The sequence below is a fragment of the Malania oleifera genome, chromosome 1 (genome assembly GCF_029873635.1).
Source record: "Malania oleifera isolate guangnan ecotype guangnan chromosome 1, ASM2987363v1, whole genome shotgun sequence".
Lineage (NCBI taxonomy): Eukaryota > Viridiplantae > Streptophyta > Magnoliopsida > Santalales > Ximeniaceae > Malania > Malania oleifera.
Window position 1 is genome coordinate 120758765 of NC_080417.1, and position 72089 is coordinate 120830853.

General features: G+C 36.4%; 1 protein-coding gene and 1 long non-coding RNA gene across 4 annotated transcripts; both read left to right on the top strand.

Annotated features, from left to right (window-relative positions):
- The first annotated feature begins 6457 nt into the window (after positions 1–6457).
- Positions 6458–34857, top strand: LOC131156104 (uncharacterized). Of its 3 annotated transcripts, XM_058109551.1 has the most exons (10): positions 6458–7181; positions 7465–7654; positions 7802–7935; positions 8040–8152; positions 8263–8386; positions 8750–8905; positions 31669–31830; positions 32814–32893; positions 33003–33052; positions 34559–34857. In XM_058109551.1, the coding sequence occupies exons 1-10, from the start codon at positions 6759–6761 to the stop codon at positions 34690–34692; spliced, it is 1566 nt and encodes a 521-aa protein (XP_057965534.1). In that variant the 5' UTR covers positions 6458–6758; the 3' UTR covers positions 34693–34857. The 3 variants fall into 3 exon arrangements, with proteins under 3 accessions (XP_057965534.1, XP_057965541.1, XP_057965547.1); XM_058109558.1 differs by lacking the exon at positions 31669–31830; XM_058109564.1 differs by lacking the exons at positions 31669–31830; positions 32814–32893; positions 33003–33052; positions 34559–34857 and adding an exon at positions 18300–18601.
- Positions 9631–10574, top strand: LOC131166513 (uncharacterized). Its single transcript, XR_009139870.1, has 2 exons — positions 9631–9732; positions 9811–10574. It is a non-coding gene; the product is annotated as an uncharacterized LOC131166513 (long non-coding RNA).
- Positions 34858–72089: the final 37232 nt, after the last annotated feature.

Sequence of the window (72089 nt, forward strand, 5' to 3'; positions counted from 1 at the left end):
GCTAATCCTTGCTAATTATTGCAAATGAACATGTATATATAGGCAAGGGGAAATTTTTTACCGATGGAGACTAAATGGGGATAATTACAAAAGTTTAAAATAAGTTTAGAATAATTAACCTAGTTTACACCTTTTAATTTCAGTAAAAATTAATTTAACCCGAGAGATTCGGGTGCCCGGTTTGAGGTTTGGGTGCCTGAATAGACTCAGTCAAAAAATCAAATTTTAAAGGTTCAGGTGCCTAAAGTCACTGTCGGTTGGCTGAACAAAAGTCAGAAGCATTTTTTCCTAGCTTGGAGTGCCTGAAACTAAATTTGGTCGCCCGAGGCCTTTTTGAATGCGGAGTTTTGGGTGCCCGGTTTGGTGAAAAGTGCTCTGACACGGGTTTGGGTGACTGAAGAAGATACATTCAAATTGGTTCGGTATGCTAAACAAAAAGTCAACAAGTTGACCTATCTTGGGTTTGGTCGCTTGAGGCGTTTTAAAACCACAGGTTCGGTCGCCCGAGCTCTCTCAAGTTTTTTTTTTTAATTAAATCCAATTTTGCTATAGTTAATTCCCCTGATAACTTAAGTGATGTTGGGGACTTTCCTAAGTGTTGTGCAAAGACCTAAGGGTTGATCTAAGGTCATTTTTCTTGCCAAAAAAGATTCGGCATTGGTCGACTGAAGGGTGATCCCTGAGGTCAAACAACGGTCTTGAGCTTTAGTTCCTACATGCATGCTATGCATTAAATATTACAGACCATTCTTGTATTACTATTACAGACCCAATATTAAACTTATAAAATTACAACAATGAATCTTCTGGGTCTTCTTTTGCTTCAAGCCACTATGTTCCGCATGCCATCAATATGATCCATTTAGTATGATCCTACACACAAACTTAAAAGCCATCAAATACACAGAGTATTTGTCATTATCAAAATCAGGTATGACCAATCTAGTGGTATTGCGCACTCTTCGACGAAAGCCAGACATCAAAACCTATGGTCTTATTTCGACTTGGTTCAATATCTCAGCCTACGACATTTTAATCCGACCCACTTTGATATATCCCCATCGGTATTATCCCGCAACGAAATTTTCACAAAACCTAGAACATTTTGGAACTCACGTCCCTATGTCTCATTCAAATTCTCCATCTCGTTCCACACGTATTTGGGTAAACAAAAAATCACATATAAGGTGTAATAACCCAAGAAATTCAACCAAGCCTTATCGACGAACACATAGGTTTCATCGACGAAGGTTCTTCAGGATCTCGTCGACAAAGACACGTCTCTTCAATGAGAAGATACTGAGGGAGGGTTTAAGGCAGATTGAAAGTCATCGATGAGGGTGCAGGTTCGTCAACGAACTTTCTACAGGACTTGTCGACGAGGTGACGTGTCTCGTCGACGAATCCGGCTTTATAAATAGCTGAAACTCATATTTTTGATAGAATTTTCAGCGCAAATCACTCCCTCTCTCTCTCAAATGCACCCATCCCCTTCTCTCTTCGATCCCGGCTCCATTTCTTAATGGATCAAAGATCTGAGATCACCACGACGCTCCTAGTGAAGTTCTCTACAAGTTTGCCAGAGCTAATCGTTGGAGAAGTTGGTTTAGAATTCATCCCAATTTCAGGGTAAGGCAATTTATTCAGGATTTGCTTTCCCTATAGTTATAAGAAATGTTGTATGTAGGAAAATACTGATATTTTGTTCTGGGGGATGCTATTTTCAGGATGTTGAGCCGGGAACCCTACTAGTATAGGGCCAGAATTGAGTAGGTTTTTTTTCTAAATCCAGGTAAGGGAAATATGCTATGCTAGAGATTTTGTTATATATTTCAGAAGATTATGAATGTGTATTTACACGCATGCAAATCAGATTATTTTTCCAGAATATTATGAATATTATTTTACAGTAGAAATTACAGAAATTGAGCATGGAATTTTTAGTATTAAAATGTGTGGCATGAGTTTATTACAATATGGTATGTTGATCATGTAACATTATAGATATTCAGTTATACAGATGAATAGCATAAATGAGTCTAATAATATTTCCCATTAAAACATGATTTCTAAACCATAACACTCAAACAGGTTATTCAGACAGATTATGCAGTTATAGCATCAAGCTGTTAGAATTAGATTATTTAGAGATTATAGATATTATATACAAAGTATACAAATATTTTATACTAATATTGCAGATAGTACAGATAGAAATTACAGATGATACAAACAGATATTATATATATATATATATATATATATATATATATATACACACACACACACACACTTACCTATGCATACAATATTACATGATTGCTAGTAGAGCATAGTACCATTACTAGTACAGAATAGAGTGCAACCACATAACTCAGATAGTATGTGGATTCCATCTAGTGGCGCTAGGAGAGATTGCAGTCTCCCCAGTGAGCTGAGTTGAGGTGGCCGGTTAGATGATGTTAGAGTTTGGAGATTACCTGGAGAGATTGCAATGGGCTAGATTAGCGGATGTACAGATATAAATTGACTTACCTGGTAGGCCAACCAGAGTAAGTCCAGCTTATGAACCCGCACAACCCTATCATGAGGGGTTATATCATGATACACAGATCTTGAGGTATAGCAGAAGTTCCTATTTACAAATATATCACACATCAGTAGTTTATATTATTATATTAGCAATATGTACATATAGCAAACTCAAATACACAATTGTTCTTTAAAATTACATGATATATATATTCTGTACAGTTTATCAGTTTTCTCATATTACATTATCAGTATTATTTTAGTATTTTAAATGTTTAACTCAACCGCCACACACTAGTAATAGCATATTTTCACTTACTAAGTGTTGTCTCATCCCAGTGATTTACTGTTTTTCAGGAGATTCGGTTAGGCGAGCAGATCATGCTCGCGGGTTGGGGTTGACTAGAGCTGCCCTTATTGGGAGGGTAGGTGTGTTTTGGTATCAGTGATTTGGGGATGGTTTGCAGATGTTGATGTTGTCACTGGTTATTTAGTATTGTAAAAAAAAAAAATATTTCATATTATTATAGTTTTCTTGTATTTTGTATAAGACAGTGTACAGTTTTTCAGTTACCACTACTTAGATGCATATGATATACAGAATTATTCTCAGCACTCCTTAGAGCCTGAGTTTACGAGTAGTATTTCAGACAAATGACATTTATTATGTTCAGATAGAAAGAGAAAAAAAAATTATAAATAGCAGGTTGTTACATAAGGTATTCCAAAAATACAATTTAAAATAATCAAAGGTACGGTCATCTCTATATCATAGTTCATACCAATATAAAGTTTTCCAACAGAAACGGAGATGATACCGGAAACCCCTAATTTTCCCAAAAATTGTAAATCGAAAATCCCGTAATTTCACCCGATATATTTTCCAAATAAGTAACCAAAACATCTGTAGAATCGTAAACTACAGTTTTACCGATTTAGATTATAAAAACAACTAATATAAACAGTAACCTCCTACCTTTCCCAAAAACCAAAACACGAACTTAATCGGTCCAAAACAATGACACGGGACCCCCAAAACCTAAAAATTGAAGAACAATACTTCAATATATTCACAACTACTACAGATCTACTGAACTAGAAACAAAATCAAACTCATATGTCAATTTTGGATCAAAACTCAAAAATTCTTGAAACAAAATTTTAATCCGCTATAAACGTAGAGATTCCCCTCCTGATCCACGAGGTAACATCGAATTGTTGATTCAGATAACAAGTGGCCTGAGACCCTAGAGAGAGAGAGAGAGAGAGAGAGAGAGAGAGAGAGAGAGAGAGAGAGAGAAGATTTTAGTTTACTTAGCAATGAAGAAATGAATGGATATTTATAATCCCTATGACTCGGCCAGACTCGTTGATGAGATGATGTCCTCATCGACGAGCATAATAAGGGAGTTCGTCGACGACGGAGTTGCCTTGTCGACGAGTCTCAGATTTCAGAATTTCCCAAAATCCTTCTGCATCCTCTCATCAATGAACCTCTGAATTTCATCGCCGAGCTGTAGAAGGGACCTCATCGACGAGAAAAGGACCCTCGTCGATGAACCCCGCTAGTTTTCCCTTTTAAATTTTCTTCCTATTTTCTTATTTATTTAATTCAAAATTCTCGGGTCGAGTTCTTACATGCCATGTATATGAAGCATGATCTTTGTAGTCCATATGACCTCTTTGAGTTCCTACCATCAGTACATGCTGAGGATGAACTTTTTCAAGAAGCTTAATGCACATGTGAGAAACATTGGTTTGTCATAATAAAAAATGGGATTAAATTCATAAAGTCAACATTTTATTTTCTTGGCATTTGGGGCTCTAATTTTCAAAATGAATGCCTACTTGATACAATGCATGTATGCTAACATTTAAGGATTGAACAAAAATTTCAAGTAGTATGAGTTTCCTAGATCAAAAGACAGAGGTGGTGACCTAGTAGCATAATCTAAACACGAGGTGCTTCAATTTTCTACCCTAGTGTAAGGGTTGAGCTACAACAGTTTAAATCTATCATCTCATGATAGCTTGATGTTGGGAAATCAAACTCATTTTGCTCCAATGTATATCTTCTTAGGTTATTGTTATAAATGGATCTATGTAGCAAGACCCTTGCATCAAAACCTTCATTCCCTTATCTTGGCAAGACTTCTTGTTGAAATTTGTGTGATCTTTGATAGCATATGTGAAAATGAAAACTTTCCCAAGTACAAGTGCAAGGACCCATGGTCTTTTTATGGTCTAGGTATTTTAATTTACCCTAAAAAATCTGGCATCGGTCGACCATCAACCCTAAGGTCTATCTACAGTTTCTGTTTGAGCATAAAGACATATCATGTAGGATGTATGCAATTATTATAAACCAACATATAAAAACTTAAATGCATCATACAAATAAAATCAAAATGTCTTCTTCTTGATTTTCTTTACTCTTTAACCTTCATGAAAAACGCGAGGAGAGTGTGAGCTTTATGTTCTAGCTAACATCCATTTTTTGGTATCTTATGTTCGTGCTGAAATGAAAACATGTTCACATACTAAATGCACACATAAGATACTGGTGATTTGTTAGCATCAAAATAAGGATTGGACTTAAAAAGCCAACACTAGTGCTCTCATGCAGTTAGGGCATCTTCTTACTTCTTCTATGAACTCAATGAACCAAATAGAGTATGATTACCTTCAATCTTTCAAATGAACACTTCCCATCATAACTAATTGAACACTTCGAAATAGTTAATTCTTATTGACTCTTGGCTGCCTAACTCTTTATTCAAATGGCAGAAAAACTATAACCAATATTAAATATTCATTTTTGAAGATTATTTATAAGTAAATAGTTTGGAAGCTCGCTTATTAGTAGGTGGTGTTTGGGATCAGTTACATGAATCCTTTTCTACCATTGCAACAATTAGTGTATTTTTGTTGGTTTAAGTTTGTTAGATTGTTAGACTAGCCATCCTTTAGAGGGTATTGTTAAAAGATCATCAATTCCTAATGAAATGGATGTAGCAGTAGCATGTTGGAAAGCCAGAGTTTTTACTTGATCCAAAATGTGTGATGTATATACTATTCCGAAGTGATCTATTAATCGACTAAGGAGTCATTTGGAGGATCTATTTGGGAAGTAAGAAGTCCCTTTCACATCTCTTCATCTGCAAAGAATTCTCAATGTAAAAACGTAGAGACAAAGGGCTGATATTTGAATAAGAAAAAGAGTGGATCCACACGGTCCCAAATGAATTGGCTTATTCGAAAAAAGAGTTTGTAATGGCAAAATTATTTGTGCAAAGTTTGTTCACTAGATTATATCCTACATTAGGTCATGACAATATTTATTGAACGTTATTCATTATAAACTATAACTGCACCTTGGGTAGGTAAAAATATAATGGAATTATTTTTTTTTCAAGTTTTAGAACACACTCATTGTGTTTGAAAGTGTTAAAAAAATTTACAAGTTAAAAATTAAAGTTGTTTAAATACTCCTAATATTTTCTTTTTATCTTTAAAGAAAACATTGAAAATCGTTTAAATCTCCAAATAATTCCTAATATAAAAAAATATTTGAATTATTGAATGTTGAATGGGGAGTGCAAAAAATGTTCGATGGTCCAACATTTTTTTTAACTGGGAGGTGAGAGTGAGCGTCATTTTAACAAAAAATGCACGACTATCCAGTGTTTTTTAGGACATATAAAACTGGGCAAATAAAGTTTTTCCTAATTTTTCTTAGATATTTTAAAATAAAATAAAATTAAAAGCGATAAAAACTCGGAAAAAGCGATGGCTAACTGGAGGACGTAACCTAATGTGAGAACTGCAGCCTAGCAGCCCGTGGCTAAAGTAGTCATTGAAAGGTACAAAGTTCAAAGCAAGGAGCACACTTGCCAAGCAGTGTCCATCAGTCCAAGATCCCATGCTCCCGCATTCCTGCAATCTGTTCCCGTACAGGCGTGCACTGTCCATCCCAATATCCCACTCAAGTCAGGGCCCACAACCTGTTTGATATTTTTCCTCTGTGAAGATCAACCCGCTTGTTCCTGATCAAATGCATTTCCACCATATATCACACGGCATCTTCTCCATCTCAATGCATAGGATCTCCAAGGCCCCAACCTACTCCTTAGCTTACTGTATAGTCGTCTTGGACTTTAGTAGATTCCTTCCCAACCTTCTCCCCCACACCCTCTCCCTCTGTGTGTGTGTATATACAATGGGTAATGGGTAGAAACCAGAGAGCCACAAGAGCGAGGATAATGGCAGGTGGCTCTAAATCTTTTTGGGTTTCTCTCTTGCTCTTTTTATCCGCCGTCGTTGACAGATCAATTGGCAAAATCACGCCCAGGTTTCCTTCTTCTGTTATTCAGCCCGAGAGATTCTCTCTTGCTGCGGAAAAAAGAGATGAGCTATACGAAGCCAAGTACTTTACCCAAACTCTGGATCACTTTAATTTCAATCCCCAGAGCTACCAAACCTTCCAACAGAGATACTTGATCAGCCACAAGCACTGGGGTGGCGCCGCCAATAACTCCCCCATCTTCGTCTATATGGGAAATGAAGGAGATATAGAGTGGTTCGCGCAGAACACGGGCTTTATGTTCGAAACCGCCCCCCATTTCAGAGCTCTTCTTGTTTTCATTGAGGTAATACTTTCAATTTTCTCATTCAAATTATATGCAATATTTAGAACTTTCTTCAATTTTCTGGGTATGCAAACAGAGAATGGGTACATAGATGCACAGTAAAGTTACAGAGCATGAGAGAGGAGATCACCACCCACGTCCTCGTTTTCATTTATTTATTTGAATAATATATATATATATATATATATATATATATATATTCAATGAGATTGGGGCTGGGTAAGGAAGAGTTTATTGGGATCCGCTTGACTCCTTCTTTTCCAACTGTGAATTGAAACTGCAGCATAGATACTACGGAAAATCTCATCCGTTTGGGGGCAATAAGGATGTAGCATACAGAAATGCAAGCACGCTTGGGTATCTGAGCTCGACACAGGCATTGGCGGACTATGCCACTCTCATCATTGATCTCAAGAATAATTTAACAGCAACGGACTCTCCTGTGTTCGTCTTTGGAGGATCCTATGGAGGAAGTATGTATTTGTTTCCCCCATTAATTAATTAATCATCCTTGATCTCAAGAACAATTAATGAATGAAAGGATGAGACGGGAGTGATTCTGAATTTCTAATTGTGATTATGAGTATTAGTGATTGATTGGTTTGTTTTTCATTGAGCAGTGCTGGCAGCGTGGTTTAGGCTGAAGTACCCACATGTGACCATGGGAGCTCTGGCTTCTTCTGCCCCCATCCTCAATTTTGACGATATAACATCTCCCAATTCCTTCAACACCATCATCACCAACGACTTCAGGGTCTCTCTCTCTCTCTCTCTCTGGAATTTGCTTTAAGGTCTCTTGGGGTTGCAATTTTAAAAAATTCTGTATATTTTTGCTGTTTGTTGCATGTGAAACACTAGAGTGAGAGCGAGAATTGTTACAAAGTGATAAAAGGATCGTGGGAGCACATAGAAAACGTTGTACAGCAAGCAGGGAGACTTGACGTACTGCAAAAATCATTCAGATTATGCAAGTAAGCACTTTTTTTATTTAATCTTTTGTTCGTAATCACCAAATTAATTTTCATTGACAAATTCTTCTGTCAAACTTTTACCTTCTTTTGCCTTATTTTCTTTTTAACAGGAATAATATTAGTGCGGCTGATATAAAGAATTGGCTTGCAACAGCATATACTTACACTGCCATGACAGATTACCCGACTCCTTCCAATTTCATAAATCCCTTGCCAGCTTATCCCATAAAACAGGTATGCATATACTCGATCCTGAAGAAATTATATAGGACCTATCCCTATATATATACATTCCTATTATATACACAAGCCGTATGCATGCACGATTCACGGCTCTCTATATTTTAGATTAAGAAATTACCCACTTTTTTTTTTTAATAAAATTAAAAAACAAGGGGTAAAGTTGTCCTTTAATAAAAACAAAAGTTAAGTGTGCTTTCCAAATGCCAGTACTTTTTTTTTTTTTAATTATAAGTTTTATACCTAGTTTATTATCAGTCTTACTCAACCAAAGATTTTTTAAGTCTTAAGGAACCAATCATTAAAGAGTTAATGTCATGCGTACGTAATAGTTGATGTGAATTTGAGGGTGTGCAGATGTGTAGGGCAGTTGACGATCAAACAACTGGGAATGATACATTTGCCAAGTTGTATGGTGCGGCTAACATATTCTATAACTACTCTGGAACTGCCACGTGTTTCGATGTGAATGATCAGTCGGATCCCCACGGCCTCAACGGATGGCAACATCAGGTCTGTCCCCTCATCTCATTTCTTCTATATTTACTAGCAATGACACCTTTTACGTGTGTGTATTTTTTTTAATTATATATTCTTAAAAACAATTAAAAGTTAAAACTTAAAAGGATATTTAAATTTATTTAAAAGAGTAATTATAATAAATTATAAGGATATTTTAAGATAATTATGGTAATTATATTAAAAGATTTTAGGTAGAAATTTCAAATTCAAACTCTCTTCTAAGGGTTAATATTTTTCTTTTTTACTTTCATATCCTCAATTATATATATATATATATATATTGTTAAAAAATATATTTTTATTTATTTATTATGACTTTTATCATAGTCATTGGATCGTCTCTAAATCCAATAGTTATATGGTGTTATATATATGTTTGTAAGTCATAGAAAAAAAAAAAGATTGCTTGTCATTTTATACAAGGAGAGTTAGAGGGTGCTTTTTCTCTAGGAAGATTTTTCCTTTATTGGTTTGACAGGTGAAGGGGTGTACAAGGGATCTGGGATTGGGGAGAATCTGATCAGATCTTGTACTACCATCGTTTCATAGTGGATTTTTCTTCAAGTGCACGCTTCTTGGACGTAGGCAATCTTACCGAACCACGTAAAATCTCTCGTTTACATTTTTTTGTGATGTTTTTTGTGCTATTTATTTTGTTGATCGAAAGATTAAAATCGCTGCACGTCAACAAGCGGTATCAAAGCATGGTTTTGATTGGGTGCAGATCTGATAGATCTGATCAATTCGAAAGAAATTTTTTGTATAGTTTTTCCACGGGAGTGCTCAAGATCAGAGCAATTTGTTCAGATCGGATTGAGGTACGCGAATTCAGATTAGGTGCTAGAAAATTATTCTGAAAGTTTTTCAATTGAAGGAAGATCATTTTTCAATTGAAGGTGTGAAAAAAAATTCAGAAGGAAAAATTTTTTTTTTCGCGAATGAAGAACATGATGAACAATGTCCGAATTGGGTGACAGACCTAGATTCAGAATCGGGTCGGGTACAGAACGCAACGGATTGACACGGGGGTCAAGAGTCTATGTTGCGAGTCGGATCCAAGCAGAACCCGCTGGGTCAAGGCGCGGGTCAGCATCTGGATCAGCTAGAACACGTGCGGGTCGCATGTGCAGTGGATCAGGGATCCAGGTCGAGCCGCAGATCCTCCCCGTGAAGCACTGATGTCATCCTGATAGGTGCTGACGTCAGAAGAGAGAGAAAAAAAAAAGGAGAAAGAAAAAAAAAATTTAAATGGCGAGTACTTCGACAGCCAAGTTCGAGGTAGAGCCCTTTAATGGAAAAAATAATTTCAGTTTATGGCAGAGCACTGTGAAGGATGTGTTGGTCCAACAGGGACTTATTATGACACTTCATGGGAAAGACAAGAAGCCAGAGACCATATCAGATGATCAGTGGGAGGAGCTAGAAATGAAAATGGTAAGTACCATTCGCTTAAGTTTAGCTCCATATATTAAATACAGTGTGTTGAATGAAACATTACTAGCTGAGCTTTGGAAAAAATTAGAGAATATTTATATGTTCAAGTCCTTAGTTAATCAACTGTATTTGAAGAAACAATTGTATCAGTTGAGGATGACTTAGGGCACAGAAGTTAGAGACCACCTCAATTATTTCAATAAGATAATCACGCAGTTGCTGAGTATTGAGGTAAAAATTGAAGAGGAAGAATTTACCATAATTAAACTAACCGAATTAACCTTACTAATTGTGTAACGACCCGGCCCTTTACACAGACTTAGGTGTCACTCACATACATCAAATACCTATACTTGTTCAAGATATGGAAATAACCGGCCCTAAACAGAGACATACGAGTGTAAATCATACATAATCATGATGTAAATGTCGCGGAAAAACATAAACATCCATTGGGATTACTACTAGCCTTATACCAAAGTTCACTAATACATCCATAATTTACATACATTCGGACTTAGAGTAATCGTCATATTACAACCCTCCAAAAAGGACTTTCATCAAGTTTAGTACAAAATTTAGATGCTTACGTAAGCTAACCAAAATAACCTCCCCAATCCCTTTATCTATTAGGACCGACGCATGGACGGACCTGAAAACAAAGGTTGTAAGATAGGGTGAGACACCTCTCAGTAAGGAAGAAGGAGTTACAACAGTGCGTGACTGCATATTTTCATTCAACATCTGAAATATAAATCAAATATTTTCAATACAGTAATGCATCAGGTATATCATTATTCATATTACAAAATTCTCACATCTGTCTTTCGACCATTTAATGATTTATCAAATGACCAATAGCAAAATATCCCTATAACCAGTTTTACCCCGTGGCTCGGGTTGTGCACTGATACTTGTCCAATGCCCTGTTCGTGCAGGCACTGTCGAGTACCTACATACGATCTGACTGCCTCCATTGGCCCAATATCAGCCAATGGTTTCACCCTTCTAGCCGACCATCTTGGTACCCACATCGTTTAGTACTTGTGGTTGCACGTGTACATCTAGCTACGGTATCGTGCCGTATTATATAACAGTGGTTTCATTTCACCCTGCAAAGAAAGTATTTTTCAACCCTCCCGGGACTCTCAAGCTGTGGTTCTGTGTATCGTAAATTCAATTTATACAAATATGATTTTATCTCCTATAATCTATATCAATAGTATAGAAATAATTCCATCGGGTTCAAACCGGCGTCTTTCCACTCAGTTTACCCCTCTTTGTTTACTGATGCAGCTCGGTGTATCACCAGCCTCTGTTTATCACATTGTCAGTATAACAAATTGGAATTTCATTCCCATATTCTATATCAGTAGTATAGAAAATACATTCATTTCTATTTCAACATATATCACACAAGTTTAATACAAAAACCCGCTAAATGATAGAAATTCAATATACATAGTTTAACTAAATAAATAAAGAAATCGAGCCTCTCATACTATAGTATAAACACAAATAACAATGTTTGTAAAATTTGGAGATCATACGTCGAAATCCTTGTTTTTACCAAAAATCGTATAATCGTCAAATCGGCATCTCTGTTCGGTAGAATTTCACAAATAAGCAGTTAAATCATAAATAATAACATAAACTAGCTTTTTAGCGGTTTAGTTTTCCGAAATAGCTGTTGTAATCAAGTTCCCCCTACCTTATATTCGAAATGAAACTTCGTACGAAAACGGTTCAAAACGACAACCCGAGATCCCGAAAACCTAAAACCACAGAAGATAACCTTACTATGTTTTCTACTGCTATCCAAATATCCAATCAAAATTAGGATCAGATTCCTACCTCGATTCTTGGGAAAACCCGAAACTCTCCGAAACGTTGATCCGATTCACTAAAAGTATAGAGTTTCCTCTTTTGATCCACGCAGTACCCTCCGTTTTTGGAAACGGACGACGAACAGCGAAGGATCTTAGAGAGAGAGAGAGAGAGAGAGAGAGAGAGAGAGAGAGAGAGAGAGAGAGAGAGAGAATGAGAGAATGAGAGAGAATAAGAGATTTTATAGAATAAATCCTAACTTAACCCTTAAGTAATCTAAATAAATATCTCCTCTAAGATATTTATATATAAATATCTCTTTTCAAAATATCTTCTCCAAAATATCTTTTTTTTTTTTTTTGGGTCGGGTTACTACAATCTCCCCTCCTTATAAGAATTTCGTCTCCGAAATTCACCAACTGATACCAAGCATACTCTACCTTATGTCGGAGACCTACAGAAGAGTCGGCAGCCACCCTCAAAGCAGCTCCGGCACAAAGTTATTATCTACCCTCGCTTATGGCGGAGGAATACCGTGGTTACAATGTGATGCTTCGGAAGATTACACACACAAAACTCTCCCGAAGACCATACCACCTATACTACTATACATAATTACATACCATCCGAAAATAACTGCGGGTACTTCTAGCATATTTCTGACTCTAACTCCCATGAAGCTTCCTCCACTGTATGGTTACGCCATAATACATTCACTAGCGGTATTTCCCTAGTCCGTAACTGCTGAACTTTCCAATCTAATATTAATACTAGTACCTCCTCATATGATAAAGCCTCACTGATCTCTAGAGGTTCGTAACTCAGTACATGCGATGGATCTGGTATATACTTCCTCAGTATAGACACGTGAAATACATCATGAACTCGGGATAATGCTGGAGGTAAAGCCACTCGATAAGCAACCGAACCTATCCTTTCAAGGATTTCAAAAGGCCCGACATATCGAGGACTTAGCTTCCCCTTCTTCCCGAATCTCATCACCCCTTTCATCGGAGCGATTCTCAAGAATACCATATCTCCTATTTCAAATTCCAACTCTCGCCGACGAGTATCAGCATAATTCTTCTATTGACTCTGAGCTGCTTTAATTCTTTCCCTGATCAATGCAACCTTTGCAGAGGTCTGCTGAATCAGTTCTGGACCTAGTATCTGCCGCTCACCTACCTGATCCCAGTACAGTGGAGATCGACACCGACAACCGTATAAAGCCTCATAAGGTGTCATCTTTATGCTCGCCTGGTAACTGTTGTTATATGCAAATTCAACAAGCGGTAGATATCGTATCCAACTATTACCAAAATCTAGTATACAAGCCCGCAACATATCTTCTAACGTCTGAATAGTTCTCTCAGATTGTCCATCCGTATGTGGGTGAAAAGACGTATTGAACATCAATCGCAATCCCAAGGCATCCTGTAAACTTTTCTAGAAACGAGATGTAAAACGTGAATCTCGATCTGAAACAATAGATATAGGAACACCATGGAGTCGTACCACCTCTTGCACATAAAGTTCTGCCAGCCTATTCAGAGAGTAGCTGACTCTGATTGGAATGAAGTGTGCAGTCTTCGTCAACCGATCTACTATAACCCATATGGTGTTCTACCCATGCATCGCCGCAGGTAAACCCGTCACAAAATCCGTTGAGACATGTTCCCACTTCCACTCAGGGACGTCGAGTGGTTGAAGTGGTCCTGCCGGCTTCCGATGTTCTGCTTTAATTTGCTGACATGTCAGACACTGTTCTACAAATCGGGCGATCTCTCTTTTCATATTAGACCACCAGAAAGATTCCCTCAAATCCCGGTACATTTTCGTACTACCAGGATGTACAGTGTAGAGCGAACGGTGTGCCTCCTCTAGAATAACCCATTTAATCACGGCATCATTCGGAACGCAAACCATGTTGCGGAATCTCAGTATCCCATCACCAGAAATACTAAAGTCTAGCTTTAAACCATTCCGAACTCCTTCTATAACCTCAACTAACTTTGGATCCTCTTTTTGCGCTACACGGATCCTCTCTTGTAAGGTCGGTTGCACCACCAAGCTGGCAAGGACAGCCTGATGATTTCCTTCTACCACTTCCAAGCCCAACCTTTCCAAGTCCATACAAATTTGGTGCTAAACTCTAATCGCTGAAACAGACGCATCAATAGACTTCCGACTCAAAGCATCAACTACCACATTAGCCTTTCTTGAGTGATAGCTAATAACACAGTCGTAGTCTTTAATCAACTCTAGCCACCTGCGTTGTTTCATGTTCAGCTCCTTCTGGGTGAAAAAGTATTTAAGACTTTTATGGTCAGTAAAAACCTCGCACTTTTCACCATACAAGTAATGCCTCCAAAATTTTAATGCATATACTACCGCTGCTAATTTCATATCATGTGTCGGGTAGTTCTTCTCGTACTCTTTAAGTTGCCGAGAAGCATAAACAATTACTCTGCTCTGCTGTATTAGAATACAACCAAGACCCTTCTTAGAGGCGTCACTATAAATAATGAATCCACCATCCCCTGAATGAATGGTCAGGATTGGAGCAGTAACTAGTCGCCGTTTCAGCTCCTAGAAACTCAACTCACACTCCTCAGTCCAAACGTACCTCACGTTCTTCCTCATGAGTCGCGTCAAAGGACCTGCTAAACTAGAGAACCCTTCCACAAAACGATGGTAGTAACCTGCAAGACCTAAAAAGCTTCTAACTTCCTAAACATTCTTCGATCTCGCCCAGTTCACTACTGCTTCAATCTTACTCGGGTCCACGGATACACCTTCCTTGGACACAACGTGACTAAGAAACGCAATCTTCTCTAGCCAGAACTCACACTTCTTCAAATTAGCATACAATTTCTTATTCCTAAGCATTTGCAAGATAAGCCTCAAATGCTCCTCATGCTCTGCAGCGCTCCTAGAATACACTAGGATGTCGTCAATAAATACCACGACGAACCGGTCTAAATATTCATGAAAGACCTTGTTCATCAAATCCATAAACGCTGCAGATGCATTAGTCAAACCAAAAGGCATAACCATAAATTCATAATGGCCATACCGAGTTCGAAATGCCGTCTTAGGAACGTCTTCCACTTTCACCTTCAGCTGGTGATACCTTGATCGTAGATCAATCTTAGAGTAGATCTGCGTGCCCTAAAGCTGGTCAAACAGATCATTGATCTGAGGTAGCGGATATTTATTCTTTATTGTCACCTTGTTCAGTTCTCTGTAGTCGATGCATATCCTCATCGACCCATCCTTCTTCTTAACGAACAAAATGGGCGCTCCCCAAGGAGAAACACTAGGACGAATGTACCCCTTGTCTAGGAGCTCCTAAAGTTGTTCCTTCAATTCTTTCAATTCAGCTGGAGCCATACGGTACTGAGCTTTCGATATCGGCGCCGTATCTAGAACTAGCTTTATCGCAAATTCCACTTCCCTGTCCGGAGGTAACCCTAGCAAGTCCTCTGGAAACACGTCAGGGAACTCGCAAACTACAACAATTGTTTCCAACTTATTTTCTTCAACCGGCGTATCTTTCACAAACGTCAGATACCCTTGGCGGCCATCTAGGAGTAGCCTCCTAGCTTGCAAACCTGAAAGGATTCGTGGTGTAGAACGCACACACGACCCCTGAAATCTGAATTCCTGCTCCCCTAGTGGTTTAAACAACACTCCCGCCTGCGGCAATCAATACTAGCATAACTAGTCGATAACCAGTCCATCCCAAGGATGATATCAAAACCATGCATGTCATAGACCACTAGGTTAACTGGTAGTATTCTTCCCTGAATTTCCACAGGAAAGTTACGGACTAACTTACTACACCCGACTGTAGACCTAGACGGCGTAATCACTACCAGTTCATAATCCAACAGTTGCACCCCCAAACCACATAGTTTAACAAAATTACGAGAAATAAAAGAATGCGTAGCTCTAGAATCAAAAAGTACTACAACTTCATGAAAAAACACATAAATAGTACCTGTGACCACGTCACCAGCATTCTCAGCGTCACCAGGAGTCAAAGATTATACCCTAGCTTGGGCAGTACCCCCCTGCTGACCGCCACGCTATGTCGAAGCATTCCCTCGGTATTGCTGCTGTGTGACTCCATCATTCCTCTGCCTCGGACAGTCTCTCATCTGATGTCATTGTCTACCACACCGCATACAGGCTCCCATAGACAGCCAACACTGCCCCTGGTGTTTCTTACCACATAAAGAGCAACGTGGAACACTTGCGGCATTCTGGGACGTGCCACCACTATTTTTCTTCCACTTACTCTATCCTGCCCCAAATGAATAATTAGGAGGCGCTGGTCTCTTCTTCGTAACCTGAACTTCTGCATCCTCCAGTAAACACTCCTCTGCTACCGTGGCTTTATCAACCAACATAGAAAAATCCTGCAACTGCAGAATCGCCGTCTGCTTACGGATCTCGCTCCTCAGACCCCTCTGAAACATCCAAGCCTTTTTTGCTTCATTAGGAATCACAAATGGAGCAAATTGAGACAGCTCTTGGAACTTAGCAGTGTACTACTGCACTGTCAGTGAACCCTGCGTCAAATTTATAAATTCCTCCATTTTCGCATTTCTAATTATGGCTGAAAAATAACGTTCAAAGAAGAGCTCTTTGAATCGGGCCCATGTCAACACTATCGGTATCGGTCGGTGCTCCTCCATCTACTTTATCGACCCCTATCATCTCTCAGCCTCCCCTGCCAACTTGAACGTGGCGAAGGTGACTTTCTGCTTTTCAGTGCAATTTAACACACCTTAAATCTTCTCGATCTCTTGGATCCAATTCTCAGCATGAACTAGATCTGTACCGCCCACAAAAGCAGAGGGCTTCAATCTGGTGAACTGCTCAATGGAGCAACCCAACTCAGTCATAAGACGATCCTACCCTCTATTTGTACGCACTACCTCAGCCATAAGCTTCTGTGCAAATTCACGTAACACACTAGTAGAGTCGTTACCAGCCTCGGGGCCGGCACCCTCATTACTACTGCCACCTATATTGGCAGTGATATCCCTGGATTCCATCCTGAAAACATTTACGAGAATCCATTAGAAGGTAATAGCTTAAGCATCAACTAACACTATCATACTATAGACTCAGTTCCTTAAATCCACATCCTGAATATCGATGTACTCCATTAATTTAACATCATCATTCTAACTCAAGTTCTGCCATTCCACTTGGAAACAACACCATCAATAGATTGCCATGATTTTCTGAATCCTTCGAATGATCCAGAAAAACACAGAAGTCTGCCAATTGTTTTTGTCTCCGGGTATACAAAACAAAACTCAAGGTCATATCCATGTCCTATACTCTGGTATATTCTAGATTATTACAACTAGAAACTTCTTAGTTTAGCACATATCCCGAACTAGGCAGCATGAATCAAATCATACTTCCGACTGGCTATGGGCTCTGATACCAACTGTAACGACCCGGCCCTTTACACAGACTCAGGTGTCACTCACATACATCAAATACCTATACTTGTTCAAGATATGGAAACAACCAGCCCTAAATAGGGACATACGAGTGTAAATCATACATAATCATGATGTAAATGTCGCGGAAAAACATAAACATCCATTAGGATTACTACTAGCCTTATACCAGAGTTCACTAATACATCCATAATTTACATACATTAGGACTTAGAGTAATCGTCATATTACAACCCTCCAAAAAGGACTTCATCAAGTTTAGTACAAAATTTAGATGCTTACGTAAGCTAACCAAAATAACCTCCCCAGTTCCTTTATCTATTAGGACCGACGCACGGACGGACCTGAAAACAAAGGTTGTAAGATAGGGTGAGACACCTCTCAGTAAGGAAGAAGGAGTTACAACAGTGCGTGACTGCATACATGCATATTTTCATTCAACATCTGAAATATAAATCAAATATTTTCAATACAATAATGCATCAGGTATATCATTATTCATATTACAAAATTCCCACATCTGTCTTTCGACCATTTAATGATTTATCAAATGACCAACAGCAAAATATCCCTATAACCAGTTTTACCCCGTGGCTCGGGTTGTGCACTGATACTTGTCCAATGCCCTGTTCATGCAGGCACTGTCGAGTACCTACATACGATCCGACTGCCTCCATTGGCCCAATATCAGCCAATGGTTTCACCCTTCTAGCCGACCATCTTGGTACCCACATCGTTTAGTACGTGTGGTTGCACGTGTACATCTAGTTACGATATCGTGCCGTATCATATAACAGTGGTTTCATTTCACCCTACAAAGAAAGTATTTTTCAACCCTCCCGGGACTCTCAAGCTGTAGTTCCATGTATCATAAATTCAATTTATACAAATATGATTTTATCACCATAATCTATATCAATAGTATAGAAATAATTTCATCGGGTTCAAACCGGCGTCTTTCCACTCAGTTTACCCCTCTTTGTTTACTGATGCGGTTCGGTGTATCACCAGCCTCTGTTTATCACATTGTCAGTATAACAAATTGGAATTTCATTCCCATATTATATATCAGTAGTATAGAAAATACATTCATTTCCATTTCAACATATATCACACAAGTTTAATACAAAAACCCGCTAAATGATAGAAATTCAATATACATGGTTTAACTAAATAAATAAAGGAATCGAGCCTCTTATACTATAGTATAAACACAAATAACGATGTTTGTAAAATTTAGAGATCATACGTCGAAATCCTTGTTTTTACCAAAAATCGTAAAATCATCAAACCGACATCTCTGTTCGGTAGAATTTCACAAATAAGCATTTAAATCATAAATACTAACATAAATTAGCTTTTTAGCAGTTTAATTTTCCAAAATAGCTGTTGTAATCAAGTTCCCCTTACCTTATATTCGAAATTAAACTTTATACGAAAACGGTCCAAAACGACAACCCGAGATCCCGAAAACCTAAAACCACAGAAGATAACCTTACTATGTTTTCTACTGCTATCCAAATATCCAATCAAAATTAGGATCAGTTTCCTACCTCGATTCTTGGGAAAACCCGAAACTCTCCGAAATGACGATCCGATTCACTAAAAGTGTAGAGTTTCCTCTTCTGATGCACACAGTACCCTCCGTTTTTGGAAACGGACGACGAACGGCGAAGGATCTTAGAGAGAGAGAGAGAGAGAGAGAGAGAGAGAGAGAGAGAGAGAGAGAGAGAGAGAATGAGAGAATAAGAGAGAATAAGAGAATTTATAGAATAAATCCTAACTTAGCCCTTAAGTAATCTAAATAAATATCTCCTCCAAGATATTTATATATAAATATCTCAAAATATCTCTTTTCAAAATATCTTCTCCAAAATATCTTCTTTTTTTTTTTTTTTCAGGGTCGGGTTACTACAAATTGATCATTACCTAACCGAACTGAATTTTTAGTTAATTTGATTGACCGAATTTAATTAAACTAGATTACAATTGTAATCTCAAAGCTATATCATAAATCATAATCCCAAATGACTTCTTAGAAGATGTATTGATCAAAATATGACAGTGTAGTAGAGGCTTAGCAACAACCTGAGAGGTGATGACCATGGCGAGGGCGAGGCGATTAAGGCAACTAGGCGAGGGCTAAGGCAACGTGTGACGACCTGCTTAATTTCCATGTTTTTTTTTTTTTAAATCAACAGCATAAATCTCAACAGATCATAATCCACTTGGACCCGTGGGTACCAGAGATATATCAGAACATATAGCAGAAGCCTAAGCAGCAGGAAATACACAATCATATATATATATATATATCTCATTATACCATACATCACAATATACTAGAGTTACTACAATCACTGTATCCATATGTACACAATTCTCAACCCAAAAGAATATGTCTTAGGGCCATTTCCACAAAATACCTCTGACCTTATCAAAATACTCACCCTTTTGGAAGGGCAGATCTACCGTAGTAGACCAGCGGGGCTTTACCCGCTCTCCTATCAGGGGCTCCTAAAAAGTTTATAAAATTTAGGAGTGAGACACCTCTCAGTAAGGGAAATAAACTAATACCAGTGTGTGGCAACATGAGTATTTCATGTTATACATATACCATATAGGCCATAATTAGTAACTATTATGTCAACCTGGAAAACATATATATATATATATATCATCAAAACATGGCAGAACATATTGCATTTCCATAAACATATCTCATCTCATATAATAATAATAATAAAAAAACATTCCTGGTAGGTTAGTTGGCTATTGTCATGTATTACCCCCACATGACTGGGTTGTGTGGTCCGAAGGGGGGACCTGACAATGGTTGGTCGACCACTGTTAAGTCAAAAGTACAGTCTGTAAGTCCGATGGGTTTGCTTGACCTGGTCCATACACCAGGGGCGCTCACACACTTCTTAAAAACTACATCGACCATCCAATCTCACACCACTCTATACAGCGGCGTTAACACAAATATCATAATCACGAAGACCATGGGCACATAACAATGATACTGTGCAAGTGTTAGCCTAAATTAAGCCAACCAGGTTCTGATATCATATAACATATATTGAAACTGTGATACATGGATATCTCATATCATTAATTATTAGATCAATCATATCATTTTGCATATATACGTATATCATGAAAATTATCGGCCCCTACGCCAGTATTACACATTTTATCATAACTCGGTCCGTACGCCGGCAAATTATAGCACAACCCGTATGCTGGAAAATCACATCATAGCACGGCTCGTACGCCGGCAAGCGTATCATAGCACAGCCCGTACGTTGGCAAATCACATCATAGCACGGCCCGTACGCCAGCAAACATAGATAAAAATCTTGGTTCATACGCCGGTTTTACACATTATAAAAATCCGTATCATAATCCCATTTCAGAAAATTGTATTTCGTAATATTTTATACTCATGTCACACTAACAGATTTTGCACATATTCAACATACCATCATTTTCAACAGTATTTTTTCAAATATAAATCATATGTATGTAAACATATTTACTTTCCTGAAATCAAATGTTATATATATATACATTTTCTCAAAAGAACTAACTTAGTTTATCCCCTTACCTGATTCCTAAAAAGCCACTAAGAAATCTTGTCCCGCACCCGCAGGGCTCCTAACTTAACATTCTGGAAACAACATTCTTCAAAACTAAAGTTCAGTATTTCTATGCGTATAACACTTTCCTCAACTGTCAACAACCCAAATATTGAGTAGAAAACCTTACCCTGGATTTGGGATGGTTTCCACTTTAGTCCCACCGACGATCCGCTTTAGCAGACTTGTAAAGAACTTCGCCAGGAGCATCGTGGTAGCCTCAAATCTTCGATCTGGTGAGAAACAGGCCCGCAAACGAAGAGAGAAGTGAGAGAGAGACGTAGAGAGAGAGGGGAGAGAGAGAGAGAGGAGCGTTGAAATGTGATAAAAATCAGATTTTTAGTTATCTATAGGGCAAGATTCATCGACGAGACACGTCACCTCATCGACGAGTCCTTCATTAAATTCGTCGACGAAACCCTGTATTCATCGACTAAATTCAGAGCAGCCCATTCCTCACTCGGTAATTTCTCGTCGACGAAATCTTGCCTCCGTCGATGAAGTCTACTGCCTCCTTCTGTTCCCGTTTCCATTTTCCTCTCTCTTTATTATATAAACCTCATTATTATTCGGGTTGTTACACAACGGGCCGACAAGGGTGAATTGACTTAGGCGACTAGGTGTGGGCTTTGGTGATGGCAAGGGGCCAAGGGCAAGGGCCGCAAGGCGACTTGAACTCTCAAAGCCTCGATATGGGATTCTTAAAGTTCATTAGTCTAGTTGAATGGTGGAGATGATGCAGACGGAGAAGACTGGGGATGTCGAATAGTCTAGTTGAGTGGTGGAGAGGATCTAGATGGAGACGACTAGAGATGGAGATGAGTGGAGAAAAAGTCAAAGTGCATACTACGAGAAGTGCAAAACCTGGAGACTGGAGACTAACTGGAAAGTGGAAGCTCCTAGAGGCTCGCTCGGCACTGGAAGGCAAAACCGATTGAGATTATATATAATTTATATTTAATTATTAATTATTATTTTATTCAGTTAATTCGGTTAACCGAAATTATATATATCCCAAATTGAACCGAAAATCGAAAATTGATTTTTAACCAAAATTGAAACGGATTGAACCAAATTATATTTTAATCAAACCGAATCGACCGAATTGGTTCGGTTAATTTATGTAATTCAATTTTCACTGAAATTTGCTTGCCCTAATGCAGATGCAAGTTGAGTCAAAATAGTTTTAAATTTTTTAATAGTGTAGTGTTGACTCAAAATCAATTATTTGGGGGGACAATTTTGTAAATACTCGATGGAATCATCGATATGGGTCTATACACACCTTAAGTGGACCCCAAATTCATATTATTACAACACAATGCAGCAGTTAGTTTAGTTTTGTTAGTTGCTTTTTTTATGGTCTTTTTGTTTTTTTTGTTTCTTCTCTTTACTTTTGTTTTCTTTCCTTTTTTATCTTCTTCCTCTGGAAATATATACAAAGGCTTCAGTTTGTAATGTTGTAGAGGAAAATAATAGAAAAGTTTTTCTTTCTCTTGTTCGAGTTTCATCTGCTGCTACCACACTCTGTTTCATGGTATCAGAGCAAGAAAGAAAAGACAGCTATGTAAGATCACTGCCATGTCTACTTCCTCTATTTCAATGAATAATAAAAATGAAGAAAACAATTCATGCCACTTACAGAGGGGTGATTCACCGGGTACAATGTTAGTTTCAAATGTCCTCACTAGCGAAAATTATCATACATGGAGTAGATCCATGATGATGGCTTTGAAGGCAAAGAATAAGATTAGTTTTGTGAATGGAACAATTGTTTGTCAGCTTCAACAGATGCTTCAAATGCTTTGTGGGAAAGATGCAATAATATGGTATCTTCTTGGATTATCAACTCAGTGTCAAGGGAAATTGGGGCCAACATCATTTGCTCCCACACTACCAAGGATATGTGGCAAGATCTTAAGAACAGGTTCACACAAGGAAATGGGTCAAGAATTTTTCAACTTCAAAAGGATTTATCAAAGTTAGTTCAAGAAAATATTCCAGTAAGAGATTACTATACAAAATTTAAGTCTTTATAGGATGAATTGGTTGATTATAATCAGATTCCCACTTGTTCTTGTGGTGTACTAAGAACATGCACTTGTGATGCCATTCGGAATTCTTGAAATATCAAGATAAACAGCATGCCATTCAATTCTTGATGGGATTGAGTGAAGGTTTTTATCATATTAAAGGGTAGATTCTGATGATGAAACCTCTACCAGAAATAAACAAAGTTTTCTCTTTAATGGTCCAAGAAGAGAAACAGTGAGAAATCTGCAAACCTGAGGTAATTGACATAGTTGCTCTTATGAGTAAAATGCCAGAATCGAATTTTTCAAGCCACAAATTTGCTTCCAGAAATCAGCAACAAAGGAGAACCAAGTTTTTTTGCACTCATTGTGGTTTGAATAATCACATAGTTGATAAATGCTATAAAATACATGGCTATCCTCTAAGTTTTAAATTCAGTAATTCTCAATAGAAATGAAAGTCTTCATAAGCTAATCGAGTTACAAGTCATCCTCTTGATACAACCTTTGAATCTTATAATAACTTGCCTTTCTCTCAAAAGGACTGTTAGAAATTATTAGTTGTTAGTTTTGGTGTATTCCCAAGAGGTGGGGTGAATTGTGTATTTAAAAATTACTTCCTAGGTTAAACTAGATCAGCAGTATTACACAATCCTCGGGCCTTTCTATTTAATTATAAACTCAATCAACACACGTACTACATATAATTAATCAAGCATACAACATACATGTGCTGAAAATAAAAGTGCAGAAAATAAATTTGCAGAAATATAAAGAATACGCATGATATGTTATCGGGGTTCGGCCAACTGTGTCTACGTTCTCGCCTTGGTCACACCAGCACAAGGATTCCACTAATGCTCACTTAATGGGTGAAGCGGCACCTAATACAATCAGGTCAATTAACACAGGGCTGACCTCAACCTTTACAAATTTTCCTTACGGGTCGAAGAAGGCCCTAGGTCAAATTCACAGGCCTGACCCCAACCTTTACACAATCCCTACCGGGCTGGATTACCGCCCCCTCAGGCCACGCCTGGAAATACAACAAAATATTCACTCAAATGGTATATTGATTATGCTTTCATGTAAAGCAGATATGTACCCAATACACGCAATATAATCAATGCACCTCAATGATGTATGAACTATAAGTTCGGTGCTTTACGTGTGCAATCAACACTCAGAATAATGACTTTATCTAATCTAGCACAAGAGTGTATATCAAACAAGCTATTCTTTGAAAACCAGATAAACTATATCTCAATATCATATTAGGGTTTCAAAGATGTTAGCAAAAATACTCAAACAAACTCAAAAATATTTTCTTCAATATAGTAAGCACAAGAGTTGTTTGAAAACAAGTTTTGAAAATGATTTTTGCACACAAAAGTATAGGCTTAGGTTACTTGCAATGACAATGTAAGAACCACAACCTTCCAAGTCTTCCCACACAAGATTTATCAAGTTAAATAAGTGGAAGAACTTGATGCTTCTACTCTCGATAAAATCAAACAATCAATATAATCTAATGAGAGTATTAGCAAGTATAAATGAAGCACAAGTACACAAAATATACTCACAACACTTGCAAGATCAAGAAGGATGATGTGTATGAGTGTTTTGGAGTAGTATAGGCTAAAATCGGGTTTTGGATTTTGAGAGAATTTTGCCATAATCAAATTTGCTAATCCTTACTAATTATGAGAAATGAATAGGTATTTATAGGCAAGGAGGATTTTTTGACCATTGGGGATAAAATGGGTATAATTAAATTTGTTTCAAAAGCTATTAAGAAAATTATCCTAGTTTACCCCATTTAAAAATCAGTAAAAAATATTTTAACTCGCAAAATTCGAGTGCCCGATCTGAGGTTCGGGTGCCCGAATAGACATAGTCAAAAATCTAATTTTTAGTGGTTCAGGTGCACGAAGAGTAAATTGGTTGGCTGAACAAAAGTTAGTAGCATTTATTCGTTAGTTCGGGTGCTCGGCTCCAACTTCGGTTAACCAAACTGATCAATTCAGTCACCCGAGCCCATTTTGAACGTAATCATTCGGGCGTCTGGGTTGTTCAAAAAGAATCTGACACAGGTTCGAGTGCCCGAGGCAAATACGCTCAAAAGTGGTTCGGGTGCCCGAACACCAAGTCAACATATTGACTTGTTCGGTTGCCCGAACCCTCTTAATGTTTTCAATTAAGTTCATTTTTAGCCTAACTTGATTCCCCTGATATAGTAAGTGATGTTGGGAACTTTCTTATGTGCAAGTACTGGGACCTAGGATCTTTTCTAAGGTATTTTTAAGTACACCAAAAAACCTGGTGTCGGTCAACATCCCTAAAGTCTTCTTTAAGGTCTTGAACTTATAAGTTCCTACATGCATGTAGTGCAAATTATTACAGACCTTTGCCCTATATTACTATTACAGACCCAAATTACACAAAATATAGATTACAATGAGTCTTCAGGGTCTTTAGCCTTCAAGTCTTCTTGTGCTATCAAATGATCTTGTTATTATGAACCTGCACACAAACTTGACAGACATTAAATATCAAGGTATTTGTCATGATCAAAACAGGATGTGACCAATAGGGTCAACATTAGCTCTAATCCACTCACAACCTGATAAAACCATTAGTCATCAAACAGCCAATGTTATTTCTACCACTCCTCCACAGAATACCCAAGGTATGATACTTTCAAGTTTTTCTTTGAGTTGTTCAACATCTTCATCAACATCTCAGCATCATTGGATTGTAGACACTGGTGCTATAGATCATATTGTTCATTCCATTGATACCTTTACTTCTATAACAAAGCCTTTAAACACTACTGTTATGCTTCCAAATGGAAACATTATCCTAGTTACTCACCTTGGCACATTTAAATAGTCTAAAAAATTAACTCTCAAAGATGTACTTTGTGTACCATCTTTCTCATATAATTTGCTTTCGATTAGTAAGCTTACTTCATCTCAGAAATGTATATTTATTTTCTTACTTGATGTTTGTTTCATTCAGGAATTTACCCCATGGAGGATGATTGGGACTGCTAGAAAATCTGCTAGGTTATACATCTTACAACACTTGGTTGTTCATGCTATTGAGTTTTCACCAACATCCAATATTGTGAACTCTGTCATAAACTTAAAAATCTGGCATAGTAGATTAGGACATCCTTCTATGTCCCGATTGGATTTTCTTTCAAAACATGTATCAGATATTAGTTTTTCAGAAAAACCTGATGATCATTGTATGGTTTGTCCTCTGACTAAACAGAAAAGACTTCTTTTTGAGACTCATTCATACAATAAAAGTTTTTCTTTCAATCTTGTTCATGCTGATATATGAGGACCATTTTCTATTCCAACTCATATCAATTCTAGATATTTTCTTACCTTAGTGGATAACCATTCTAGATTTACTTGGACCTACTTAATGAAAAAGAAATCTAAAGCTCAAAATATTTTCATTCCTTTTTATAATCTGGTTGAAACACAGTTTGAGACAAAAATTGAATGTGTAAGATCTGATAATGGTTTAGAGTTCAACATGATTAATATTTTTAGGTCAAAAGGAATTTTGCATCAAGTATCATGTGTAGAAATGCCTCAACAACATTCTATAGTTGAGAGAAAGCACCAACATCTTTTAAATGTAGCAAGATCTTTAAAATTTCAATCAAACATGCCTTTGATTTTCTGGGGAGAAGGCATACTCACTGCAACATATCTTATTAATAGACTTCCATATTTAATTTTAAATAACAAATCTCCACATGAAGTTTTGTATAATTATGTTCCAGCATATAGACTTTTAAAAGTTTTTGGATGTTTGTGTTATGCATCAACCCTTACCCAATCTAGATCAAAATTTTCTTCAAGAGTAAGACAATGTATCTTTATAGGATATCCATCTGGTATAAAAGGCTACAAACTTTATGACTTGGAACAAAAAACTTTTTTTTTTTTTCTCAAGATGTCATAATTTATGAATCTATATTTCCTTTTTCCTCTGATTTCAATAGAACTTCTAGACATGACATTTCAATTCAATCAAATACCACTTCAGAAAGTTCCATTCCAGTTCTTCCTAAGCCAGTTTCAGATTATACTGAGCATATATTCTTTCTTGAACCATTGTCATCAGCGATTCCTCCTTCAGTTCCTCTTGTTTCTTCTAATACAGATATGCCTTTACATGATGCAAATCAATTTCCACTTTTGCGAAAATCCACTCGACATCACAAAATGACTGGTTATCTGCAATCATATCATTGCAACTTAGCTACTTTTGATTCTTAATCATCTCCCAGGGCTTCTGCTATTATTTCAGATACTAAACATAGCATTTTTGAAGTTCTTTCTTACTTCATCTTATTTGAATCACATAGAGCATTTTCTATTCTTCTAATTTTGAACCTTTATTTTATCAGCAAGCTGTCCAGCATGCTCATTGGAGAGATGCTATGTTTGCAGAATTATCTGCATTAGAAATGAATAACACCTGGGTTCTCACAACACTACCATCTTATAAAACTCCTATAGGGTGTAAGTGGGTTTATAAAACAAAATATAATTCTGATGGTTCAATAGAGAGACGCAAGGCACGACTGGTTGCTAAAGGTTATACTCAATTGGAAGGCTTGAATTTTTTTGAGACTTTCTCACCTGTTGCAAAGATGGTTACTGTCAGGTGTATCTTATCACTTGCTGCGATACACAAATGGCATATTTTTCATCTCGATGTTAATAATGTATTTATGTATGGAGAATTAGATGAGGAAATTTTTATGAAGCCACCTCCAGGTTATCTTAGCAAGGGGGACAAAAGAGTATGCAAATTGCAAAAATCTTTATATGGCTTGAAGCAAGCTTCACGACAGTGAAATTCAAAATTTACTTCTGTGTTGTTTACAATGAGATTTTCACAATCAAAGGCTGATTATTCATTGTTCACTAAGAAAGAAGGAAATTCTTTTGTTGCCTTGTTGTTGTATGTCGATGATATACTCCTGGCTAGTAGTGATTTAGTTGCTCTTCAACAAGTTAAAAGCTCACTAAGTGTTGAGTTTAAGTTGAAGGATTTGGGGCCTGCAAAATTCGTTCTTGGTATGGAGATAGCTCGATAGAACAATTGCATATATTTATCTCAAAGAAAATATTGTTTGGAGCTTATTTCAGATTCTGGATTTCTTGTTGCCAAATCGGTTTTATTTCCTATGGATCCTCATACAAAATTATCCAAAGATATTGGTGATTTGGTAGATGATGTTTCAGCCTATAGAAGACTTATTGGTAGGTTATTGTATTTGACTCACACCAGACCTAACATTACCTTTGCTATGCATCATCTTAGTCAATTTTTGGATACCCTTCGCGTTCCCCATTTACAAGCTGCTATGCAAATCTTGCGATATCTCAAATCTGCTTGTAGCCAAGGATTATTTTTTCCATCTTTATCAAAGGTTCATATCAAAGCTTTTTCAGATTCAGATTGGGCTAGTTGTTTGGATACTTGCAAATCCATCAGTGAATATTGTGTTTTTCTTGGGGATTCTCTTGTATCATGGAAGTCTAAAAAGAAACAAACCATCTCATGTTCTTCAGCAGAAGCTGAATATAGATCAATGACATTCACAGTCTATCAGATTATTTGGATCAAAGCTTTACTTGCTACTTGCATCACTCCCATCCTTAACCAATTCTCTTATTTTGTGATAATCAAGCAGCCCTTCACATAGCAGCTAATCCAGTCTATCATAAGCGTACTAAACATATTGAAATCAATTACCATTTGGTTCGTGAGAAATTACATCAGGGTCTTACTACTTCTTTACATGTTTCTTCTGCTCATAAGATTGCAGATTTAATGATAAAACCTTTAGGTTATCAAACTTTTACAGTACTTTTATCCAAGATGAATGTGCATAATATCTACACATCATCTTAAGGGGGACTATTGCAGCACAATGCATCAGTTAGTTTAGTTTTGTTAGTTGCTCTTTTTCTCGTCTTTCTATTTTTTCTATTTCTTTACTTATGTTTTCTCTCCTTTTTCATCTTCTTCCTATGGCTATATATACAGAGGCTTCATTTTGTAATGTTGTAGAGGAAAATAATAGAAAAATTTTTCTTTCTCTTGTTCGAGTTTCATCTGCTGCTACCATACTTTGTTTCACATATTGCATGTGCCCCCTTTTTGTAGGGGTGTTTGTGGATCAAGTTGCATCAGACCTAAAATTCTAGTCGATTCGATCTTGTCAGTTTGGTGTGAAGCCAATTTCAAGTCAAATCGTTGAGGATGCAAGTTTGGGTCGGTTGGTTCAACGGTTTAATTTATTTTAAGGCGAAGTTGAAAAGAAAAGAAAAATATAAAAGAATACGTATGAAATTTTTTGCAAAACATGATAAAATATATTACATTGAAAATTCTACTTGTGATTCAAGTTAAATATATCAAATTAATAGATTTCTTATAAAAAATAAAAAATAGTAGTATCAATGTAATAGTATAAGTAACATGTTTTAGTATTTAAAAGATATATTATGTCTATTTTCTAACACGCATACCATTAATAATATAAAATAAAATAAAAAGTGAAACCAGATTTATTGTCTTCCAAAATGATTAAAGCATTATATCTATAAATATTATTTGTTCATTTTAAAGAGGCGGTTAATTTGAGTTGACTTAGATGTATTAAATGGTAAGCCTGCAAATTGATTCAGCAAATTGATTCATACAATTGTTAACCAATTTTAGTCTGTTCAAATTGGGTTGGGCGATTAATCGTATGTAAATGGGCTATTTTTGGGTTGGCCAAGCCCAACTGGAGTTATTGGGCCTTCATAACCAGCCCAAATATAAAAAAAATGTGCTCGTTGCGTTGGAGGCATCCAAAGAATTACATGCGTTTGCTTTATATCACATGCAAAAGTTGGCTCTCCAAACTCGTCAGAAGGATTGCGCTCCCATTATCGTTCACCCTTCTTTCCCAATTGAAAACCTAATGATTAAGATTCCGAAAGTACTTTTTTTTTTATTACATAGGAACTCTAGCTACTAACAAGTCCTTTGAACCCCTTAGTGCAGCATCAAATCTACATTTATTTTTCTATAAAAGTAATTTTGAAAATACGTTTTCATGGTAAACAGTGAGGGTGAACATATTTTGGTTTTAATCGAATTAATCTAATTGACCAGCCGAATTTGGTCGGTTCAATTTTATTAATTTGTAGTTCAATTCAATTCGGTTTCAGATTGAGGTAAATTCGGGGATTCGATTTTCGGTTTTGTTATGGGAAAATAATAATTCGGTTAACTGAATTACCCAAATTTTAATTAATTGATTAATAATTAAATACAAATTATTAAATTATATGATTTTAGGTGAGGGTTCCAAACTTCCAATATTCTATTTAGCCATTCCCAAATTTCCTTCTCTTTGGACCATTCCCATTTCGGTATACAAATTATACATTTATATATTTTTTTCTATAATTAATTTAAATTTTATTCAGTTAAATTCAGTTAACTCGAGTTTTAAGAACTTGTAGTGCAGTTGAGTTGAAGTTTTAAAAATTGAGTTCAAGCCGAGTTTTGACTTTAACATTTTTAAGTTAAGTCTAATTTGGATGTCTTCTTATGTCGATTCGATTTGATTCAAGTATACCCTAGTAGTAAGAGATAAGATAAAGCTATGGAGTTGGAATACAACTTCTCCCACTCTAATTAATAAATCAAAAAACCATTTTACCTTCTGTCCAAAAACAAAAATTCAACATTGTAGTTGGGATTAATTTTTATTTTATTTTATTTTTATAATTTAACTTTTGATTTAGGCATGTGAGTGCTAAAAGGAGTCTATGGGTGGACTTTATATGCATGGATGAACACTAAATTGACCCAAAAGTTTAAGCTTATTAGGTAAGAAGTTATTACTTGATCACTTTCATATCCTATGACCAATTAGGATTAGAAGTTATTACTTATTACTTTTATTTTATGCAGCCAACTAGGAGCCACTGTTCTTGCTAGTGGTAGTGGAGTCTATGGGTAGACTATATATATATATGGACGAGTATCAATTTGACCTAAATGTTTATAGCTTACAAGGTTTACTTTTTTAATGTGCGACAAATTTACAAGTGAAATTTTCAATGAAGCAAATTCGCGAGAGATGTTTAAAAGAAATGATAAATAAAATTAACCAATTCAACGATAATTAGAGCCGACCCGTACATGCATGAAAAATATATGTGTGTGTGTACGCGCTCGCGCCCGCGTGTGTGTATGTGTGTGTATTAAGCTGATCTTATGTGGACTTGCAGGCATGTACGGAAATGGTAATGCCATCGGGTGGGAATGATGAGAAGAGTATGTTTCCAGCTTATTATCAATGGGACTACAATGAGCGATTGGAGTACTGTCAATTTCACCATGGCATCTTTCCTCCTAGACCTCACTGGATTACTACTGAATTTGGTGGCCATGTAAGTCTATCTCTCCACCCCTCCCTTCCCCTTGCGGGCGCGAACGCACACACACACACATAAAAAGGCGAGGATGAAAGAACCTCCCACAACAAAGAAAATATAAGAGAACTCTCCCCAATTTGAAAACCAACATCACCCTGCAAACAAATAAGTAAGACTTTCAAATAACTGAAATTAGGGCTAAATTGTGAATTTTTGGAATTAAGACAAAAGTCAGGAGAAGGCCGCGAAAGACAAAAAAAGTGGTCGGGGATAGACAGGAAGGCTGCATTGAACTTTTGCTGACAAAAAATAAAAATTGAGAAAGGACCGAGTCCACGGATGCAACTGCGCAGTTAACTCAAGGAATGATAGTAAATTACACAATTCATCCAACATAAGAAGGAAAAAAAGCAAAAAATGGGACTTAAAATATGGAAAGAAATAAAATAAAATTTATTACTTAAATCGACAATATAAATTAGTTGAAAGGAACTTATGAATCGATTCCATAATGAAACTTAACACTTGATTTGTTATTATTTGTTGTTTTCTTTTTTTTCATCATACTTTTTATTTGAATCTTTATTTCTTTCTCGTCCTATCCCATTTCATCTTACAAACCAAATAATTAATTATGTGGAACTTACGTGCACCTTAATTAAATGGATTGAGAGCTTAACATGTCATACTTAGTATATATATACACTGTCTAGAAAAAAAAAACAACAAAAATAATTGACTGGATACTTTAGGATATATATCACCCATAATTATCAAATGAAAGACACTGGGTTGCAATACAAACTATAGTCTATCTTTTATTTTACATTTGTTTTCATTTCTTTTAAAGTTTAAATTTGAAAGCTCTGAAGTGTTAAATTCTAATTATTAAACTGTTAGCTGCTTTCTTTTTACGCGCATATGCATTATATCGTTTCTTAGGAACCAAAAACTATGCATTTATTTAATATTGTATGCATTGAATTTGTATGCTGCAGAATATTGAGAGGGTGTTGAAAGGGTTCGGAAGCAACATTATTTTCTTTAATGGCTTAAGAGACCCTTGGAGTGGTGGAGGGTACGTATATATATATATATATATATATATATCTGAATATGCTTCTGTGTGCTTGTATTTTTTTTCAGCAGCCAGGTTATGTTATCGGCTTCCTAATCACATCTTGCAGGGTGCTAAAGAATATATCAAGTAGCATAATTGCCATAGTTGCGAAAGAAGGTTCGTAGCACATCCCTCCTCGGATATTTCAATTTTTTTTTATTTTTATATTGTTGAAAAAAAAATTAATAAATAAAACACTATACTTGTTAGAGGCTAGTTGAGACATGGAAGGTGCATTATCTTTAAAGTCGATTTTGTGTCTACGAAGGACATCTATCAGTGCATAGAGTCACTACACGCATGACCTCTAAGATTACTCAGTGGATTCCATTTTATACGAACTCAAAAAACCATTGGGTTATAGAAGATGTAGTCACTGCTTGGAAGAAGAGAGCTTGTATCTTTGCTTGCAAGCAAGATGGATCATATCTTTTATAAGCTAAAATAAAATAACTTCCAACCGTAATAAATATGAAAACATAAATAATATAAACTTGAAATTTTAATTAAAAATATATACCCGTTGAATTAAAATTACATATTTGATTAAATTGACCATTTTATATAAACATCAAATACTAACACACATGATAGCATGGTTCATCCTTATCCTAAAACCCTCTCGACCCTCCAAAAACTATTTCAAATTTCAAATGGAGTGATTCTTTATTAAGACGCATAGGTCTCTATTATGGTAAAATATAATGAAAAAAGAAATGCCCAAGCAAATAACAAATTAGCTGGCGAACAACTATTCGATACGTCTATGGGATGTGTCTATATTGTTATTTGTTTAGTAGATATTATTGCAATTTTTTTTATTAAAAAAAGGGATATTTTAAAAATTGTTTGGAAAATAAAAATCAAAAAATAAAAATAAATTTCACCTAAATGAGCTCTTGGTGTTTGCCTAATTACGAACAAGACAGGTGACAGAAAAGACACTTAATTTTCATGCTTCAGATAAATTAAAAAGATTAAAACATAGTTCGATAAAAGACAATGACATTTGATTAGACTTTTGCATACTAAAATTGTGAGTTTATGAAACAAGTGAAATCGTTTAATTGTTTGCTAGAGGCTTCCAAGTGATACATGCATATGTAGTAACCACACAATATCCGAATGATAGGAAGAAATAGTGTATGTGCTTATATCTGCTCATATATAATTTGATTTGTAATAATATATTTAAACGATTGGTACTAATATTACTATGCTAATTCAATAGTATATATACATCAAAACCCATTTCTTCAAAATCTCCAATCTTAGCAAAACCCTTGCCTTCCAAGTCTATTCATCATAAATTTGAAAAGCCCTTTTTATCTCCTGATTAGACTCTATCTCTACTTGCAGACTTAACCACTTCTTTCAAGATTACTAACTTATTTGAATATTCCTATATTCCTGACTTTACTTAGATTCAGGAAACATCTTTTTCTCTTGTAAATCCTTATAATATTTTTAGAAGAAAGAAATCTCTAACCAGTCAAGTTCGTATTCTTTCTTATTTCTCACAATAGATCGTGTATTTTCTAAACAAGATTATCGTGAATATTTCTAATTTTACACATTTGTTTGTTTATGTATTTCTTGGGAAATTGATTTTATGTAAATCAGGAGCACACCACGTGGACCTAAGATTTTCAAGTAATGAAGATCCTAAGTGGCTCCAGGATGTGAGGAAACAACAAATCAACATCATTGCCAAGTGGCTCTCAGAATATTATGATAACTTAGCCCACCCATCTTGATCCCACTCCCCAATGCTACTCATAACTGTTATTCATGCGTCCATATCAAAGGAGAGGAGAGGAGTTTGTGGGTCCCTATGCCTTTTCTCTCCTCCCTTTATCATTACGTGAACTCTTCATGATCACAGACTTATAATAAATCGCATGGCTTTTCCATGTTAGCTATTTGTACTTTGTATTTATTGATTATTATTGTGATTTGTTATAGAAATGGAGATAAGTTTATTCCCTTACTTGAAAACAGAATATAGATTTTAATAATGTTTCTAAAAAATTTAATAAGCATTTCAATGATACATTTTTTTTTTTTTTTAATTTTATAAGCAGTAACGTGTAACAATCTTGTAATTTAGATAAGCTTTTTAAATATTTGTTTGCCTACTGATGTATTACTAGTTTTTTAATTGCTTGTGATGCCATTTTTTTGAATTCTAATTTCTCTCACAATTTTGTTTTGGCTATTATTTTTTTTCTTTTTATTTTATTTTATTATTAAAACTAAAATAAGAGCGAGGTAGATCCTCTATTTGAGTTGTCGACGTCGTTCGGAAACGAATTCAGAATGACGAGGAGTGATAATAATATCGATGATTCGATGAAGTCGCCACTAACTTATTATTTATTTAGGTGTGGTTAGCTCACCTAAATATTACTTGTTGATTGGTTTTTAGTCTAATCATGAAACTAAGGAACTAGTAGTCTCAGTTTACTCTTACTAGAGTTGGGATCAGAAATACAATTATGCGAGGGGAAGGTATTAGCACCTCCTATGCACTCATTCTATAAACGGCACCTAATTAATCATGAATTAACTCAAATCAAATTAAATGATCTGTAATTAACTCCTAAACAATCCAATGGACATTGAAATTTCAAGAGATAATGCAAAATCAAGTGGGATTTAGGAATTTCTGATAAGACCTCCAAAGGAGGGGGTCTTATTCGATAAACTCTCCTCAAAATTGATGGCTAAGGTCTAAAACACTTCTTTATCCTTTATTTTATCAACAGGTCACACACATGCACACACACACAAAACATTTTGTATATGAATATTAAACATGCAAAATGGTCATGCAAATGCATCGAATTTAAGTAAAAATGATCTCCAAAATATTTCCAAATTTTCAAAATTTTTCCTAGAACTTTTTGAAAATTTTCAGATTTATCTGCAAATTTTTAGGATTTTTAGGTAATTTCTTCCAATTTATTTATTTTTGGTATTTTTATTTTCCCATTTTTTGTCCCTTCAATTAAAAAAAAAACTCAAGGATTTTTTTTCTTGATTTTGTGTGATTTTTTTTTTTTTTGGTAATTTTTCTTATTTTTTTTTTAGTTTAGCAATTAACTTCTTCTCCCTAAGCATTTGCAATACCAGCCTCAAATAAACTTCATGCTCTGCAACGCTCTTAGAATACACTAGGATGTCATTAATAAATACCATGATGAACTGGTCTAAGTATTCGCGAAAGACCCTGTTCATCAGATCCATAAATGCTACAAGTGCATTAGTCAAACCAAAAGGCATAACCATAAATTCGTACTGGTCGTACCGAGTCCGGAAGGCTGTCTTTGGAACATCCTCTACCTTCACCTTTAGCTGGTGATACCTAGATCGTAGATTGATTTTGGAGAAGATCTGCGTGCCCTGTAGTTGGTCAAATAGATCATCGATCCTGGGTAACGGGTATTTGTTCTTTATCATTACCTTGTTAAGTTCCTTGTAGTCGATGCACATCCTCATCGACCTATCATTCTTCTTCACAAATAGCACAGGTGCTCCCCAAGGAGAAACACTCGGTCGAATGTACTCCTTGTCTAGCAGCTCCTGAAACTTTTATTTCAACTCTCTCAATTCAGCAGCAGCCATACAACACGGAGCTTTCGATATTGGCATCGTACCAAGAACCAACTCTATACCAAACTCCATCTCACGATCTGAAGGTAATCCTGACAAGTCTTCTAAGAACACATTTGGGAACTCGCACACAACAGGAATCTCTTCCAGTTCACGTTCCCCTTTCGGCGTGTCTTTCCCAAATGCCAGATACCCTTGGCATCCCTCCAAAAGTAATCTTCTAATCTGCAAAGCTGAGAGGATCCGTGGTGCGGAGCACACACATAACCCTAAGAATTTGAATTCCTGTTTCCCTAGAGGTTTAAACACCACTTCTCTCATATGGCAATCGATACTGGCATAACTGGAAGACAACCAGTCCATACCCAGAATGATATCGAAGCCATACATATCAAACACAATAAGACTAACTGGTAGTATTCTCTCCTGAATTTCTACTGGAAAGTCACAAATTACCCTACTACATACGACTACCGACCCTGTAGACGTAGTTACCACCAATTTATAATCTAATTGTTGAGTCTTAATGCCACACAATTTAACAAATCCTCGAGAGATAAAGGAATGTGTTGCCCCCAAGTCGAATAGTATAACAGCTGTATTGGAAAGCATGTAAATATTACCTGTTACCACATTTCCAGCATTTTCAGCATCCCCTGGAGTCAAGGAGTACACCCTAGCCTGGGCATTACCCCCTTGTTGTCCACCTCGTGGTGCCTGTGCACCACCTCTGAAAGGTTGCTATGGAGCTCCACCGTACTTTGGCGAGTTGTAATCCCTCGCCTGATGGTCCATATTTCCACATCGTAAGCAAGCTCCCATGGTCGTCTGCTTCTGTATCTCCTTCCTCAGACCCCTCTAAAATTTTCATGCCTTCATTGCCTTATCAGGGATCATGAATGGAGCGAATTGGGAGAGCTCCTAAAATCTGGCAGCGTATTGCTGAACTGTCAGCTGCCCCTGTGCCAAACTCATGAACTCCTCTATCTTTGCATTCTTAACCATGGCTGGGAAGTACCGTCCAAAGAACAACTCTCTGAAACGGGCCCACGATATCACCACTAGAATGGGTCAATGCTCCTCAAGCATTCTCACAGACTTCCACCATCTTTTTGCTTCGCCTGACAACTTAAAAGTTGCAAAAGGCCACCTTCTGCTTTTCAGTATAGTTCAGAATGTCCATTATCTTCTCAATCTCCCCAATCCAATTTTCAGCTTGAATCAGGTCTACACTTCCTATGAAAACAGGTAGCTTCAGTTGGGTGAACTGATCAATTGAACAACCCAGCTCAGCCGCAGGACGATCGTGCCCCCTATCGTCTGAACCACCTTAGCCATCAGCTACCGAGCGAAGTCCCGCCGAACATTTGTGGAGTCATTGCCAGCCTTAGGGCCAGCTCCCTCACTGCTATTGCCTCCAGCATTGGTAGTATTTTCCCCGAATTCCATCCTGAAAAGCAATTGAGAAACTTATCCTAGTACTTTAATACTTTACATATCGGTTACTATCACAATACTAATAGACTCGTATTTCCAATTCTACCTTCCCACTCTAACTCAAATTTCGCCCCTCTACTCGGGAATAAAATCTTCAATAGATTGTCGTGGTTTTCTAAACCCTTTGAAAGATCTAGAAAATCATAAGAGACTATCAATATATTCATGTCTCCAAGTATAATAAGCAAAACTTAAGGTCTTATCCATGTCCTATACTCTGGTATATTCTAGACTACAAAAACTAGAAAATCCTAAGCTCTGCACATATCCCTAACTAGGCAGTATGAATCAAATCACACTTCCGACCGATTCAGGTTCTGATACCAACTGTAATGACCAGACCCTTTATACAGACCCAGATTGCTACCACACATATAGAATACCCGTACCTGATAAACATACATAAACAACTCGCCCCAAACAGGGACATACGAGTGTATCTCATACATAACTGTAATTCAAATGTTGCGGAAAAACATAAATATCCATAGGGATTCTATTAGACATATACCAGAGTTCTAATTGTATCTTTAATACATAAGATACATACTTAAAACATAAACTGTATTACATCCCAAAAAAAAACTAACCAGCCTAACAGCCTAGTACTAGTACAAAAACTTACTCCTATCAATCGGATTCTAAGTTCCAAAGTCTCACTAGAAGACCAGGATCGATGCCCTGAAGGACCTGAAACAAAGGTTGTAAGATTGGGGTGAGACACTTCTTAGTAAGGTGGAAGATATTACAATAGCTCGTGATTACACGAGTTTATTCTAGTTAAAATAGTTGCACAATTCCACATTCATATTACTGCACCATAGGAGATATACAAATATAATTCAGCATCGTTACAAGTGAGAGTTCCCAAAGATAGGGTAGGGTACAGGCTCATACACTGTACAATCCCTCCACATGGTACTTAACCCTATGATCTTGCCTACTTTAGTTTTTAAAGCATGTATATGAATATTTAGAACAACGACCAGCCTTGAAATGTCATAATATGCCTATTTACCCTGTGGCACCGGTTGTGCACTGATAACTCTGACATGCCCTGTTCATGCAGACACTGTCAAGCATCTATTATATAGTCTGACTACCACACCTGGTCCATTATTTCACTAGTGGTCCCAATACTCATGCAAGCCGACTATCTTTGTACCCACACTGATTCACATGTGTGGTTGCACTGTACTTTACGTACTTTACTAGCAACGAAACCGCTCCTTTAGAAACTGAAGTATCTTTTAACTCCTTTAATCTGAAGTATCTTTCAACTCCTTTAGTGACAAGATGTGGTCCCATTTATCATATATATAATTTACAATGAAAACATAATAATATGTGCATTTCTAATATTTTCACATTCTCATTAATGAACTAAACAAGCATTCTTTCTTTCTTTCAAACTGAGGTATCAACCGGCACACATACTCTCGGTTTACCCTTTTTCACATATAAAGCTTGGTATTTAACTAGCACCTGTTTTTCATAGTTTCAGATAGCTTAATGGAACCTTAGTTCCTATAGTTCATAACTGTATATACCAATGCATTATAATTCCATTTAACAGCATATATTACGTTCGTTTCGTCAAAAAAATGCTTTAAGGAGTAATCAGTTCAAAAAGTTATTTAAATGAAAAATGAGAGTTCAAACATCTCCTTATCCTATCTCAACCTATACTCTGGTAATTATCAACCATCAAAGTCTGCAGAACCTAACAAACCTAGGCTCTAATACCAACTGTAATGCTCCGACCCAGCACGTGGGGCCTGGGGTGCTACTTAACTGACGTTTGTGTTCTTGATACCATATTTTATATATAAATGCAACGGAAATAAGTGATACATTCTCCAAACACATTACCAAAGTTTTAATTACTATTATACATAAATGTCTCCAAATACCCATATTACAACCCATAATACTGTACAAAAAAGAAAACTCATTCCATACACACTACATACATAGATTTTACGACTAGCTCGGCCGCTCTAGCCCTGCTAAACACGATCCCTGGTGTTTCCTAAAAAGATAATTTGTATATTGGGGTGAGACACTTCTCAATAAGGAAGACTAAGTTAAAATCAGTGTGTGGTCAGCATGAATTTAGTGTTTACAGAAAACATTCATCCTTCATTTAACCGAAGATAGCTATTTTATATTGTACTCACTTTATACAGTTGAAAACACTCGTCTCGTTTCCATAGTATAAACAGTTCATTAAATAGTAACATCATTTACATAAATTTACAGATATGCATAAAAGACACTCTCTGTGACTAACACCATTTACTTTCCCCATGATACGGGTTGTGCGGCCCGAAGTCTGGTTTAAGCTTGGGTGATCAGTCCAAAACAAAGTCAAAATATCCCTCTGCAAGTCCGTCTGCAGGCATCCACAACCAAGTTGTAGGCCCGATGCCCTTACTTCATCCTCACACAGGCTATCGGCTGAGACCACCCTAAACTTCTATCTAGAACAGTGTGGGCGCACATGGCCTAATGATCAATTACTAGCAATGGTATCGTGCTCACAAAACATCTAGTCCCCAGGGTTCCTAAAGCATATCATGCAATTTAAGTAATTAAAAACTGTAGTTTAAATCATTTCATTTCAAACTACCATTAAATTAAAACTCGGCCCCTGGTCATCAAATAAACCCGGCTTACAGCCGTCATATCAAATCCCTGTATTATTCACAAGCAATTTCAATATGTTTCACCAACAATTCTAGTATATTTTACAATCATTCCCAAATTCGGTTACATAATAAATCATATAAATTATTCACCTACTACACAATTTCAATATTCAAACACAATCCAGGAGATAACCAAGAAAACATTGTATTTTTAGTTCATGAGATAAATCAGACTTTCCACTGTTCATATTATTCAAAATACCATTCCATATATCATAGGTTTGTAAAACCCCAGTTGAACGATTGGTTTTCAAAATAATATTTGAACTCATAAATAACTAAATATATAACAGTTAATCAATTCATATTTAATAAAATTCTGACTTAACTTAATCCCCTTACCTGTTTACTGAGAGAATACCTACGATGCTCCTAAAGCACACCCTACAATGATACGGAGCCCAAAATCCTGAAAACACATTTCTCTAGTTCAAACCACTACACCCCAGAATAATAATCATTAAACACCTGCCCATACATTCTTATTTAATTAGTTAAATGCTAGCCAAATAGCTTATTTCTACCCTTACCTCAACTTTGGAGTGATTCCTAGAAAGACCACATTCAAAAATCCACTTCACTAGACTAGTAGACAAACTCCCTTAGATCCTTTATGTAACTTCTGATCGTCGATTTGGGCGACAAACGACAAGATATCTTAGAGAGAGAAAAGGTGGGTCATGGTTTAGAGAGAGAGAGAGAGAGAGAGAGAGAGAGAGAGAGAGAGAGAGAGGGGGGGGGAGGGAGGTTTTTAGATTTCTTAATGAAGAAGTAATGAAAAAATCAATTTATAGGTCGTTGACCCAGTTACATTTGTCGATGAAATGGAGCCTTCGTCGACAAATTGTAGTAGGACATTCCTCTCGGTACTTCTTCGTTGACGATGCTTGAACTTTGTCGACAAACCACAGAAGGGCATTCGTCGACGAAATTGGGGGATTCGTCGATGAACTGCTACTTGCCTTGAATATTTTCCCTTTTTTCCTTTTCTTCATTTATTTCCTTATTTTTTGGGTTTGGTTTCCTACAGAAAATAACAAACAAAAATAAAAGAATAAAGAAAATAAAAATAAAAATCACGCAGTAAACTACACTAATTTCGGCTCACTACCATAATTGAATCTCAGACAACGATGCCAAAATTTGGTAGGTTCACCAAGGCTTGGTTCCTTAACTACCAAAGATAAAATTTATAAACCTTACTAGTACTCCCAAGTTCAGTCTGTTAGCCTCGGTGTATTCCCAAGAGGGGAGGTGAATTGGGTATTTAAAAATTAATCCCCTAGGTTAAACTAATCTAGCAAGCAGTATTTTACAAACCTAGGGTCTTCCTATGTATTCACAACCCTAATAAAATATTTAAACGATAAACATAAACATACAGGTGTAGAAAGTAAATTGCGAAAAATAAAATCAACACCAAATATGTTATCGGGGTTCGACCAAATGTGCCTATGTCCCCACCTCTAGCTCGCAAGTTTAAGGATTCCACTAATGCTCACTTAACGGGTGGAGCGGTACCGGTTACAACCAAGTCAATTAACAGGGCTAATCTCAACCAACACGCCTTACCAGGATGACACATCTAACTTTCCTAACCTGGTCTAAGCCAGTACGGGACTATTCCATAGGATTAGTCTCCCTTTTCAGGCTCGTGCCTGGAATACAATAGATTTAAAATTTTACGTACAAACAAATGCTTCTTACATAGGCTGATATGTACCACTATGCACAATATAATCAATGCACTTCAATGATGTATGAACTATAAGCTCGGTGCTCTATGTGTGCAATCAACACTTAGTATAGTGAATATCTCACGTCAAGCACATAAGTGTTTATACAAGCTAATCTTTGAAACTAAGCAATGATAAACTCTCAATCTTAGTTTAGGGTTTCAAAGATTCAAACTAATAGAAATCTAGAATATCTCCAAAATAATTTTCTCAATAACAATGTACAATGAGATATTCAAATTTGAGCTTGTAAAATATTTTTGCACACCAAAAATTATAAGCCTTAATGAGTATTGTAATGACAATGCAAAGACCCACTTAGCTAGAAGATTTTTCCCACACAAAGATTTATCAAATAAAATCGGGGGAAAAATCAAGCTAAACCCTTAATATGAAAATCACAAGCATAAGAGCAAGTGAGGGTTTTTAGCAAAATGAAATAATCAATAAAACACTCACAAATTAAGATTTCTCAAAGGAATGAAGGTATTTGAGTGTTATGGACTTAGTAGGACAAAATAGAATTTGGAATTTTTGAGAGAATTTTGGCTTAATCATATTTGCTAATCTTGCTTTAATTTTGCAAATGAAGAGATATATATAGGCATAGGCAAAATTATGACCATTGGGGACACCAAGGGTATTATTAAATTTGTTTTAAAAGTTATTAAGAAAATTAACCTAGTTTACTTAATTTTTTAACCTTGGTGAAAAGTAATTTAACTCGTGAGATTCGGGTGCCCGACTCAAGGTTTGGTTGCCCGAAAAGACTCAACCAAAAAAATACTTTTTCAAAGTTTGGGTGCCCAAGTTTAGGATTTGTTGGCTGAACAAAAGTTAGTAGCATTTTTTCGTAGGTTCAGGTGCCCGGTTCCAAGTTTGATTAACCGAACCAGCCAAATCGGTCACTCGAGCCCATTTTGAACGTGATCATTCGGGTGCCTGAGTAGTTGAAAAGGAACCTGACATAGGTTCGGGTGCCCGAGGGAGATACATTCAATATAGGTTTGGGTGCCCGAAACATCAAGTCAACATGTTGACTTGTTTGGTCACCCGAGCCGTTTTACACAGCTTGGGTTCGATCGCCCGAACCCACTCAACCTTTTCAATTAAGTCCAGATTTTTGCCTTATTTAATTCGCCTAATGTAATGAGTGATGTTGGGGACTATTTACGTGTAAGTGCTGGGACCTAGGGTCTTTCTAAGGTCTTTGAGGACACCAAAAAAATCTGGCGTCGGTTGACCAAAGGGTGCCCTAATGACATTCGATAGCCTATGGTTAGTTTATGGTTATGTTGAGCTTATAAAACCTATATGCATGACATGCAGAGATTATTACAGACCAATATAAATTATTACAGACCCAAATAATATAAATTATAATAAGAAATATTCTTCAGGGTCTTTAGGCTTTACTTCGTGTGCCATCAATAGATTTGCTAATATAAACCTGCACACAAACTTGAAAGCTATCAAATACTAGAGTATTTATCATTATCAAAATCGAGTGTGACCTATAAGGTCAACACAGTCAGTTATCCATACTAAGGTTTCAACGGTCAAGTAATTCGCTCGAGCAGTATAGCGTAGCCGAGTTCGCACCAATCATCCAGAGCGCGATCGAGAGAATGGGATATACCCTATCTAGCGAACATAGATTCTTTTCTAGCAACCAAACTCTATTATGCATAATCGATTAAATGCTAGCTATGCAATTCTAGCTTAGGGTTTTATCACAACCATAGAATCGGATAAATTAGCTGCTTATCATGCAAGCAATTAAATGTAAAGGCAAGATATTGAATGAAACTATAAACATGACTTTTATTGAAATTTGGAATCCAAAACAAAGCATAAATGAAACTAAACTAAAACTTGCAATTCGAAATCAAACAAAGTAGTTAATACAAATTCTACGACTAAAACTATTCTAAAGGAACCTAAAGGAACTCGAGGGAACTCAAGGGAACCAAAGGGGTTCCCAAGGGGACCAAAAGGGAACCCTAATCATCTCTTTGAAGTTTAATTTTATACCCCTTAGGGTTTACACACGCTGAAATTCAAATTAGGAAACATTCACCAAAAATCTCGTGAAGCAGATTTCTGAACTCGATCAAAGTCGACCTGGTCGCACTGCCAAGGTCTCCTCATCGTGCCCTGGTCAACACATTCTGGAAAATCTTCAATTACTTCTTTGTTCAGTTAATGACATTGTCGACCAGGTCGCATGTCCAAGGCCTCCTAGTCGCGCCCTGGTCGAGGCATTTTGTGAACTTGTTGTTAACCAACACTCTGGAGTCTTCTAGCTAGACCTGGTCGCTCCTTGCTACTCCTTGGTCGCACCACATGGTCAATCAGGGACATTCTGCTATAGTTGAATCTAGGCCTTGAAGACCTAGTTGAGCACTTGGTCAAGTCTTGTGCTTCTTAATTGCTAAATTGACTCCTTGCACTGCTTAACTCCTTGATTTAAGCTTTGATTTCTTGAAACATCAAAGATACCATGTGTAACTCCGAACAATGATAAGAAGTGATAATTACAGAGTAAATAAAGACATTAAATAGGTAAATGGAGGACTAAATGAACATATTTAGGAACACATCACATATGTTTCTACATTAACTTCTATTCGTATGTGCTTAACCTCTTTCGATTAAGTGTCCTCTTGATCTTTGCTTATTTGAGTGTCTACTCGATCTTTGCTTATAAGAATGTTTGTTTGATCTTTGCACTAGAACCCGTATCTGTGTGATTTTGCCCATTATACTTGCCACAACTTAGTATACATAGATTAGTTAAATTTGGAACCACTAATGGGTTGTTATCATCAAAATATGACAATTATGATCATGTACCCACTTAGGCTAACAAATTGGTCATGGACAACCAATTATAATAGCAAATGTGGTAGGAGACCTCTGACCACTATCTTCATGCGACTCAACTAAGAGGTTAGTTTGCTCCTTCAGAAGCAGCATTCTTCAATGTTGATGAGGGCATATTTAGTGCTTCAAGAATGACAATTTCATCTATAGTGGAGTCTCCAATTCTGTTGAAGTCAAAAAGTGAATTGCTTCTCCAAAAGCTAAAGAGAGGGGTGATCTAAGTGGTTGGTAAAAACTCTTTGTCACTTTAGAGATTTGTAAAAATGAAATTTGGCTTTTGGGAGGTTTTACTGGCCTATGAGGGATCTTTCTAATGCCTGAATCAATAAACATGTCAAAGAATTGAGAAAAAAAAAAAAAAAAGCATTTCTTAAAGAGAGAGAGAGAGAGAGAGAGAGAGAGAGAGAGAGAGAGAGAGAGAGAGAGAGAGAGAAAGAGAGAGAGAGAGAGAGAGTTCATCCTATTTTGATAGCTTGATCCTTACAATGTAACTGTAACTTGCATATGAACATTCCACCCTTGACGTGGGTCGTTATCTGTAAGTTAATAACTATTCATATATGGTTATTTATGTATGGGGTTGTACATGATCATCACTACTTTGATAATGGCTACTAGTTGGTTACTTCACATTTTATAGATTTGAGTCACTATCCACATGATTAATTAGTATATGGGTAAAGTGCATAGAGCAAGTTTATTTATCATCTAACATGCACATAGGTAAGCTGCACAGAACAATGCAACATAGAGTAGTACAGAGTTAAGCTAAGCTGCACAAATCAGCACAGAAAGACTCAAAGTTGCAAAGAGCACTAAAGAATTGCAAAGGCGCAGAGTTGTGTAATGCTATGGAGCTTCAGAGTTATAGAGATGCACCAAGCACCTTAAATTAGTAAATTTGCGGAACAACTAGAGCTATCAAGTTGTGTCAAACACCATAGAGTAGAAATTTGTCAAGAAAAACAAAGAAACTTAAAGCAAAGTTGAGTTGTGCACCAAGGAGCTAGAGCTGCACAAAACTGGCTTGCTTTTCCAAGTCATCCATATGACTTGCACATGGATAAGCAACCTATAGCTAACCTGCTCTTGCCCATGGCCTCTATGTGGGCGAACTGCACAGGGTATAATTTCTCTTCCAACACTTTCATATGACTTGCATATGGACAAGTTGCCTAAAGCAGTCCTACTCCCTTGAGCCTCTAATTTTATATTTATCGAGTTCCATCCCTAACATAAATAATAATGTATAAGGGGATATTTAAAAAGATGGATTATTTTTCATTCCATTATAGTAGCCTAAAATAATACTAAATGTTGCAAAAAATCAAAATTGTGATTCTAGTTGTAATTCCATGTTACTATATAAACACATTAATAACATTCTAAAATCAACCATGTTCTTCTTTGGATTATATTCCTCCCTCGATTACTTTTGTTTTACCATTCCATTCCGTAGACCAAATAGGGGTAGTTCAATTCAAAGATTGCCATCAAGCAAAACTAAGAGAGAAAATGCATGAAAACCTTTAAAAAGAGTTATATAGTAGAGACAATAAATGAAAGAAGCTTTAAGAAAATGGATTTAGAGTACTAGCGGAAGGCCTACGATAACATGATGACTCACTCTATACGGTATCCAGAGGATTAAGTAGATAGGGAAAATGTACGAAAAGTCAAAAGAAGAAGGAAAACATGAGAGAAAGAAAAAGAAATAGAAAATGAGGGGTCTCTGAAAAGAACATATAGTCAATCACAGGCAAGCCAAATCTCATTAATTCATCTCAAATGGGGTTAGAGTGAATAAGTAGACCATGAGAGAAAACACTAGGAGAGAGAAATAGGCAAGAGAGATTGAGAAAATGAGCGAATGGTGAGGGAAAAGGAAAATGAGGAAGGAATTAAGGTTTCAAGAGGGATTTTGGGCTATCTTAGAACTAAATAGGCAATTAAGATTATATAGCTAAATTGGTGTAAAAATAAGTAAATATCGGACTTTAAAGCCAAATATGTTTAATTAAAAATTAAACTTATGCGAATAAAAATTTATAAAAATAGAAACATGACTCAAAATAAGTCTTTTGATAAGGATCAACTAAAATCAACCCAATAAAGTAAAGTAAGATATCAATATCTTGAAAATAAGAAAAGGTATTTCATGAATAAAGTAATATCTTGCCCAACCATATTTGTTGCTTCTATTATTTCCTGCTTCTATTATTTCCTATTGATATGAAACCAAACTAAGCTAGAATTTATTTTTTTTTCTCCCACTTTCTTTCCTTGACAAAAAAAGAAAAGAAAAGAAAAGAAAAGGAAAGGGTCATATGTACATGTATGGCATCAACCAACATTTTACTTTGACTAGCTGGTCTATGTGAAGTCATTGAGTATATGGGTATTGCCAGACAAGGTTGTTGAATTGGACGACATTAAAAAGAAAAGAAAAAGTCACTGTGCACTGAACGTATGTATCTCTGTAGTCTTGTGTATCTTTCAATTTCATTATGAGTTCTTAGTTTTAATTACCATTAATCACTGCAGATTGTCAACCCAAAAAATACTTTGCTGTGCATTTTATTGCTGTTACTTGGTTACTCTTGTCAACGTTGAAATAATTAGTAAAATAAAATTCGCCTATGATTATATATTTTGATAGTGGATTGTGCGGTGCGTGGAAAATTCAAAGAATTTTATAAAGACTTGCCAAAATAAGATTAATTTTTGAGTAAAATGCGACTTATGCATGTGACTTGTCTAGCATTTGATTCAAATAAATAATTTTTTCATTGAAATTATAAAAAGAGTTATTAATTAATATTTTTTTTCTTAATTTTTAACGTCTTGATTTTGTAAAGCTAACAAGTGAATATATCCCAACTCATCACCTATAATTTATTTTTGAAAAAGGTGACTCATGGCAAGGCCTATGTAAGTTAAAAGAGCTACTTAGGAAAAATAGAGTTCCAAGGAAAAAGATACATATTGAGGAACTCTTCTATTGTTTTTCTATCGAACTAAATTTCAAATTTCTGTTCTAAAACTTCCTTTTAATATCATCCTTAAAAAAATGGCAAAATATAACAACAGCTCCTTAATTTTTTAAATACAACACTTCGCCTTTCATATTTTCAGAAGTTACCAAAAAACCCCTTGATGTCATATATATATATAATAAAATAAACCTTGAAGTAGTTTGTTAATCAACCATTAAGTCTAGGAAAAAAATAAAATTTTATTCTTAATAAAATAAAAGTTTTATACTTTGATTCAATTTTAATAAGATAAATTAAGAAAATGGAATTAATTCAAAAAATTAATTTGGAAAAATTGGTTAGTTAAGCATACAAAATGTTTTGAAAATTGAACATGTATGTGAATTGAATACTTAGAGTTCGAGTTAACTAGTTGACATAAACATGATAACGTAAATAATTATTATTTTGAAAAAATTTAAAATGTATGAAAGTAAATAAATAATACTAATAATTCAAAAAAGAACTTAGAAAATCATATTTTCCCAAAATATATATTATATACATTTTATGCAGATCAAATTACTAAATATTGTTGGGAGAGATATCAATAAACAATTACAGCGGAATAACTCTTCTGCCTATATACAAGCAAATATAGTGTATTTCTACTTTTATATGTGCTGAAAATAATAAGAGAAATAATCAATCACACCAAGCCACAAGAACACAAACAGTTTTTTACGTGGAAAACTTCCCCAGTGTGAGGAAGAAAAACCACGGGATCTAGTCTAGTTAAAATCTCTACTATCAATCAAATAATGGGTATACAAATTCTTCTCTAATCATAATTAGAGGATACAAAAATCTCTCATCAAGATATTTACAATCTTGGCAAATACGAAGAGAATTTGAGAGAATATACCAAATTGCGGTTATTGTTCACGAGCAAAGACCCAACTCGCGATCTCCAAATTCGATCTCCACCGTTCAGATTGTAGCTCCTTGATTCGTGAACCTCTCCTCCAAATTTCAGCTCGATCAGACCACAGAAGAAGCGGGATCAGAGTCTTGATGAAATCTGGGTAGCATGAGAAAAAACCACGTTTTTCTCTCTTTATTTTGAGAAGTGACGGCTCCTCTCTTCTCCCCTCTCTTTTTTACAACTTCCTCTAGGTTTTCCACACTAAAAGGGCTGGGATTTGGTCTTTTAATAAGGCCCACTTGGGCTTTCCTTCATATGGAAGGAAATAACCCAACAAATCTCCCCTTTTTTGACTATGTGGAGGGAATCGCCATCCCGGCTATCGAACAGCAAACTTCAAGCTTCTCCCCTAGTAGTGTCTTTGTCAACATATCAGAACCATTATCATCAGTGTGAACTTTATCAAGTTCCAATAACTTATCGTTCAACGCATCTATGATCCAATGGTATCGTACATCAATGTGCTTCGATCTTGCATGGAAACTGGAATTCTTAGTAAGATGAATAGCACTCTGGTTATCACAAAACAGCACATACCTCTGCTGCTCGAAACCAAGTTCTCTCAGGAACTTCTTTGCCCATAACAACTCTTTAGTCACTTTCGTTGCTACAATGAACTCTGCCTCTATCGTAGAAAGAGCAATGCACTTCTGAAGTCTCAATTGCCAAGCTATAGTCCCACTTGCAAAAGTTATCAAATAACCCGAAGTAGACTTACGAGTGTCCACATCCCCAACCATATCTGCATCTGTGTAGCCAACTAACAATGGTTATCTATTTCCCAAACCAAGTCTCAAACTGGAAGTGCCTCGAAGATACCTCATGATCCACTTCACTGCATTCCAGTGCTCTCTTCCTGGATTTGACAAGAATCGGCTAACTACACCAACTGCATAGGCTATATCTGGTCTTGTGCAAACCATTGCATACATCAAACTTCCTACTGCTGAGGCGTAAGAAACTCTTTCCATGTCTTCCTTTTCCTTATCTGTTGAAGGACATTCCTTTGTACTTAGTTTGAAGTGGGTAGCAAGAGGAGAGCTAACCACTTTAGCTTTGTCCATATTGAACCTCTGAAGTACTTTCTCAATGTACTCCTCCTGTGACAAATATAATTTCTTGGCACTCCTTTCACGACTAATTCTTATGCCAAGAATTTTCTTCGCTGGCCCCAAGTCCTTCATAGCAAATGACTTATTCAATTGCTTCTTTAACTGGTCAATCCTTGAAGCATTCCTGCCAACAATTAGCATGTCATCCACATAAAGCAGTAAGAAAATAAAATCATCATCAGAGAATTTATGAACAAATACACGGTGATCTTAAGTTGTCTTCTTCTAGCGTTGCTCCCCCATAACAGACTCAAACTTCTTATACCACTGTCTCGGTGCTTGTTTCAAACCATATAGGTTTTTCTTCATCTTGTACACATAATCCTCTTTCCCTTTCACTCTGAAACCCTCTGGTTGCTTCATATAAATATCTTCCTCCAAATCACCATGAAGGAAGACAGTTTTCACATCCACCTGCTCAACTTCCAAGTCAAGACTAGCTGCTAAGCCGAGTACTGTACGGATCGATGACATCTTTACAATTGGGGAGAAGATCTCATCAAAATCAATACCTTTTCTCTGACCGAACCCTTTGACAACCAATCTAACTTTGTACCGTGGTCGTGAAGAGAACTCATTTGGCTTCTTCTTGTAAATCCACTTGTTCTCCAAAGCTCTTTTTCCTTTAGGTAGCTTCACTAACTCAAAGGTTTGGTTATCATACAATGACTGCATCTCATCTTGGATGGCCTCAACCCACTCTCTCTTGTGTTCATCTTCCATGGCTTCGGAAAAACACTGGGGCTCTCCCCCGTCAGTCAATAGCACATATTGTTCTACTGAATACCGAGTGGAAGGATGTCGGTCTCTAGCTGACCTCCTGGATGGTATCTCTGGTGGAGTCTCTGGCACTATCAATTGCTCATCAGTCTCAACATCTCCCTGAACCTGTAAGGGAACATCCACATCACCTCTACCCTGGTGGTCATCTTGAACATCATCCTCAACTTGAGAAGAAAAATTCTTCAAAGGAACTGGATCCACATTAGTTAAACTATCACCTTGCTGAGACATAGGTTTCTCTGCCTTCTCAATATCCTGAATCGTCTTATCTTCTACAAACACGACATCTCTACTTCTCACAATTTTCTTCTCAACTGAATCATGAAACTTGTATCCAAATTCATTTTGACCGTAGCCAAGCAATATACACTGTCGCGTTTTCTCTTCAAGTTTGGACCTTTCATCTTTTGAAATATGCACAAATGCTTTACACCCAAAAACACTTAAATGATTATAGGAAACATCCTTACCTGTCCAAACTCAGTCTGGCACATCAAACTGTAAAGGAACACAGGGTGTAAGATTCAACACATGAACTACAGTGCTCAATGCCTGCCCCCAAAAGGATTTTAGCAACCGGGCTTATGAAAGCAAACATCTCATTCTCTCAAGCAGTGTTCTGTTCGTCCTTTCTGCTATGCCATTGAATTGAGGAGTTTTCGGAGGAGTCTTTTGATGCCGAATACCTTGCTGTCTGCAATACTCATCAAATGGACCAGAATACTCTCCACCGTTGTCAATCCGGATGCACCTCAATTTCTTCTCAGTATGTCTCTCAAATAAGGCTTGAAATTTCTTGAACGCAGCCAACACTTGGTCTTTTGACTTCAAGATATATACCCACAACTTCCTTGAATGATCATCTATGAAGGTCACAAAGTATCTGGAGCCACCAAGTGTTCTCGTCTTTATAGGGCCACACACATCTGAATGTACTAAATCCAATATCTCTGACTTTCTTGAATAAAGGGAATTCTTGAAGGAAACTCTGCTCTGTTTCCTTGACAAACAATGAGTACACCTTTTCAGAAGTATACTTTTCAGTCCACGTAGTAGACTTTTCTTCCCTAGTAGAGCTAATCCCTTCTCACTCATGTGAGCCAGTCTCTTGTGCCACAACTCTGCTATACCATTATCCTCCATCACATTAATAATGTCGTTGGAGATCTTTGCTTGCAGAATGTACAATACAGAGTGCTTCTTGCCTCGAGCCACAACCATAGCACCCCTGGTGAGCTTCCACTTGCCATCACTAAAAGTGCTGCAGTACCCTTCGTCATCAAATTTACCTGCAGAAATCAAATTCAAACGAATGTCAGAAATATGCTTCACATCTCTAAGAACTAAACTCGTGCCATTATTTTTCTTCAGATACACATCCCCAATTCCAATGACTTTGACCAAGCCATCGTTTCCCATCTTTACTGTTCTAAAGTCACCAAATCTATAGGATGTAAAGAAATCCTTCTGAGATGTAGCATGAATGGAGGCACCACTGTCACCCAACTGGTCTCATAATATGCAACATTTATCATCTCATCATCATAAACAATGAGGAATTCTGCAGGAGTGGTAGTAGCAACTCTATCATCACTATCTTTGTCATCTCCATTCTTCATTCCCTTCCCTTTCTCATTTTTGTTTTCTCTCTTCAATTGCCTGCAATATTTCTTTATGTGTCCCTTTTTCCCGCAATGATGACACTCAACATTTGTAAACTTGTTGGACTTGCTTCTACTGTTATCTCTATTCTTCGGACCTCTGCTCTTACTTCTCCCCCTCTTTTCTTTAACCAAGATCTCTAATTGTGAAGAGGACCCTTGTGTTTTTCTTCTCATCTCTTCATTTAGCAAATAGCTCTTGGCCATATCCATTGTGATTATACCTTCTAGAGCGAAGTTAGACAATGAAGTTCTGAGCGTCTCCTACGAGTCCGGTAATGAACCAAGCAACCACAACCCTTTTATCTCATCATCAAACTTAATACCAATTCCAGCCAACTGATTAATAATTCCTTGGAATGTATTCAGGTGATCAGATAAAGGAGTCCCATCTTGGTACCTCAAAGCCATCATTTGTTTAATCAGAAGCAACTTATTATTTCCAGTCTTTCTAGCATATAACTGTTCAAACTTATTCCATAGAGAACATGCATATGTTTCTCCACTAATATGGTTCAAAACATTATCATCTACCCATTACCTGATATACCCACACACCTGTCGATGTAACAAAGTCCATTCCACATCAGACTTTTTTTCTGGTTTTTTGGCACTAAATACCGGTAGGTAATAATCTTTCACATAAAGAAGATCCTCCATTTTTCCTTTCCATATGTGATAATTTAAACCATGGAGATTAATCATTCTACTAGTATTTGCTTCCATAACTCAAACTGCTAACCTGACAATCTGGAAACCGGGCTCTGATACCACTTTTTTGGGAGAGATATCAATAAACAATCACAGCGGAATAATTATTCTCCCTATATGCAAGCAAATATAGTGTATCTCTACTTTTATATGTGCTGGAAATAATAAGAGAAATAATCAATCACACCAAATCACAAGAACACAAACAGTTTTTTTTGTGGCTTCCTCGGTGTGAGGAAGAAAATCACGGGATCTAGTCCAGTTAAAATGTCCACTATCAATCAAATAATAGGTACACAAATTCTTCTCTAATCATAATTAGAGGATACAAAAATCTCTCATTAAGATATCTACAATCTTGGCAAATACAAAGAGAATTAGAGAGAATATACCAAATTCGCGGTTATTGTTCATGGGCAAAAACCTCATCTCCAAATCTGATCTCCACCGTTCAGATTGTAGCTCCTTGAGTCGTGAACCTCTCATCCAAATTTCAGCTTGATCGGACCATAGACGAAGCAGGGTCGGAGTCTTGATGAAATCTGGGCAGCATGAGAAAAACCTACGTTTTTCTCTCTTTATTTTGAGAAGTGACGGCCCCTCTCTTCTCCCCTCTCTTTTTTACAACTTCCTTTAGGTTTTTCACACTAAAAGGGCTGGGCTTTGGTCATATAATAAGGCCCACTTGGACTTTCCTCCACATGGAAGGAAATAACCCAACAAATATATCGTTAGAAAATAAAATATAGTTTAAAAATTGACTCAAATTGGCTGGTTGGTCGGATTGCAACTCGCTTTCGGGAAATCATAAGGGGAGCTCACCCCTCCACGTGGAGCTATGCCTCCCCTATAAAAATTTGATAGATAGCAAGTATTAGAAAAAGGAAATCCTTCTTCGCTGCTCTCTAAAGGAAAGCTCAATGTTGCTCTCAAAAGGAAAGCCCAAATATCCCTTCCTCCAAAAGGGAACCAAAAAAGATTAAAAATTCCTCCTCAAAGAGCACACATACCAAGGTCACTGCTGAATCAAGTTTTCGGCAGCCTAGAAAAAGACGTCGTTCTCTGGCGAATACACAACCACAAGCAGCAAATTGCTCACAAGGTCGGAGACACCCCAAAAAATTGTCACCTCCGACCTACAGATGATGTTCCCTTAAAAATAAATGAACTATATAGGACTGTTATGGTATTGGAATCTAGCTGGGCGCTCATTTTGTTCGTCCCAGAATGTGTCCATCGTCGGAGTTGATGCCTGTTAACTTCTTTATTTTGGATCAGTTTCTCCGATGTTGCTATCTCTTATTATGGCCATTTAGTTTATCAATACAACAATAAATTACTGCAATTTATCTAGTAATCATCACCCTTGCTTTATCTTCTTTTTTCCTGAAATGGTGGTGCTTGAGACCCACGTTGTTGCATCTACCCCTCCACGTTGCATCTGATTCACGTTGTCACATCTGCTTCACGGGCCGCCAGTTCAAGCAAAGAAGGAGATATCGAAGAGCAGCGAAGAACCATTGGGCTTTCCTTTTGAGAGCAGAATCTGGACTTTCCCTTTGAGAGCAGTGAAGAAGGGCTTTCCTTTTCTATTACATACTGTGTCAAATTTTTGCAAGGGAGGCGCAGCCCCATGTGGAAGGGCCGACTCCCCTTATAATTTGCCCTCACTTTCCCAGCCTAGTTAGATACGATACAAGCAACTTGAATTAAATAAGGAAAAATAAGTGAATTGCTTCAAACAGTTAACAAATTAACGTAAATTTGAGTTGTCTTTATTCATTATTCATTCATAAATTATACACAAAAGTACTAATATTTTATAGTTTTAATTTATAAAGTATAGGTTGTTATGAATGGATGAGGGTGGTTACCATTCATCCATATCTTGTCCACCTCTTCGTCTCCTGCTCTCATTAATGTCCCCATGTGAACTTGCCCCATATATCTGCACTACTTAAAAAATAAATCCCCGCAAAGTCAGCATTGGCTGGTTTGTGAAGGCTATAAAAGTATCCTCCCACATAGCTAGCAGAGTACAACCAGAAGAAAAAAAAAATGGAGAGATAGGAGGAAATGTAGAAGAAGAGAAAAGAAGAAGAGAGAAAGAAAGAAGTGGACAAAAAGAGGAGAGATATAAAAGAAAGTGAGAGAGATATTTTGTTCAAGGCCAGCTCCATATTACTTTGTAATTCTCCCTCAAAATAGTGAGGTTCCGATCTCATCCACCCATGGAGTAGGTATCAAACGAACCACGTAAAATTTTTGTCTCGTCTCCATTTATTTTTCTATTTATTTTTCTGCATCTTTCATAACACATTATCAGCACGAGATTCTAACCCACATAGATATTTCTTCAATTCCTCCTTATTTAATTTAATTTATTTCTTGTAAGTATTATTCCACAAGAGTATAATATTCTCCATAAGAGAATATATCTTTTACAGTTTAAAGAGTATCAATCTCCAAAAGAGATGGTAAGATAGTCCTCTTGAAGAGACTATATATTTAAATCTCTCAAAGAGATAGTCCTCTTGAAGAGGCTATATATTTAAATCTTCCGTATACATATTTAATCTCCTGAAGATACAAACCTCTTGAAGAGGCAATATATTTAATCTCTTGTCAATCTACATATTTAATCTCCCCAAGAGATAAACCTCCTGAATAGGCTATATATATCTAATCTCCAGAGGAGATAGTAAATATTTACCTCCTGAAGAGGGTATATTTTTAACCTTTCGAAAAGATGTTCAAATCGACCTCATGAAGAGGTGAAACGTTTATCCTCCAGATGAGATAGTATATTTAACCTTCTGAAGAGGTGTTAAATTATTACCCAATTTAATATTATAAATTGGAATCATATTCCTGAAGAGTACAAATTAAGAAAAATAAAATAATGTTTCCTGAAAAAACATATTTAAGTACTTCAGAACGGTGGAATTAATATTTTATTATTATTATTATTATTATTATTATTATTATTATTATAGTTTTATTTAAGCTTTTACATTCTGTTTTTACAAATTACTTTATTATTGTTAATTTATTCACATGTCGAACATAAGTAAAATGGAATTTGTTTCCCTTGACATTGAAGAGAATAATTATTTATCATAGATTCTTGATATTGAAATCCATCTAAATGCAATGAAATTGAGAAATACTATTTTAGATAGAAATGCCGAATTCCTATAGGATCACATAAAAGTCATGATCTTCCTTACACATGTATATATGATGGTGCGTGGAAGGTGCATGGAGAGGGCGGCTTATTAAGAAAATATTATATATTATTACATATATAATCATGCATGGGCTCAGATGTATTTACATCATCTATTTTATATTCAGTTCCCCATCTAATTAATAATTCCTCTCTCTCTCTCTCTCTCTCTCTCTCTCTCTCTCTGTCTCTCTCTCTCTCTCTCTCTCTCTCTCTCTCTCTCTCTTATAAATGTTATCTTTCTCTAATTGCTTTCTCACTACAAAAAAACTGGTTTTTAGTGATGAATTTATTAGTGACGAATTTAATTTCGTCACTAAAAGAGGTATTAGTGACGGTTTTTAAGAACCGTCACTAATAGTGTAAGCATTAGTGACGATTTTAGCTCCTGTCACTAATGTAACACTATTAGTGACGGTTTTAAAATTATCACTACTAATTTTATCACTAAAAATCAGTTTTCCCGCTCAAACTATCGCAGGAAACCATTTTTTGCTCAGAAATTATCCTAGAAAAATATTAGTGGCGATTATTGGGATATTAGTAACGAATAAAATTTGTCACTAAAAGTCCTTATTAGTGACGGTTAAATAACAATCACTACTATTATTGTATTGAAATATAAAAATAATATAGTTAATACTATCACTGATGAATTTGCAAAACCGTCACTAATAATAGGTATTACTGACAGCTTAAAGTCGTTAGTAATAGCTTTTTTATTTAAAAAATTTAAAAATAATTTAGTAAACAATAGTAGTGATGGTTTAGGGTATTCTTCACTAATAATACAGTATTAGTGACAGTTTAAATTCGTCACTAATACCCCTTACATTTTGGTTTCCCCTGCTAATTCCCTCATTTCCCTCCTTTCATCCCTATTTGTTTCCCTCCTCCCCAATCCCAATCCCGCTTCTTTCCTTCCTTTCATCCCTATCTGTTTCCCTCCTCCCCTCCCCATCCTCCTTTCTCCATCTCAGCTCTAGCCCTTCACCATTTCCGTTTGTCGCAGCCCCTCGCTCGTGATCGTTCGCAGACCATCGCAGTTGAAGAACACTGCCATCTTACGAAACCCACATCGATCATCCTCCTGCCTCTTTCTCTACGAACTATACCTTTCTGGCACCCAAACCTCTTCTTCTAAAGGTAGAATTTTGGAAACTTGTTCTCATTTTTTGTTTTGTATTTTTGGAAGAAGCTTGTACAGTTAGTGCAACCAAACAAACGAAACAAAACCCGCTAAGTTTAGAGGCAACCCATTTCTGATGAGGACATATTGTATTCATAGATGTTAAATTTAGGCTTCTCCGAATTGACACGGATTACTTCCACCTTTTGGGCAAATCCCAAAGGATGATTTTGTTCTTTTCTCATCTTGGAATTTTCATGTACATGCTCACAACCAAACATAATTTAATTATTTTTATCTCGTCTTGATTCATGTAGTAATTTGCCTAGAAAAAATTTCATATGTTATGTTTATTTATATCATAAATAGAAACTATTTTTCATGGATATCTTTAGAAAGGATATATTTTTCATGGATATCTTTAGAAAAGATATATTTTTTTTATTCATTAGTGAGGTTAGGAATTTTATTTAGTTAGTCAAAGGAATTTAGTTAAAGAAAGTGTCTCTTTTCATGTGCAAATTTTCTCTTGGAATATATGGAAGGGTGTATGCATGTGTTATTATTTTGTGTTGAACTTAGTTGTATTTCTTCCATGAATTCTAATAATGATGCTTTATCCTATTGAAAAATCTTAGTTGGATGGCCATATTGTCACATTTACAAAATAAGAAATTTGTGGATAAAATGCACTTAGTAATGTTGACTTTATTTTGAATAGAATTGTTACTTTTATATATGCCTTGAACGACAACTTTGATGGTTATTACTTTCTTTGCCTAGTTTGGTCTACACCTTATATGCATTAAAATAAAAACAAAAAGAACAAAATTTAATTAATAGTTTTATTTTATCTTTTGCAAATTAGAGCCACTTGATCCGAGGGTATAAGTGAAGTCTAAAAAAATCAAAAAATGTTCTTGCTGCTTATGTAGCTCTATATATAAAGCACATATGGTTATAAAGCTAGAAGGCTTGGGGCAAGGTTTCCTTATCTAGGATGCGGTGTCCAAGCCTAAACTCAATGAAGCTTAGGTTTCCATTGTATTTGGATGAAAGTGCTTTTGGTATTGGTGTACCTAGATGAGCTTGCAATGCTGGCATTGCTTGCACGAAAATGACCTGTGGTCATATTGGTGTTTATCATATATTATATGATACTATTATATGATATGTCCCTTTTCATCTCTCTTTTATTATGCAATTAGCTTAGAAAAAAACAAAGGTGTATTCTGGAATACATGCTTGTGTTGAACGCCAACTGCATGGCTGATGCAGTATATTGTGAATTGCGTACTGGTAGTGAATTTAGGTTCTCGCATGCTCAAACTGAATGGTATCTGCATGATGTAGATTATTGTGATTTGTTTGCTTGAATCTATTAGGTTTTAGTGCATGAATTTTTTTAGAAAATGTCCAATTTACAAACGGTATGCTACCGAAATTTTGTTAATGTTTTTCCAAAATAAAATCATGTACAAAGAAACGTATGCATGATCAGTTAAAACTTAAAGTCATTCTAAAGCAAACATTGAAAATTTAAAATGCTTGGCTACGAACAACAATGAATAGAATACAGTGAAAGGCCAAGAACTAAATGTCATATGAAGTAAAATGCCAAATTAATTAGTATTTCAACCATTATTGAATTGTCCAATGTGGATAGTTTAGTCATTCAGTGCATTATGGGTGGTTTTTGGCATAACTAGGTTTTTCAATCTTGTTTTGATGATAACAAATGAAGATGGTTGAACACGCGTTGTTGAGTGATTTTATTTCAGGTATGCATAACTCAACACTTACTTTTGTCATGGATTGAAGGTGGAAATCAAAGACACATCAAGTGAAAGCTTCAACAAGTATTTTAAGCATTAAAGACAAATGAAAAAGCTTAAAGATCAAAAAGGGACTTGAAGTTAAGAGGATCATCAAATGACTTGAAGTTTCAGCACTAAAATGCCATATTTAGAAAAGCTATTTGTAAGTACTTTGTATCAAATATAATTTAGAAAATATGAAGCTCTTTAGGGGATATTTATGGACTTAGAGACCTATTTTAAAACCCCGAAAAATGTTTTATGAAAGATCAAAATATGTGAGCAAAACTAAAATTGAAAAATCATCAAAAATTCAGTAAAAGGTCTGCCTAGTCGATTGACCAGAAAGACTCTAGTTAAGTCAGCCGACTGATAGAGAAACACCAGATGAAATAATTGTCCAGTTGACTGACTCTATAAACGTAAATCACCCAGCCGACTGACCGAAAATGAACTTTGTCTTGCCAACCGATTAACTATTTCTTGAATTAATTTTTGGGAGATAAAAGGGTGTCAGCCGCTTGTCCGGCCGGCTGACCTTGTGAATTTACACTACCCAGTCGTCTGTCCAGCTGACTGACTCCACGAGTTTTGACTTTTTAAATTCCAAACGGAAAAATTTTAAAAATTGGTTTTTCAAATATGAACATTGTAAAAACTTGGAGGACACTCCAAGTCACTTGGGGAGCAACGAAACTAATCCTAAAATGCCTATAAATACTCCTTTAATCTCAAGAATTCAATCATCTAAACAATTACTCAGCACTATTGCAATCAAAGCCTACAATCTCTCAAAGCTCTCTATTGCTCACACTCCATCTAGAAGAAAAGTTTTGAAATTGTTGCTGAATCATCAAACCACGTTCATACTCTAAGTTTTCTCAATCAACCAACCTTTGGTGATCTCAATTACTTGAGTTTCATAGTTTCTTTATTATTATTTGATTAAAATATAGTCTATGCTCTAACTTGTACAACTCTACTCTGTTTTGAGAGTTTCTTTATACACAGATCATTGTAGCATTCTCATGTATTGTTGACGGTTCAAAGCTTGTTTGAATCGTTGTAGCAAGTGGGGATTGATCGCTTGGAGAGGTTTCTCTTCCTGAAAAAAAAAAGGGAATTTTGAAAAGGCTTGCTTTGCTTAGAAAAGAGCACACTTCATGGAATCCTTTGGTGGGATTGACCAAAGGCGAGGATGTAGGCTGAAGATAAGCCAAATCTCGTAAAATCTCTGTGTATCTCTCTCTTCCTTACTCTTTTTTTTTTTGCACAATATATTCTTGTGTATGCAAAGTGTAGGTTGCAAGGCTTAAAATCCATATTTAAAAAGACTCTTGATTTTTATAAAGTACGTTTTAATTAACCGTTTGTGAAAACCCACAAGGGAGTACGTTGGTTAATTTGCGGAAATCTTGATCAAGAGAAGCGCAATAAAAAATTTATTCAAAGCGGGTTTGCAAACAACTATAGGGCAGCTAACAAAAAGCATAAAAAATCTTGAATGATTGTTTGACTTTCATACTTCGGTTGATTGGATTGTGTGTTTAATTTTTCAGTACCTTGTGGTGTGATTTGGTTGTGATCATTAGCTGATTGATTTACTTTCTTGTTGTTGCATTAAAACAAGTAAGAAGTTAAAAAGAGACTAAATTTTTAAATAATCCAATTCACCGCCCCCCCCCCCCTCTTGGGAAAGCTATTGTAATTTCAATACTCATCCATCACCCACTCGCCACTCAAAAAAATTCCCTAGCCTCTAATTCCACAAACTGCTTCTTACGAAGAAGGAATTTGAGTGATTGATTGAAATATAAATGCAACATTCCTGAATGGGATAGGATCCGTACCCTTTAGATGAAAGGTGGTTGATTTTATTTAAGATTCATGATGCATGCGTCATAAACATTCTGAGAATGTAATCAACACCATTTACTTGAACATGTTATAAGGTAATTAATGAACATGGATAAGAGTGGGATGAAGGCTCCGGATAGGTTTTTGGAAGAATACGTGAAAGGGGTACATAATTTCATAGAGTTTGCATGTCCTCGTGCAGAAAAAGCTAGTAGAATAAGGTGACCTTGCAAGAAATGCCAAAACTTAACATTCAAATACATTGATTTGGTTTTTCACATTTATTAGACCTTGGAATGGAGAAAAGGTACACGACATGGGTGTTCCACAGTGAAGATTATGCAGTTTAGAGCGATGATGATGATGACATTGATGAAGATGAGGGGGCAAATATAGTAGGTGGTGATACACATTTGGAATGGTTAATTGAAATGTTAGGTGACTTGCAAAGGGAGATTGCAATGGACATGGATGATATCAGTGTGTTACATACTGGTGATGAATCTACTTTAGAAGGTACCATACCTAGCAATCCTAGTACGTTAAATCGACTCGATAAATTATTTTCTAATCTCGTGAGGGATGCGCAGGTGCCCCTATATCCAAACCGTACAAAGTTCTCAAAATTAGAGTTCTTGATAAAGTTGCTTCATACAAGGACAATCCATGGGTTATCTCAGAGCACATTCAACATGCATTTAAGCCTCATTAAGGTGGCACTGTCTGATGGTGAAACACTTTCAAAGTCCTCTTATGAGGCGAAAACATACATGCGTGAATTGGGTCTCAGTTACACTCCAATACGTGCATGTAGGCATGATTGTGTACTCTTTTATGGTGAACATGAAAATGTAAATGAGTGCCAATAATTCGGTGAACCGAGGTATAAAATGAATCAAGAAGAAGGGTAAAAACAACGTCCAAAAAGTTTTGCAATATTGTCCATTAATCCCACGACTGCAATGATTGTATATGTGCAAAAAGATTGCTACAGATATGAGATGACATTAATAGAAATGTCTTTAAGATGGAAACACCCTTAGCCATCCAGCGGACTCCAAAACTTGAGCCAGTATGATAAAATGCATCCATGATTTGCTAGTGATCCTCACAACATCATACTTGGCCTTGTTTTAGATGAGTTCAATCCTTTCAGTAACATGAACAACCCGTATAGCATGTGGTCAATTATGATGATTCCATACAATATGTTGCCATGGTGATGTATGAAAGAATCCTTCATTTATATGTCTCTGCTTATACTCGGACAGAGGGCACCTGGTAATGATATTGATGTTTACCTTCGTCCATTAATTGACGAGTTGAAAGAACTATGACAAAAAGGAGTGGAGACATTCGATGTAGAGACGGGGACAATATTTTCAGATGCATGCTGCACTGTTATAGACAATTAATGATTTCTCAGCTTACGACAACCTGTCAGATTGGAGCACAAAAGATTACTTAGCATGCCCAGTGTGTAATAAGGATGCTGGGTCCTTATCCTTGAAGCATGGATGCAAGTTATGCTTTATGTGTCATCGTCGTTTCGTACGACCTGGACATCCTTGGAGAACTCGTGGTGTCAAAAGTTTTAATGGAAAACCTTAGTAAAGGTTGCAGCCAAACCGACTAAGTGGGGAAGAGATATTAAACCAACTCAAGTTGATAATAAATGTGAAATTTGGGAAAGTATTGAGCAGTAGAAAAAGGAAACGTGCTGAGTGGGAGTTGAATTGGACAAAGAGAAGCATCATCTTTGAGTTGTCATACTAGAAAGATCTTCCATTGCACCATAACTTGGATGTGATGCAAATTGAGAAGAACATTTATGAGAATGTCATTTGTACATTGCTAGATATAAATAGGAAGAGAAAGGACACCGCAAATGCTCGTCGGGATATGAAAGATATGGGAATACGGCCTGAGTTGCATCTGATTAATGATGGGGACAAACTTCTCATTCCATCAGCATGTTACACATTTTCAAAGGATGAGAAGAATAAATTCTTTGAATGGTTGAAATAAGTGAAGTTCCCTGACGAATATGCATCGAACATAGCTCGATGCATAAGCATGAAGGAAGGGAAGATGCTATGAATGAAAAGTCATGACTATCATGTCCTTCTACAACGAGTTCTACCCGTTTTACTTCTTGGACACTTGACTAAAGATGTTCGCTTAGTGCTAATTAAGATGGGGATCTTCTTTTGACAGTTGTGCTCCAAAAAATTGAGCGTAAACATACTTGCACGATTAGAGGAGGACATCATGATTATACTATGCAATCAAGAGAAAATATTTCTACCAACATTTTTTGATGTGATGGTCCACCTAACTGTCCATTTACTAAGGGAGGCCATAATTGGAGGACCAGGGCAATATCGTTGGATGTATCCTATTGAGAGGTAAATTATAAAGTCCTTCTACAATGTTCACATGCATTCCTCGCTTTATTTGTACGTAGAAGTAACTAATGCTATGTAAAATGCACAGATTCTTGTCCACTTTGAAGGGGTATGTGCGTAATAAGGTACGATCGGAAGGTTCGATCATTGAGGCATACATTGACAATGAATTGACAATGAATGTCTTGCATTTTGCTCAATGTATCTACATGATATTGAAATAAGACGTTCATGCTATTAATGCCGAAGATAAAGAACCAAGGAACTCTATATTTTGAGGAAATTTTTGGCCATTCGGTGCACGAGTTTACGATTTTATTGATATGGACAACCTACGAAAGGCGCATTTTTACGTCCTCAATTATTGTGATGAAATTGTTCCATATATCGAGTACGTGTTCCAAATCACTTACTTTGCATTGTATTTACATATGCATATATATATATATATATATATATATATATATATATATATATATACTTAATTGACATTAATATGTAATATTCTTGCATATAGAGAACATAAAGCTGAACTTTTGGCACAAAATGAAAGAAATGTTGACGAAAGACATAAGAAAGAATTTATCAATTGGTTCGGGAGCTGTGTAGGTAACAAATTTTATGTGATTTCTAAGCAATGTACATTTTCAATATTGATGGTTTAATCATATAAACTCATTTTTAATTAATAGATGAAAGTCATGTATTATAATAAAGAACCAACGACAAGTAAAGATTTGCACGCGTTGGCATATGACCCCGATCAATGAGTTAACTACTACTACGGTTGCATTATCAATGGCTTATGATTTCACACAAAGTCTCTCAAACTGCATAGAAGAACCCAAAATTGTGGGATTGCGATGATAGACATAGAAGGAGATGAAGAAATTGACTACTTTGGTGTCTTGGATGACATTCTAGAGCTTCACTATGGAGCTAACGGACTTGTCCACAAGTTCAAGTGTACCTGGTGGGACATTAGTAATAAAAAGAGTGGTTGAACATATGACAGGGAGAGATACCTCTCAGTAAGGAAGAAATAATTTATAATAGTGTGTGGCTGAAGTGTTTATAATGCAATTTAAAATGTCCATATTAGGTGTACACATAGTTCACAAGAAGCCTAGATAACATGCCTATAATCACACAAGATCAACGTCTTTATCATCCATTCACAATTTCATAACCATCAACATTTTATTGTTAATTTCTGAGAATAGCGAAATCTACCCACCCATACAAGTAGGTTCCCTCTACTCTAGTGCTAACACCAGGGCACTTACCTTTCTCAGTAAGCTCTCGGGTTATGTATCCAGGTAAAGACACTGAGAATAAGGAATATCACGCGCCCATACAAGTGGCTTCCGTCTACTCTGGCATCCATAAATAATTACCAGAGTACTCGCCTTCCTCAGCAAGCTCTCGGGTGGAAATATCTACCTTACCCAAAATACTTAATTAATTAATAGTTATACACAACCAACACAATCACTTCACCGAATTTCACGCGTACACCCATATCATAATCAATCCGCACAGGATTAAATCACACAACATCAATGTCCACACAGGACTAATCAAGCATAGTATAAAGGTCCACACAGGACTAAACAAACCACACAGGTTACAAAACTAACACCCTATTCATGATAAATAGGTAAACAACCTCCTCATACCACTGCCAATGTTTACCTCCTAGTATAAATGTCCATATAACGACCTCCTCATACCACTGCCAACGTTATATGACGATTATACCAGGTACGATATAACGACCTCCTCATACCACTGCCAACGTTATATCGTTGATTACACGCTTAAATTATGTAATTAGGTGCTTTAATTCATGTATTGCGAATAATATTTTGTATTTAAATGCCTAATTACTCTCAATATTTTAACATTATGTTCTATTTATAATATTTGAGTTTTATTAAGTAATTTATGAAATTTTGGTATTTTTTCTTGTAGGGCAACTATCGGAAGCCAAAAATCGATGACACTTTTTAAATTGTGCATAACTCTCTCATCCAACCTCCAATTTAGATGATTCAGGATGCCATAGAAAGATAAGAAAATTTTCTACAATTTTCATGTTTTGCATTTTGCGAAATAATGGATGCATCAAGATCAAAATCAGACGTGAAGTTAGCATATGCCGTTTTATGGATTATTTTGACATTTCTTCGTAATCTTGGCGTAACTTTCTCATGCAAGCTCCGATCGAACTGATTCAAAATTCTGGGAAAAGCTGAAAAAGAGTTCTACATCTTTTTTGTTTTAATCTTTGAGAGTTATGAGTTGTAAAAGGGTCGAAAGTAGGCTTGAAAGAGGAGGGCAGTTCGTGTACCTTTGAAAAAAAAAAGAAAATAAAGAAAATAAAAAAATAAAAAAATGAGATGGCTGGGTCATCTCAAAAGGGTGAGGCGCTGGGTACATAGAAAGGAAAGACAAAAGAATGGAAAGACAAAAGAAAGGAAAGAAAAGCAAAGAAAGGAAAGACAAAAGAAAAGGAATGAAAAAAGTCAAAGGGGAGGGTTTCTTTGGAGAGAGCCGTGTGCAAGAAGAGAGGAGGGGGGGCAGCGTGTGTTGGGACAAAGAGGGAGGCCGCATCTTATAGAAAAAAAAAATTAATTTTTCTTGGGGAGACACACAAGGGAGGCCCAACACACAGAAAGTTTCTTAGGAGAAATTATTTTTTTGGGAGCTTTCTTGTGGTTTTTTTTTTTGGGGTGCTGCGAAGATACACACAAAGCCAGCAAAGGAGAGTTGGAAGCACGCAAAAATAATATCTTTTCAAAATCAGAAGGCGGCAAACAACGGCGGTGTTCGGGGTGTTCGTGACGCACGACGGCGGTGCGGCGAGTGTTGATCTTTCCCGTACGCTCCAAATTGAAGAAAATATGGTGAAATCTGTTATGTTGGATTTAATTTTCAAAATGAACTAAATTTTTGAATTCTAGGAAAACAATGTAGCCAGTTTCGAACTATGCTTGCTCATTGATGCTAATTTGAAGTAGTTTTCATTAATGTTTGTTTGAGTTATTCTGTGCCTAATGCTTTTAATTAACTGGCCATTAATGAAATGATTTTAGTCTTGTGATTTGCTACTGAAAGGGAGGATTATAGGATAGATTTTGGATAATTCAGCGTAAGTAAATATAGAGATCGAAAGACTTGTATAAACCTACGTAGCATTAAAAATTGAGGGTCTTACTGCGTTCTTACATTATTAATTTGCATACTCTTATGTTAAATAATAAACAAGAATAGGTTTTGATTGACTATCGAAAGAGGCTTTTGGAAAAATTGACGATTTGCTAACAAATAGAGAAAACGAAGTTGAATTAGCTGAATGAGTAAAGCATAGTGAGGAACTAGGTGAGATCGGTTTCCTAAAAGTTTTCACCATCATCAATTTGACACGTAGTATCCAGTTTTAAATTCTCCTGAATAGTTTATTTAAAGTAGCTTTGTTTAAATTTTGTAGTCTAAAATTATTAAATTTTCTAAATAAAATCAAGGTTAGTAAAATTTCGGTACTTGGTAAAATTAAGACATCAATCCCTAAGGACAATACCCTACACATCATTATATTATAAAACTATGATACTGTGCACTTGCAGTTTGCACCGGTCAATCGTTATTTACATGAACCACACCACAGATTAATTACATATCTGACCAATCGACCATGTCCACGCAAATACCACAGTATATTCAATCATCCAGTATTTTCAACCAAACAATGTTCACAATCCAACCGGTGTATTCAACCAGACAAGAACTTTAGTCAAATGACATTCACAATCTCAATAATTTCCTCATTCCACTAAGCTCAACAATCATTTAATGATCAAAATGGTTTCAACCACACAATTTTTCCCAATTTAATACTTATATAATTAAAACAGTATTTTCAATATTAGTTCGGTTCAGAAAAATTATACCTGTATGAGTAGGATTTTTACCCAAAATTAGTCATTTTAATAATTACTAAAAAGCTATTATAAAGCATTTCCCCTTACCTAATTCCTGAAAAGCCTCCTAAAATAACCAATCCTGCACCCGCAGGGTTCCCCGTTCAACGCCTTGAAAACCACTTCTCACAGAACTAAACTTCAGTATTTCTTTGTATATAATATTTTCTACAACTAAGGTAAAGCCAAATTTTACATAAAAAAAACATTACCTTAAATTTGAGATGAATTCCTAACTAGTCCCCTCGACGATCCACTTCAGTAGATTTGTAGAGAACTCTTCTAAGTGTGTTGTGATGGCCTCAGATTGTCGAACCGGCAGAAATCTGGCCTGAAATCAAAAGAGAAGGTAGGATGGCCGAATTTCTAAAGAGAGAAGGTGAGCATGCAAGAGTTTTGCACTGAAATGAAAGAAAAGTTCTTTTTATACCCAAGGATTCTTCGACGAGACACGTCGATTCGTCTACGAGTCCTGTACACAGCTCGTTGACGAGACAACCAACTCATTGAAGGATTTCAATTTATAAAAATCCCTCTCAGTAATTCCTCGTCAACGAGACAAGTAACCTCGTCGACGAGCTAAGTAGAAAATTCGTCAACGAGACCGATCCATTCGTCGACGAATGCTTGCTGCCACACCCTTTTCCAACTTATTTCTCCTCCCCTTTTATCTTATTATAATTTTAAATTATTTAAAATTTTCCGAGTTGTTACATTCCCCCCCCCCCCCCCCTTAAAATAATTTCGTCCCCGAAATTCGTTAGTCACCCATTTACACACCATTAAACTTATTAACCTCATTCACATATCCCAAGCAATTCTAACATGTGCAACATTAAATCATGCAAAATCAAACAAAATTAACACACATACTAATGTAAACATATAACACATAAGCATATTACCTAGGCCCTTAGTCTTTCCCTCCTCAAGTGTACCCAACACGGAGACACGCGTTGGGCCTCCGCCGTCGCGAGACGCCGGGTTGTTTCTTTGGCTTTGATTTTGGTTTGGTGCTGGTGCATTACTTGGTAGTTCCCGACATTCTCGAGCAATGTGACCCTTTTTGCCATGCCTGTAGCATGTAACACTCCTACCTCGGCATTCCTCCCAGTGCCGTTGATTACACCTAGGGCAGTGGGGACGTGACGAATCACCCTGCCATCCCTGATCCTTTCTCTCTAACCCCTGGCCCAAAATATCTCTATATCCCCTCCACAACCCTTGCCTAACATTTGATTGGGATCGTGGAGACACAAGCCTTTTCCTTCGCTCAAAAGCCTCTATACTCCTCGGCAGACTCGACTCTGCCACAATTGCTTTCTCTACCAATTCCGTGAATTCTTGAATCTGAAGACACACCATATGCTCATGGATCCTCTAATTCAGGCCCCTCTCAAACCATCGCGCCTTTTGATATTCATCTGAAACCATAGAAGGTGCAAAATGAGACAACTCGAGGAATCTAGCGGCATACTGCTGAACAGTGAGGCGTCCCTGAGTCAGGCTGAAAAATTCTTCTACCTTTGCATTTCTAGTGGTGGTAGGAAAATATTGGTCATAGAATACCTGCTTGAAATGACCCTAGGTCATTGTTATTGGTACCACCCGCTGTTCCTCTAACAATTTCATCGCATGCCACCACCGTTCAGCTTCTCCGACCAACATAAAGGTGGCAAAGAGGACTCTCTGCTCCTCAGTACAGTTCAATACTGCCAAAATTTTCTCCATTTCTTGCATCCTCATCTCAGCTTTATTTGGGTCGGTGCCACCCTCAAAGGACGAGGGATTTAGATGAGTGAACTGGTCAATGGTGCAACCCTGGTGCACCAGTGGATAGTCTGCTCCTCCAAAATCCCGCCTCATTTCTTCTCTGACCTGGTGAGCTATTCCTCGTAACAGCCGAGATGTGTCAACCTCATCTCCACTGGAAGCTCCCATTTCGCTTCCTCCTTCTTCATTCAGACCCTTGCCTCTAGGATCCATCCCTGAATATAAATGTACAATAAAGCAATTTTTTTTAAAAAATCTCCATATCTTTATATATATCATAATCACATAACATAAAACCAAAATGATATCCATATCCTCAATTAAACATCCACGTCAATTTATCCACAAACTTCTTAACCTTCAAAATCAAATTCCAAATTTTAGTCCCACAACTCAGAAACATCACCATCGATGGATTTACTGTGGTTTTCTGAAACCGTCGACTGATTCAGAAAATCACAGAAGTCTGTCAAGGGATTTCTGCCTCCAAGCTAGAAAATAACTCAAACTCCTATCAACACCCTAGTCTACCTATTCCTACCTCCTTTCAACTCAACTTATACTATGGTATTAGTCCTCCTAAGTCCACAAGACCGTTATGCTCTAATACCAACTATAACGCCCCAGACCCGCCACGCGGGGCCTTGTGCGTTAAGAGAATGACACGCATCTCTAATACCATTCACTTAGCGGAAACAATAAATATCTTCAACAGAAAATACCAGAGAGCTATATTCACATGCATTGATCCTTAATAATTACAACCTAATCCTTCATATTATAAATCCAGAATTAATACATATTAAACATAAACTAAATACATATCCGATCTCCTATATTTAACTCACAAAACTACCCCGCCTTGGAGCTATCTAAGCTCGATCACCTGAGTAACCTGAAAATGGTTGAACATATGACGGGGTGAGACACCTCTCAGTAAGGAAGAAATAATTTATAACAGTGTGTGGCTGAAGTGTTTATAATACGATTTAAAATATCCATCTCAGGTGTACACATAGTTAATAAGAAGTCCAGATAACATGCCTATAATCACACAAGATCAACAATCTTAATCATCCATTCACAATTTCCTATCCATCAACATTTTATTGTTAATTTTCAAGAATAGGGAAATCTACCCGCCCATACAAGTAGGTTCCCTCTACTCTAGTGCTAATACAAGGGCACTCACCTTTCTCAGTAAGCCCTCAGGTTATGTATCCAGGTAAAGACACTGAGAATAGGGAAGATCACCCGCCCATGCAAGTGGCTTCCCTATACTCTAGCATCCATAAATAATTACCAGAGTACTTGCCTTCCTCGGCAAGCTCTCAAGTGGAAATATCTACCTTACCCAAAATACTTAATTAATTAATAGTCATACACAGCCAACACAATCGCTTTACCGAATTTCACGCGTACACCCATATCATAATCAATTCGCACAAGATTAAATCACACAGCATCAATGTCCACACAAGACTGGTTCACACAGGACTAATCAAGCACTGTATAAATGTCCACACAAGACTAAACAAACCACACATGTTACAAAACTAACACCCCGTTCATGAGAAATAGGTAAATAACCTCCTCATACCACTGCCAATGTTTACCTTCTAGTATAAACGTCCATATAACGACCTCCTCATACCACTACCAACGTTATATGACGATTATACCAGGTACGCTATAACAACCTCCTCATACCACTGCCAACGTTATATCGCCATTTACATGAACCACATTACAGATCAATTACATATCTGACCAATCAACCATGTCGACGCAAGTACCATAGTATATTCAATCATCCAGTATTTTCAACCAAACAATGTTCACAATCCAATCAATGTATTCAACCAAACAAGAACTTTAGTCAAATGACATTCACAATCTCAATAATTTCCTCATTCCACAAAGCTCAACAATCATTTAATGATCAAAATGGTTTCAACCACATAATTTTTCCCAATTTAATACTTATATAATTAAAACAGTATTTTCAATATCAGTTCAATTCGGAAAAATTATACTTGTATGAGTAGGATTTTTACCCAAAATTAGTCATTTTAATAATTACTAAAAAGCTATTATAAAGTATTTCCCCTTACCTAATTCCTGAAATGCCTCTTAAAATAACTAATCTTGCATCCACAGGATTCCCCATTCAACGCCCTGAAAACCACATCTCCAAGAACTAAACTTTAGTATTTCTTCGCATATAATGTTTTCTACATCTAAGGTAAAGCCAAATTTTATATAAAAAGCCTTACCTTAAATCTG

Bases quoted from the DNA above. Each gene is read 5' to 3' on its own strand.
- LOC131156104 (XM_058109551.1), top strand. From the start codon at position 6,759: ATGGGTAGAAACCAGAGAGCCACAAGAGCGAGGATAATGGCAGGTGGC. The intron at 7,182-7,464 runs GTAATACTTTCA...TTGAAACTGCAG, and splicing joins CTCTTCTTGTTTTCATTGAG to CATAGATACTACGGAAAATC. The intron at 31,831-32,813 runs GTAAGTCTATCT...TGTATGCTGCAG, and splicing joins CTACTGAATTTGGTGGCCAT to AATATTGAGAGGGTGTTGAA.